Below are 72,089 nucleotides of genomic sequence, written 5' to 3' on the forward strand. Positions count from 1 at the left end.
GTAGGCAAAATGACTTACACTGAAAGTAATTTTCATAACTTTATGTAACAAAGCGCGTATGGGCGCGTGTGATAAAATCATCATCATCATCATCATCATCATCATCATCATCATCATCAGCAGCAGCAGCAGCAGCAGCAGCAGCAGCAACAGCAGCAGCAGCAGCAGCAGCGGAAGGAGAGCTAGCTAGCGAAAATATTAGCGGCAGCAGTCATTAAATCACGTATGCAAATTAGTAAGAGTGCGCGAGCTTCCGTCACAAGACAAGGAGAAAAAATACTACACGTGATCGAGAGAGAAACGAAGTCCATCGAGCAAGATGGACGTGTGAAAACGAAAGTGAGAAAGCAATGGCCAAGGTGGCGCGAGGTTACACAGATTTTTAAGAAGCACATATGTGTAGGAAGTGACGTTAGAAATATAATGAAATGGGTTGTTTTGGAAGGAGCACGAATAAAGCAATTTTCATTTGAACTAAGAAAAGGTGATTTTTATTTCTTTCCTGTGTTTCTTCTGGCGATGTTACATTCATAGATTTTAACCCCTCGAGACATAACATTAACAATGGACAAGAACCTTTAAGATCCGAACTCTATATTAGCATTTCTATTTGTAATATGAGGGGCTTTTTTTTCTCTGTGATAAAAGCGTTGTTTGCGCCGTTGAAAAGACCGCACAAATCCTGTTTTTCTTAGTGACATCATGCCAAGTGGAATAAAGAGAAGAAAAGACAACTTATATCCTGAAGAAGAAGCGACGATTTCGAAAAGTTTCATTTATAAACAAATAAATGTTTGTTTATTCAAAAAAATAAAAGCGTTAAGTTGGCTTATTAAACTTACATTTTCAATTTATTTGTATTTTTATTTCTATAATATTCATATGATAAATGAAATAAAATAAGGTAAAACGCCATATTTTTTTTGCGAATGTTAAGCGCGAATACGCATCCCACGATAATATTTTACCTAAAATCTATTCTGAAATCCAACCAGCCAAGTACTTTGGGTCATATAGTTTTTCAATATATACCAATATTGAACCTTATTACGGCGATAAACCTCCTCACGGACTCCTAACTTAATGAAAAAGTAGTAAGAATATATAAATTCTAATAACCATATATTTACTTAACTTTTCTCTTCCCTGCAACTTCTTTCCCACAGAAGAGACGTTGCGAGCCTGTCTCTGCTTTAGCGTTATTTTCATGACAAGTGTTGATCTGAGCTTCAATCTATGCCCCCTCTCCTCAGCAAGCTTTCACGAAAAACAATCGTCTAGCTAAAACCACTATCAATAATTTCCCATACTTTTTATCTGTGTCTAAACCTAAATGTAGACTCCACGAACAAAGCTTCTTTCTAAGAACTGCACGCCTGTGGAACTCTCTTCCGATTGCCTACTTTCCAGCTGACTACAACCTGATTGTCTTCAAGTCCAACGTAAACAAGTTCTTGATGACTCCCCTAAGTAATCCAATTTACAAAGTTCTCACTACTTATGCTTACTACGCTATAATCACATTGACTAATGTATAACCATTAAACCTTGTCCTCGAGTGGCCCTCGGACCTTGATAAGTGGTGATTCCTGTGTAAAAAAAAACTTCCAATTTAAGACAACGTCAAATAATTAGGACGTAATTGTCTTCATTTGTTTGTCGTTGTTGAACGTTCAAGAAGCAGTTTAATAATAATAATAATAATAATAATAATAATAATAATAATAATAATAATAATAATAATAAGGGGAAGAAGAAGATGATGAAGAAAAATAATAATAATAATAATATTAATAACAATAACAATAATAATAATAATAATAATAACAATAATAATAATAACAATAATAATAACAATAATAATAACAATAACACGAAGAATAATAACAATAACAACAATAATAAAAATAACAATAATAACAATAATAATAACAATAATAATAATAATAACAACAACAACAACAATAATAATAATAATAATAATAATAATAATAATAATAATAATAATAGGCTTATTACCACCCAAATCCCATTATAAATTATTGCTAACGAGAAATCAACCGTAAATGGCTGTGTTGATATCATTTACAATAATTATATAAAAAAGTGAAGAGTACTGAAAATTTGGGTATATTTGTTGTCACTCAGACTCCAGAGAACATCAGGTTATTATTTTAATGTGTGAGTCAAGGGTGAGGAAAGATCGATGGGGAAAGAGCACCAACCAAACCTTCACCAGAAAACCATGCCTTTATCATCAACATAAGAAAACTTTGTATTAATTCAATCACAAATTACGTCTTTATCTAATCATCGATTTCAAAATGGAGAATCGACTATAAGGGTTCGATATTCCAAGATATAAATTAAGTGGTGCCTCTTGCTAAGTGGTTAACGACACAGACTAAAAACCTGTTCGTTCCACAGAAACACTTCCAACAAACTAATACTTGCGGAGCTAAGTACAATACATAAACCCCACTTTTATACGAATACTAGCAGGTCGCCCGGCATTACCCGGTCGTACAATACGCTTAAATATATTTTGCTAAATGCAGTTATTATTATACTAGCAGTTCAGCCAGGCTTTGTTCGGACCCTGTGTACTGTTCATAACTTTATATATATATTAAAAACCTACATACTGATCATAACTTTATATATATATATATATATATATATATATATATATATATATATATATATATATATATATTAAAAATGTTGATTCATAGTTTATTAGAGACCGCAATGTCAAATCTTTTAAACTTGGCAGCACAATTTTAGGACAAAAACCAATTAAAAAGCTTGCTCGGTGTCTGAATACACTTCATGTAAAATTTCAAATGACAAGAGAAAAAATTGGCTGAGTAATTTGGTAGAGACCGCAAAGACAATTTTTTTAAAACTTTGATCCCAATTTTAACCCCTTAACATAAATTGTTTTGGGCACAAATCGAATAAAATAGTTTTATCCATGTCCAAGTAATATGCATCTAAAGTTTCCAGAGTTTAGATACAAAATTTGTGGAGGAGTTTGGTAGAGTTTTCAAAGGTCAAGTCGTTGAACATTGGCCCCTTGATAACCAAATTTCAGGCTAAAAGCCGATTACAACGATTTTCCCAAATCTCAATACCCTCTATGTCAAATCTCGAGTCTGGAGACTGAAATTTGACAGCGTAGTTTGGTAGGGAAATGTACACACACAGACACACACACACAGACACACACACACAGACAATTTCACTTATATAGACATATAGATTACATTGGATCCAATATATAGTAATGATTTAAACAGTTTACAAAAAATGAACCCGGGCGCCACCACCGAGAATCGAAACCGAAACGTTAAGCTTACGATTTCTTTTTCTTTTGACATTTATTCTTGAGCTATGAAGACATGTTTGGTGCAAGGCTAAAAATTAAAACATGAACTAATAATAATTACGTTACGCATGCATATTCGTAATGCCGTCGTTCGACCTTCACCTGGCAAATTCCATTTCTTTAATTTTCACATTTTGTACCAATTTTCCCCGGCTAAAATATAAATACAAAGTTTCGCATATGTTCGAATACTCTACATATTAAGTTTCATGTCTGTAGATCAAAAACTAACAAAAGAGTTTGGTAGGCAAAATATGTTAAACAAATATATATACGCATACATAAATGCATATAGAAATAGGTTTGTGCTTACTATAAGCTTTTTACGCAAATATAACGCAAGTATAAATCATGTAGAATATCTGCATGAATATACTTACACATAATAGTTAACTAAAGATGATCATCCCATAAGAAAACTGAAAAACACTAATAAGGATTTAATTAAAGTGAATGCTTAAAAGAATATGCAAATTAGCTAGATCTTTTGCAGGTGAATACAATTACACGACCCATATATAAGAACGTTGTATTTTCTTTATAAATAAATAGAAAAAAGAGGTTTTTAATATGAATATCAATACACAAATAAAACATAGAAGTATTGATTACTGATTCTGCGCACTTTAAAATCTAGTCTGATTGGGTGACAAATCAAACAAGTTCTATATATAAAAGTAAATAAATTAACTCTCTCTTTCTCGATCTGAATGCAAAAGAAGGCCAATAAACATATGTGCCAGTAAAATAGAGTTATTGCAGTATATTGATTGAGATTGTCGGACTGACTTCCTCATCTTGGTTGTTATTGTCACAACGTTTCGGCCGTTTTGCCCTCCGGCCTTCGTCAGGTGAACCGTTTGTTAGGAGTCTCGAACCCAACCCTTTATTATTATTACGGGGGTACCGTGTTCGGACTCCAGCTAGGCTTTGGGACATAGTCGCTGATTCTCTGTTTTCAATGTTACTTTTTCACTGCCTTCGTTCAGGATTGAACTCAGCACCTTTGGATAACTGTAAACTTTGATACAACGTCTATGACCACTCGGCCATATGTCACTAGTATAATCATACTAGTATTGCAGTATAATCCATGATATAAGAAATTTATTTAACCAACAAATATGTTTTCATAAAGGTGAAGTTTTTTCTGCATAGTGTTTTGACCAGAAGAAAAACTAATAGAACACACCAAATATTTATACAAAAATAGGTAAATTAATAAATGCTGAGAAATTAATATTATGCTATAGAGTTTAATACAAATAATAGAAACAATATTTAATTTACTCCTTCAATCCAGCACCTCCTGACATACAATGTTTTTTTTCCTATTTCTTTTTAATGTTTTCTTTTTTTTTTTACGTAATGCTTTGCTACTTTTCTTCGATGAAGAATCGTTGCACCGAAACTACTACGAGCTCTTTTCTCATTCCCTCACAACAATTATCATATATTATTATCATGGTGATATTTGAATACGAGGCTACATAAAAGAGAGGCCATTCTCATTCTGGTCCAGGATTGCCAGATTGGCTTTTCTAAAAGCAAAACTTCGCGAGTTAAAACAATTTTAAAGCATGAACTATGATAAGGAAGAAGCAGAATATTCTATATTATTATTATTATTATTATTATTATTATTATTATTATTATTATTATTATTATTATTATTATTCAAAAAAGTGGTTATAGGAGAGGAAGTTGCTGCAGAATACCAGATTTGTGGTCATAGTCAATTGCACACCTTGCGGCAGGGTGTAGTGGGTTGGCCCAGAGAGTGTGCTGCAAAAGACACAATCGCATGGGACTTCCGGATATATTGGGAGGCCTGGAAGAAGGTTAGGGTGCAGTGTGCTGGAAAGTGGTTTGAGGAGGTGCCTGATGAAGTGAGAACAAGTGAGGATGGAAATGTAGAGGTATGGTGGGACAAAAGTGTCATAACGACCAAGCAATTGGAACATAATCGTCCAGATTTGGTCATCATTGATAAGGTCTCAAAAAACTGGCAGATTGTAGACTTTTCAATACCCTGGGACAGGAATGTGAGAGAAAAGGAGAACGAGAAGTGGAGAAATTATGCTCCATTGGCCTTGGGGATAAGGCGTATACACGGGGTTAAAACACAAATAATCCTGATCGTAGTAGGTACGCTAGGAGTTGTATCAAGTCGTCTGGAAGGACAATTGAAAAAACTACGAATCCATGATGTTTTAGGCGGCCTTCAGACTTCTGCTATTGTAGGTACCACCAACATCCTTAGGAAAACCCTTTATTTTGAAGCTCCTGGTTTGGAGCCCGGATTGAGGGAAATCCTCTGGAAATGAATCCTATCCCTTTCCAGGGAGACGTTGATAAACGAAATCAGAATTATTATTATTATTATTATTATTATTATTATTATTATTATTATTATTATTATTATTATTATTATTATTATGTATATATTAATATGCTTGTCCGAACGGTGTCACGTCATCATCATCATCGCAAACATTAATTAATGAAACGCGTCATCATCATCGCAAACATTAATTAATGTGAATTATCTCCCTTTATTGTTCAATCTTTATTAGTTAAAAATCATTAAACCCTTTTATTTTCCAAAACTTCCCGAACAAAAAAAAATATATATATATAAACTGTCTATTTATGGTTCCGGATTATTTTAAAGACAATTATGCATAAAAGGTATCGTTCCACAGTTTAAATAGTATAGTATTTTACTTACATTTTTAACGATGTATTCTGTTTATTATTGTAGTGTAATACGGAACGCTTATTCTATTTTATTCAGTAATAAATATACTTTTTACATTTAACGTTACGAGTTCGTTTTTTTTTACTGTGCCACTTTATCCTTTTTATTATTTACTTTTGAGTGAACCTTACATAACAAAAAATATGTTTAGAAATATATGTTACAAAAGTCAAGAATGACTTTATTAAATTAATCACCAAAGTCACCATTCGCAAATACACTGAGTAACACAGAGTTAAAACATATTTTACGTCTTGTTCTGTTTTGTTTTTGTTTTACGGCATATCAATCCTTTTTCGTGTTATTTAATGCCGAATCCAGTAATTTTGTAACATTTATACAGCTTCACGTCGTTTACATAATTATTACTTATGTTTTGTTCGTTTTATTTTGCTTCTTTTACAGGCAGTCATCATCTTCTAATGCCCACCGACAGGGCACGCATATTTAAATACCATAAAAAATGGACACAACAATTTTTTTTATATATGAAATAAAACACTTTGTTTCATTACTTATGACTTAATTTATTTAAAGAAATATTTATTTCCTATTTAAAGATTTTCAGTATATTTTATTTAACTGAAGAAATATTTATTGTTCATTCATATATTTTTTCCATTATTTTTATTACATTGTTAGGTGAAGTTTCAGAATAGTTAACACCTCCTCCTCATATTAAGAATGGCTTTCAGCATGATTCTTACAATAGCGGTATCAAAGTTTTTCTTTCTTTCTTATTTTAAAACAAATTATAAAAAAAAAGATACAAGACCATTAAATTTTTTTCATTGAATCGCTATTTAGGTGAAGGTTCAAAATAGTTAACCCTTCGCCCCATAACCGTTTTTTTATGCAGTAAAATACTTTGTTTCAATAATTATGGTTTAAATAAATATTTATTCCTTATTTAAAGATTTTCAGTATATTATATTTAACTGAAGAAATATTTATTGTTCATACATATATTTTTCCCATATTTTTTTTACATTGTTAGGTGAAGTTTCAGTACAGTTAACCCCCCCCCATATTAAGAATGGCTTTCAGCATGATTCTTACACTAGTGCTATCAAAGTTTATTGATTTTTCTTATTTAACAAAAATTATAAAAAAGATACAAGAACATTTTAAACATGTTTTTCATTAAATGGTTATTTAGGTGAAGGTTTAGAATAGTCAAACCCTCTCCCCTTATTAAGAATGGCATTTTTTGTTATTTCAGCGTGATGCTAACATTTTTCTTAGTATAAAAAAAAAATACAAGACAATATTAAGCTTGTTTTTTTATTAAAATGTTAAATCAAAGTTCGGAATAACTTTTACTTTATAGCCAATTAGCCAGCTGTATTAAAATGTTTTAGCATTTAATACCTAATAATGTTTTCGCTTCAATTGCCACATTGTAATTGTCTGTATTTTTGAGATGAGGTGTTTCATTTATTGAGATTGTCGAACTGACTTCCTCGTCTTGATTGTCATAGTCACAACGTTTTGCCCTCCGGCCTTCATCAGGTGTTTTGTGTCCTAGTGACATATGGCCGAGTGGTCCTAGACGTTGTATCAAAGTTTACAGTTACCCAAAGGTGCTGAGTTCCATCCTGAACGAAGGCAGTGAAAAGTAACATTCAAAACAGAATAAGCAACTATGTCCCAGAGCCTAGCTGGAGTCCGAACACGGTACCCCCCGTAATAATAATAAAGGGTTGGGTTCGAGACTCCTAAAAAACGGCTCCTCAGTTCGATACAAAACACCTGATGAAGGCCGGAGAGCAAAACGGCCGAAATGCTGTGTCTATAACAACCAAGATGAAGAAGTCAGTCCGACAATCTCAATCAAGGAATTTCTTACTGATGTGTTTTAAAAGATTTTAACTACCGTGAAATTTCCACGGGCCCTGCTAGTTATTATTATTATTACTAGTAATAATGGCAGTATCTATAAGTTAAGTAATAGTCGTAGTAATCATGGATATGCAACCCGATATTTGTTTCGAGGTGTCTAGAGTAGGTATAGTTTCAGAATATGCTTTCAGCTCGAACATATTGTAGATTCAGATGATGGCAATCTTTCTAGGGCAATTGCTCTTGACATATCTAAAGCCTTTGATAGGGTATGGCATAAAGGTTTACTTCATAAGATCGCTAGTTATGGTATAGCTGGAAATGTCTTCTCAATTATTAAATCATTTCTTTCTGATAGGTTCATAAGAGTAGTAGTTGAGGGGCAAAAATCAGAAGCTCACAGTATTAATGCCGGTGTCCCTCAGGGGTCCATCCTGGGCCCAACTCTTTTCCTGATCTACATTAATGATCTTCCAAATCACATCCTTACATCATTTGTAGACATTTATGCTGATGACACTACCATTTATGGTTGCACATCTAAGATAGTAAACGACCAAGTTCTCTCCAATTCTCTCTCCTCTGATCTTGAGCACGTAGTACAATGGGGAAAGGAGTGGCTGGTTACTTTTAATGCATCTAAAACCAAGCTTCTCTCTTTACATCATCAACATTCTAATCCACATTTGGCATCAATTGAAATGAATGGCTCTCGTCTTCAGATGGTGGGATCTTTCTATCGATCCGGTAAATATCTCACTGCTGATGCTATTCTCTATCTATATAAGAGCCAGGTACGTGTAAAGATGGAATACTTTTGCCACATCTGGGCAGGAGCTGCTAGAAAGGACTTGGCCTGCCTTGATAGAGTTCAAAATAGACTTCGTAGCCTCGTAGGAGATGTCCTTTTCTCTTCGCTGCAACCTCTATCTCACAGAAGAGATGTTGCGAGTTTGTCTCTGATGTATCGTTATTTTCATGGAAAGTGTTCGACTGAGCTTCAATCTATGGTCCCCCCTCGCCAAACTTTCACAAGAAACACTCGTCTAGCTGTAAACACTATCAATAATTCCCCCCACTCTTTATCTGTGCCTAAACCTAAACGTAGATTCCATGAACAAAGCTTCTTTCTTAGAACTGCACGCCTGTGGAATTGTCTTCCGTTTTCCTGCTTTCCGGCTGACTACAATATGGTTGTGTTCAAGTCTAAAGTAAATAAGTTCTTGATGAGCCGTTCCATATAAGTTATCAAATTTACCAAATTGTCATTACTAATGATTACTATATTGTCCAATTTCTACTGTACACTCTTTAACCCTTATCCTTGAGTGGCCTCTGGGCCTTGATAATGTGGTGATGCCTATGTAAAAAAAAAAAGAAAACAGAAAGTAATAAACGAATTAATTTATTTTCAAGACGGAAATATAAACTATTAAATCAAATATACGAATAAAAAGTATATCATTGAGAGTAAAAAAAAAAACAACGGAAAAGAAAAACTGCTCATAAAAATACGAATTAAATAAAAGTGAAATAATGAAGGAACAATTACCTTCTTGCGTCGATAACAATGTATTTTTTATAATGTTGTTGCACCTAAGTTTTACACTCTTCTAAAAAGGGAGAAAGCTTTTAGAGTTGGTCTTCTTATATTAAAAAGAAAAATAACAAGCTTTGCAAACGTTTTCCCTTTCTTGTACGTTTTCTAGGCCTTCCTGAACACTTTGTAAGAGGCAATATGCAATTTACTCTTCAGCCCAGCACCTCTTAACATACTTGGCTCGGTCTAATAATATTACGCTAGAAAGGAAATAATATATTATATGTTGTAACATTAAGTAAATACAAAATATAGTCTGTTAAATCAAACGTTATTTTTTTAAACATTTATTTATTTATTTTCGAAATAATCAATAAAGAAAGAGCAAAAAATCTGTTTAAATGTATGTATGTTTTTATGTCTGCCTAAAACTTTAGACAGATGCAATAGATTTTCACAAGATCGGTATCGCTTTGAAGCTCAACCCTTCGAACGACAAATATCGAATAATTGGTTAAAAACATTATCTCCTTCACTCCCAACTGGGCACTTTTCTACAAGAACGGGTCGCTTCTTTCGCCGATACTTTTGAAAGTCATCCCTTCTTTTCGATTGACTAGCCTTAATTTTCCGGTTTGGCGATAGACGCAACGGCAAAGACGTCTTGTTATTTTTTTTCTCCTTCGCGGTACAGCTTCGAGTCGATCTGCCTACTCTCACGTGTTTTTCTCCTCTTAGCACACACCTTCAAACACCCGGGCAATGCCGAGCACCTAGGCTGTAATGATTAAAATTTACGGACTTTTTTAAACATTACAAACTATTGACTTATTTTTAAATTATTACCTACCGCCTTCTCAATAGGACGGGTATTAAGCAAGTATTAATAATCTGGTTTATGTGTAACAGTAGCTAAGTGGTTAACTATACTGGCTGGGCGTGCCATGTTCTAGTATAGTTCGTTCCACAGAAACACCTTATCAAATCCTACCCTGACATTGTCTCTAATCCGACGAAGAGCAGGTAAATAATGTAATCTCAATAATATTCTTTTCTGATTTTCGTATTTACTAATTCAAGCAACTTCCGGTTTTGAAATTCGTCGAAAGTAAACGGTGTTACTTAATTTGAAGACCCTGAAGAAATTGTAGGTAAATGAATATTCGGATTATTTTAATTGAAAAATTGCTTATTTATAGAATTTTAAAAAATATATATTTATCTACAATACAATTTATTTGTGATAAATATGTTTATTTACTGAAAAAGATTTACAAAAATAATTAATACTGGAGATAAGCTATTTTTAAAAAAATATAAATTTAAATAAATTAAATACATGAAAAAGGAATTCAATGACTTGTTACTTAACACAGTTTGAAAAATATGATGTTTTCATATATGATAAATTTAAATTCAATAAACGTAATGAAAAGAAATGTGCATTTGTCCAGAAATAATTAAACTACATAAAAGAAGAAGATTTTTTCCTGCTAATTGTTTTCCCCCTAAATATTGCTTTAGTCGTTTTAAGAGTAAGGCCAATAGACGTCTCTTATCGTTGCCATAGTCATTTTTCTTAACAGTTTGCCCCGTAATCATCTAACGCCTTGTCTGGAGTAATATTTCGGAAAAAAATGGAGGTATTTAGACATTTCCTATCATGATTTGTACTACAGTATTTTCTGCCAAACTTTCTATATAATCTCATTAAATTAAACTTTCTACAATGTACTAGTAGACTACTGTAGATTTATAAGGGTCCAGAAACTGCTAAGTAACAAGATGGCATTTTCCCCCTTCGAGGTACGGGTTCGAGGCTACCTGCGTACTACTACTTTTCTTTTTTCTTTTTTTTTTGCTCAATAGCAGCAACAACAACACACACACACACACACCTCCAAACACTCGGACAAAGCCGAGCACCCAGGCCAGTTATATCATAACAATCACTTTCATCAAGATCTATATATTCATTTTGCTTTGGAATTTGTATTGACAACCCATCTACGTGTGTTATATTCGTCGATGTAACGGGTTCCATTACATAGTTATTTTTATCTTCAGTACCTATTTCAGAAGTTTTCTAAAAGAGAAACTGGTTAAATGCAACCACCCTGTGCTTTGCTAAAAGTCCAGAGTGGATAAGATACCCGTAATACATCCAAGGTTACATATTAATGTAAAAAAAAAAAAAATAAATCGACCTGGATGACAAAACTTACAATTTACCTTACATTATATCATGTGCTTTTTAGCCTATTTGAGCTTGGAATAAAATTATAAAACTGATTCTAAAAGTCAATATTTCACCTTCTAAAACATTTTATAATAATAATACGCGACCTATTTTATCCACATTAAGATTACTAAATTTCAATATGATAGAAGCCGCCATCTTAAATTCTGATCATTTCTGCTAATCGTATATTCGCTTATTTTTCTGTTATTCCTTGGAGTACAATCTACAAGTATATGTAATAAACAATTTCTTGTCGTCATTTTGGAAGGACGGGGAGGTTATTCAGCAATTGGATACAACTTGTGAACAATGGCACTATATTACATACCCCTAATCTTACACCCGACCACTGATTTCAGTTTAAACTTAAACTGTATAAAAATTTAACCCCTCAAAATGAATTCTTCGTTCGGATTCAAATTACTTTTATGCTTGTTGTTGGCCTATTTTAGATATGCTGTTAACTGAACTAAATAGTTAAACAAAATACAATAAAGCAGTTTATTGCAAATTTTTGGGGAAAGTGTTTGCACAATTCATTTAATAGGTTCAGTCTACTGTTAGTTTTGAAAGTTTATGTGCAATAAATTATTTATACGTCTACAAACTATTTTAACAATTTTTCCCATAGACATGTTGTGCAACGGATAACATTGTTTAATTCTTTATGAGAGTCTTCTGGAGGCAGAATGTCCAATTTTGACTACTGACGATACTAAATAAGAAAATAAAAATTACTTAACTGTTCTGTTCAGCTATGGCAGCCGGGATTACATCTTCTTTATATAAAAGGCAAACGCGGCGCGCGCATTTTTGTATGTCCAGCAAAGGCTTTTTTTCGCCGGGGTTCTCTGGGGAGGGGGTTACTATTCCTTAGAACTATTTTCTAAAATCATAATATTTACGATTTGCGAAGGGTCGTCCTCTCTAGATTTATTTTGATCGACTTTTATAAAATTCGCATTATTCTATTGTGTGGCGTGTTTGTTCGGCTTTTTAGTATAAATAAAGTGAAACTAATGTTCCCGCCACATATGCCCAGAAAGCAATGAGATTTGATCAATGCGGCGACAAACCGCCATATAAGACAATTGCTATTCATTTGGATACTCTCCTTTTTGTGGGGAGCTGGTTTCCCCCCAACATCTTGGGGAAATCAAACAAAACAAAAAACTGGCTTGCAGCCAAAGTTAAGTGCGGGATTTCATTCTTCTATGGCCTCATTAAATTTACGCACCTGTGTGAACTCATTCACTTAACATTTTAATCGTTTAATTTCAACCTCTCTCTGCCTCCTTAGCGTCGTAGTAAGATTGCAGCCTTTTTTTTCGCCAAGGTTTCAGGTTCAAGCCTACCGACCTACCAAAACTTAAAAAAATTTTTTTACACCTCCAAACACTGGGGCAACGCCGGGCACCTCCGCTAGTTCAACATAAAGCAGATCTAATAAGAAAAATAATGCAAATTGTCAATCTAGATCGCGAAATATTGAAACATTGTAATTCAGATTTTAAAACGGGGGTTAATTTCCTTTCGTGCGATTCAAGCTACAGAGTGGAATAATGAAAGTCTCGCCCTAAAGAAACAACACTTCAGCTTTATTTTAAAACTGTTATTATAAAAATCAATCTAGATAACTTGATTATGTAGGAGAGCTGATATCTATTCAATGTAGCCGCCTTCAACCTCAATCACCGCCTCGATACCGGTCCAGAACTAGGAGCATGACTTTTTGACAAACGCCGACGAGAGCATGGCGAATACTCGGCGGATGGCGGAGATCTGAGAGGCTTTAATGTTGTGGGAGGTCCTGTTAGTGATATTCTCGACGTATGACTAAACAAAGTAGTCCAGTGGGTTCATGTTGAGGGTAGAGGAGAGCCAGTGAGAGAAGTGTACAAAGTCGTAAAACTCTTTCTGAAGCTAAGCCTGGGACCTTTGGACTTGTGGGCCAGCGGTGAGTCCTGCTGCTACAGCCAGGGTTTGCCAGCCGCCATCTGATTTCACCATACTCTTCATCACGTCCAGGGACATTTTGGTGTTTATTTTCAAGCCGACTTCGAAGATTTGAGTTGGCATAATGTGTCCCTCGCTTCAAACCACATCAAAGACACTATGGCCAGAAACTTTGTTTTCATCACTTTGGGCACGTCCCTGTTACTCGTGGCAATCCAGTGATATATTTTGAGGGTGTTGCCCATAGTCCTGCTGTCATAACTTGGATCAGTAGAGAGCATGAGTTGTACAGTGGCGCATCTCCGATCTCGCTCGTTGAATATTGTGTTACTTTCAGACATGATAGGCGACTTCTATTACTCTTAGGATTTGTACACAATTGGCCAACTAATAGATGGTCTGCAACAAAAAAGAAAACCGGTTTTCATCAAACGGAAATGGAATCATGTCTTTTCTAGGGCGACAATTTTATCATTCCTCGTTGTACATTATGTTTCTTTGTTACTATCTATTTATTATTAATCATAGATAAAAGCTGAACACATCGTATTCTCTGCAAATTTTTAATGCCAGTTTCGGATCAATTCTCGACAATTGATGGGAACTGGTCTATTTCAGTATAGGTCCTGGATAATACTAGGAGGTCCACCATCTCACAGACCTTACCGTTTTTTTTTACACAGTGATCACCACTTATCAAGGCCCGGAAGCCCCTCAGGGATAAGGGTTATTGCAAGTACATTACGTTAGTGTGGAGATTTGATGAAGTGTTTACTTAAGGGGGCGGTTCATTAGGAATTTGTTAACATTGGACTTGAAGACATCCAAGTTGTAGTCCGGTGGGAAACAGGCAGACGGAACAGAGTTCCACAGGCGTGCAGTTCTAAGAAAGAAGCTTTGTTCATGGAATCCGCGTTTTGATTTAGGCACAGATATAGAGTGGGGGAAATTTTTCACAGTGGATTCAGCTAGACGGGTGTTTTTCGTGAAAGATTGGCGAGGGGGGACCAGAGATTGGAGTTCAGACGAGCACCTGCCATGGAAATAACGATAAAACAAGGATAGGCTCGAAACGTCTTTTCTGTGGGAGAGAGGTTGCAGGGTAGAGAAAAGGGCATCCGCCACTAAGCCACGAAGTCTATTTCCTTCTTACCTCCCTCTTTGGGGTTGAATAAGTTTATTTATTAATGGTTACGGGGTTGCACATGCAAATTTTAAAAGAGATTCCTTTCTTTTAGTAGCTGGCTTGACTCTCCCTTCTTTTCTAACATCATGCTATATCTTACTGCTGTGAAAAGGGACGAAATATTCGTCATGTTATTCAGAAATGTGATGAGAGACTATTGCTCGAGCATGCAATGAAATTGTCCACAAAGTGAGGATCAAAGAGAAAGGTTGTAAACGTAAACATTTTTTACCTTAATTACATGCACACAATTAAAGTTGATTCATCTGCATGCCCCATAAAGCTTCACTACATGCTTGTGAACAAAATTGCAATCACTTATCATGGTGTTGATCAATGTTTAAACAGTAAGGAGCAGGATGCCAATCTCAATTTTTATCTGATCGGATTATTTCTTCAGTTGTTAACTTTATTTTAATCTTGATATGATTTCTTCACATTACTGGAGCCAGGTAGCCGAGAAAGATTTCCAAACTACGTTTATCTCTTTTGTCAAATTGCATCGTTGATGGATCTGTTAATGCTTAAGTTCTTCCTGTTAGCTACATTTCTCGCAAAGTTAATTTTAAGTATTGTTCTTAAACCTTTGTTTAGAAACATTGAACTTTCATGCTCTACCAGTTTGTTAATCTTTGTTTTATTTGCAAATGAAGCATTAAGAACTATCAGTGAATTATACATGAATGTGTCCACGCCTGAAAGGGGTTGTCACACTCCTGCATCAAGGGCCCAAATATGTAACCAAGCTGAGAGTGGGACAGGTTCACGGCACACATGCAGATCAGATGGCGGTGACACTAAATCCCAATGGCTGCACTTTTACTTAGTCTAGTGACTGACTCTTTCAGTATGTAACCAGACACTCACTAGAAAGTATCGCTCTTATGATCAGAGCGTTAAAATGCACACAGCACATGTGGCAGTACATTGAATTCGTCGGTTGACCGTTCATTTTCAGACGTCGCGGTTGAGTTCTTAATTTACAGGTGAACTGGTAATGGTCGATGTGTGCTTCACGCAGCTGCAGCTTGAATATAAGCTTTCAGAGTAGATCTGAAATTAGCCGGGCTATTTTCCAAAAGTTAACAGGCATCAGTAATTATTGAAGACACCGGAGCCCTTCCTAGTTCATATATTTTCTTTTAGGTCTTCAAATGAAGAAGTTGCTACTCAGATTCCTCTATTAATGTAAGATTAGGATTCGGAAACCACTTAGCTAAGAAACACAACATTTTCGTGTTTTTTTTCCCCAACTGATTTGTCTATTCGCATATTTTTTCCAGAAGACGAAAGGATTTTGAATTTTGTGTCGGTTGACTTTATTCCCCTATTCCTCGCAAAACGTTTTAAGCTAAAAGTTGGAACTTCAATTTATCAAAGATAGCGACAAGGAATATGGTGTCAGTAGCATAGTGAATTAGAGAAGTCACTGCTAAGCATTGGTGGCTGTTGCAGACTGTTCTTTGATCATAAATTCTAAGAAAATGGTTATGAAGCTAGAAAATAAGATTCGTCACTTTTTTTACACATACAGTTACTTCAAACCAATTTGTGATAAAGCACGAATAAGTACAATACATTCGGTGTCTTTGTCCACATTTTCAGAAATATTTACATTTAAACTAACAGCAGAAATATCTTTTATGTGGATAAAATATAACACATAGAAACGTTAGACACTGTTCATTGCTATATTATATATACATTTTTCAAAGTTCTATAAAAGAACCACTCGTTTGGTAGATATAGCGTAATGACAACAGCATATTCTTTTCCTTGTTTTGACTCTCGAGTGTGTATACGTTGATATCTTATATGTTTTTATGTAGAGTGACGTGGTTCTCGGTTAATTATGTCGAACTGTGTCGGATATATACTTGAGGGTAAAAACAATGAAAAGAATATGTTGTTGTCATAGCCTTAGTTAGATATGGCACTATAGAACTATGAGGGAGTATTGTGTTGTTTATAGGGCATCAAACCGCAGCACATGTCTATCAATCTCACCGACAATACTTGCATTTGTCTGATAATACGTATGGACACGAAATGCTTTTCATACAATTTGAATATTATGTTTCAAATACAGTAGAATCCCGGAATTAAAAATTAGTAACAAAATACAATACAGTATATAATACAAATGAATATAATCAAATAATTTTATAAATAACATCGTAAAGCGGGAGGAAATATCGTAACCAGGGACCGGAAAAACATCGTATTCCACATCGTAATGTGAAAAGAAAAACGTATCCTAGGGCGACCGTATCCAGGATTATACTGTACTTGAAGAGGTTCGGGCATCCGAGGATCTCCTGATGTCTAGATGTCTAGGTGCTTAAAACTCTTCCTATATGGTATTTGTTTATTTTGTGCGGTCCCGAGTTCTCTTTCGGTTCGCATTAGGTTCGCCTTGTTTAATTGCTTTTAAGTAAATTAAAAATGTTGATTGCACACTATTAAGCCAAGATTCACCTTGAATGCTAAATTTACTGTTTCCTCTTTTTTTTTCACGGTGTATTCAGCCTGGCTTACAAGTATGTCGTTCGCGCTTGTCATTCTGTTAGTTATTCGGTCGCTGTGATCAAAGATTTGGCGAGCCTTGTTTTAGTTTAAGAACGTGATATGATGCAGAAAAATACTGGAACCATTTTAAGCTTCAATTCATATATATTACTCACTAGCAAGGAGAACCGATGTTGCCTGGGATTTATTGATTATCAACGAATGTATCACACGCCCATATTTTTATTGTCATCGAAATCGGTAGAATCGCTCATTTTTCAATCAAATCGATTGATTGCTTGCTCTAGTTGGGGACCCATCGCGGTGCACCAGTAGGCAGTTTCACATGCCTTTCCACAGTGACTTAGGTCACACTCCATTGTAATCTATATTGCAATGTAGGTAACGTACTGTTGGTTTTATAAATTGATTTTTTTATAAAATGGCTTGAATTAAAGTTTAAAATGCAAACGTCAAGTATCCTGTCTCTATTGTATTTTAAACAGAAACATTGATTTCGAATGCGCTCCTGTTATATAAAAGAACCTACTGTTGATTTTATATGTCGTGTATTTCGGCTTGTGTGGTAAGAAAACTTCTCAAATACACTTGTGATGTTAGGCTGTGTAAGGTGTTAACTTTGGCCAAAATCGCCTGTCCCTTCCTTCATTTGATTATTTCGATTATCGATGATGGATACTTATCAAAGACATTCCGATAGAAACCCAATCCAATACACTGTCCGGAACATAAAGTATGTCCGTGTGAAGTTTCATAAAAATAGTTCCAGCCGTTTTCTAGTCCCTAGGGAACGAACTCACACACAGACACACTAACTTCTTTTTATATAATAGTAGAGTAATCGATCTAACTTAACAGTTTGTTGTCAAGTTATTAGAGATTCATGAACGACACGTGAGTTAAAACTCAAGTGCCTGATCTTGTGACAATATATCTTAAACAACACTCTAGTAGGGAAAAAAGAGAAAGTGGTAATTGAACTATACAAACGGATGATATTTAATAATATTTAACATTTAAAGTGTACGAACATATAAAATGAAAAATGTGTTCCTAAGTGTCACTATTGGATTCGGAAGTTAAAAGTAAGTGTCAGATCAAAGTAACGGAAAATATGTTTCACGAAATTATTGATTCAAAGACTCCACTGACTCCAGTCTGAGAAGATCAGTAAACTCTGTCGGATGTCGCTACCGTATAAAGCATATTCCTCTGACTATCCGGATTTGTTATGTTAAGGATAAGGGTTGAGAGAAAACAACATTTGTCTGGTATTTAAAAGAAAAAATCTGGGGCTTATGCAGTTTAGCAATGATATTTAAAAATTAAAAAAACAAAACAAAAAAAAACAACAGAAAAACGAAGAAAAATAAAATATTAGTCAGACCCTTCGCGACACAGACATGTTGGCAATTTTAGCTATGAAGAGAGGTGCGCCAGGGGAGATAATTCCTTCTAATTCTTGAAATTTTCCAAAACACATTGTTCTTTGATTTTAAATTTTGAAACAATATTTTGAAAAAAAAAACAAAAAACAAAAAACAACAACAAAAAAAACAGAAAGAAAAAGGAAATACCTAAAGTTATTTCAAACTAATCTCGTCAAATTTTGGCAAACTTAAAAAATTAAATGGAGTTATCTTCCCTGGTGCCCCCTCTCCATAGCTAAAATTGTCATAATGGTTTGCGCGCGAGGTGTCTGACTAAAATTTGATTTTCCTCTATACATAAACTACCCGATCAAATGAAGCGATTTTTTTCTGTAAACTTCATTCCATAACGGGCACGTATATTATAGAGATTTAAAAATCTTCCTTTTTAAACAAAGAACCCCATCCTCCAACGTAGACCTCTACTACCATGTCTCCTTCTCCGACATCAGAGGTCTACGTTCTAACCTTCCAGAGGTTGAAACCCAATTACAGGAGACGAAACCGGACATATTCTTCCTAAACGAAACTGGCATAGGGCCGACCACTTCCCTAGACGAGTTCATAATTAAAGAATACTCTAACTTAACATCTAAATCTGACCCCAAGATCGCCATGAGTATGGAATATGTGCCTACATTAAAGATGGCTTTCCGTGTGGTAGGGATATCTCCAGTAAAGACCCTAATTTACCTTATATGTGCTTCCGAGTTGCACTTGCTTAGATCACTGCATTTATATTTGCTCTCTATCGGCCCTACAACAGCGGAGTTGCTCTCTTTAAGAGAATATCTGAGAAAATTGATCACATCCTGTCTGCTCGTCCTTCGGCTAACATCCACATTTGTGGTGACTTCAATGTCACAATGTGGAATGGCTGACCTACTCGAACAAAACAGATGATGAGGGGAGGTTCTGTCATGATTTCGCCATTGCCTATGACCTCACCCAGATTCTTCACAAACCCACCCGTGTACCCGATACTTCCGGTCAGTACGCTAGCCTTCTAGACCTTTTTCTCACAACTTCCCCTGAGCTATGTTCATGTTCCGTTCTGTCTCTTCTGGGATCTTCCGAGCACTCGGTTGTATCTGTTAAGATAAAAACGAAATATAATAAGTCTTCAGACGTACCTCTCAACCGTACTGTATACGCCTGACTGAGATAGCTTCCGTACATTTATATCTGATCTACCCTTACATTCCATGTTTAAAAAGGATGTTTCCTCCATAGTACCAGGCCTGACCGAATGGTTAATTGTAGGCATAGACCGATTCATACCATCCAAAAAATTCCAACAAAAACCTAACAGCCAGCCATGGTTCTCCCAGAAAGTGCTGATACCATAGCACACAGAAATAACCTTTTCCATAGCTACCAACGTAATAGATGTACTGAGACTAAAGCTGCTTTCAGGACTGCCAGCAACCACTGTAAAACAGTAATAAAAAATTCAAGATAGCTATATGCTCAGTCCGTAAAATCCAAAGTAGCTAAGCAGCGGCTTGGTTCCCACCAGTTTTAGCAAATAGCAAACAGGACCCTGAACAGAAGCGTGTGTTCTATCCTAACCATCATCAATGGACCTGCGGTCATCTCGTCAGCATCAGAGAAAGCCAAAATATTTGCCAAGAACAGTTGGCTGATCAGACGTTCTATTTTAAAAGTTATTTGTGCAACACCTATCAATAATCAATGAAATTTTGTAATTGTATGATAATTCCCATTCACTAATTTTGTTCCTGGGGACCCTTACGGGAATGAAGTTTGGAGTAATTTTTACCATAACCAAGCTATGATCATACTGAATTCGTCTGTGTGTAATATATATATATATATATATATATATATATATATATATATATATATATATATATATATATATATATATATATATATATATATATACACGTCCAGAGTATATATAAAATCTGTCTATAATTGTATAAAACTGAGAATGTGTGTGAGGACACTTTTCAATCTATATCCTCAAACTTTTGATCTATAGACCCGAAATGTGGTACTTTAGATTCATACACGTGGAAAACTTTTGGATCGGTTTTCATCCGGAAAAAAGGACTGCTTATCGGTCAAAATTGAAAAATTAGTACATGAGAGTCATCGGATTTTTATCTATTTGCTGTTTCGTGAAAGCTCATGTATAAATTGTTCTCAAGGTATATTACTTATGTTAAGAATAAGTCGGTTTAAAAACACTTTTTAAAAATCAGAAGCTGGCCTAATGGTTACCGTACTTGACTCACTGTTCTTAGGGTTCGATTACGATCTCAGCTAGAGTATTTTTTTACTTACAAGAAATTAACTGTAACGAAAAACATAATACGCGCATTAACATGAGACATTTTCTTTTCGTTGTTTTTCTACTTCATTTTTTAAAGAAATTTAACGTTACGTTTAATACCTACGGTATTTCAGTTCATAATAAATAAGAATTCTGCATTAATTGAAATATAATATTTATGCGTGTTTTACGTTCGGACAACGCCGGGAAGCCTGCTAGTATATCTCCAAAAGTGAGAATGTGTGTGTGTGAAGATAATTCTCAACCTCTATACTTAACGAATTTTTTTTATCTATGAACTTAAAATTTAGTATATATGATATTCAGACATGTGGAAAACTTTTTAATCGGTTTTCATCTGGAAAAGGGCTGCTAAGGAGTAAAAATCAGGAAATTGGTACGTGGGGTCGTCGAATTTTTATTTGTTTGGCAACCGTTTCATGACTGCGCATGCGTATTGAGAAACATTACAGCTGTTTTATGCTTAAAATAAATTTTTTGAAAACAATTTATAAATTTCGTGTCAAGCTGGTGTGATGATTATCGTAATTGACTCAATGTCTTTAAGTTTTGGGTTCGATTTCAGCTAAGGCTCCTCTAAAAAAAGGATGACTATAAAGTGGGTGTGCATTTTACGTTAAATTAATATAGAAAAGTGATCCCCACGTTTTGAAACTATAATTTCTTCTTCTCTTCGAAACTACTCGTTTCCTGCAATTTAAAACGTTATTTTCATTTCAGCACCCTCGCAAACCTATAATAGTGGTAATTTTTAAGGAATTTTTGAGAGTGGAAAGATACTGCACCTTTACCAATACTTCAATCATAGTCATTTGTTTTCCTAGTTTTGCATTTGAATTACAAAATATCTGATATTTCTCCTAAAACGCCTGACCTTGGGGGGGGGGAGACTAAAACTTTTAAATGATCTGAAATAACAGCAAAGGGAGACTTGATTCCAAATATTTCTCATGTTATACCTCCCCTCTTTGGTTTTTATACATAAAGTAAATTTCACAGGATTATTTGATACATAATCGTAACCTAAAAGAGAAGAGATTTAACATATAACAAACATTTTGAATCAAGTCTCCCCTTGCTGTTATTTCAGATCATTTGAAACCATAGCAGCAAGTTTTAGCCTCCCCTCCATCAAGGTCAGGGATATATATTTGTTTGTTTCTGCGTGTTCTGCGTGGGTGTACTCTCCTATTTTCTCTCTCCATAATCGGCACTCTTAGCTTTTTAGACTCTTCCATTCATTTCCTTTTCTTCCAAGTCGATATGGACCGATTTGCTCATGCTATTATTATGATGAGTCACGCTCGTGCTGTAATAATATTTACAGACCAGGCGAAATCTAAGTAGCGATTTTCTTTTTTATACACACACACACACACACACACACACACACACACACACACACACACACACACACACACACACACACACACACACACATATAATTTTTTTATATATATAATTTTTTGTATATATAAAAGCAGCACAAACTGACTACGATAGGATGGAGAGGAAGAGAGTGTGTGTACGAGCGGACCGGGCATAGGAAGGGGTGTTCCTTTAGGTCCAAAGTAGAAAGGGTCGACAACGATGTCGGCCGGGCAGATATTCCTTACAAGCTTCCCTTCTTCAATTGCCTCTCGGCTGGGCGTGCAATATTCACTCCGACGCGTGTTAGATTACCGAAATGACAGTGATGCGCGCTACCACGTAACGAGTGGGAGTTCGTCAGCTCGTTACACGTAACAATCCGGTTGGGGAGGACTAGATCCTTTTTGATTTATCTTCATTTTGTTTTGTTCAACTACGTTCTCCCTATGCGCATTTATATTATCTGCTCGTGGGATCCCCGTGAAAATTCCACAGGTTTTTCTACAGGCATCCGTTTAATTTATCGTTGTTGTTGTTAATAATGATAAGCTTATTTAAATTTTTTTTTTTTTACATTTTCACCCCAAACAAGGCATATTGCCACTTTGATGTAGAGTGCTACTATCAGGGACCCAAGTTCCAGGGGTACTATGGAGGGAGTTTAGCAGCAAGATGCTTGTTCACATTACACTTGAACTTCTGCATGTCAGTACAGTTGGGAAAGCAGGAAACAAGAAGAGAATTCCAGAGTCCCACAGTTCTGGGAAAGAAGCTATTAGAGTAAAAGGCTTTCTTACATCTAGGGATATCAACTGTGTAGGGGTGGGACTTTGCGGTTTGTCGAGAGTATTTTCGTCGAGGAGCTACAAGTGCTTGTAGTTCGTCAGAGCATCCACCATTAAAATACTTGTAAAACAGGCAGAGGGATGCAACATTTTGTCGGTGGGACAGGGGCTGAACTTTAGATGACAGTTTGGGACCACATTAGGTTGGCGACTATCTTTTGGACCCTGTCCAGGAGCGAGAGACTAGTAGCAGATGCACCGGCCCAAATGTGATAGTAATGTTTCATACATGGGCGAATAGTGGCTTTGTAGAGGTACAGAATACTTTCAGGCGTAAGTAACTTTCTAGCACGATAGAGAGAGCCCAACTTCTTTGCAGCAGCCTTAGCAATGATCTTGATGTTTCTATTCCAACTCATGTTTCCTGTGAACGTTAAGCCAAGGAGCTAGAATGAAGTGCTCTCAGGTAAACTATTTCTAGCCATAGCTATTGGTGGTTGGTAATTATTAAAGGAAACTAGCTTTGTCTTGACAGTATTGAACGTTACCATCCATTTATGACCCCATTCCACTACAGACTGAAGATCTTCCTCTAGGGTTTCGGCCATTACCTTTGATATTGGTTTTCCCCACGTGCCTGCTATAGAGCGTGGTGTCGTCGGTAAATATACCCATCTCAGAGACAATTTTGTCAGGTAAGTCATTTATGAATATCAGAAATAATAAAGGTCCAAGGATTGATCCCTGAGATAAACCCGCATTTATATCAAATCTTTTGGACGTACGCCCATCGAAGACAACCTGGATTTTTCTCATTTAAGAAGGACCTATTTATGCTAAGCATTCGTCCTGTAATAACAAAGGGTTTTATTTTTATGAGAAGACCATCGTGCCATGCGTTGTCAAAAGCCTTAGATATATCTAGGGCTAGCGCCCTCCTGTCCCCTGCCTTATCCAGTGCTTGGTATAAATTATTACAACCCAAATCAGATCCTAAATTATTGTTAATATTTGTGAAATAAATATCTTTCAAGGTAAATACTATTATCAAAGAATTCTTTCTTTCATAACAAATAATCGTCATTGCCAGATAAATATTCTGTAAACCAATATGTAATCCTTTAAAATGTTTTATATGTAATCCTTTTAAAATATGTTTTCATTTATTTTTACGTAGCCTCGTGTTTTGCCTGTGTGTGGACAAAAAAAAGTGGTAGTAGGCAGGCATGCTCGGACCCATACAGCGAAGGAGGAAAGGAACGTGGGGGAAAAAGGTGACGTCTTTGCTATTGCGCCAATCACAAAACCGGAAGTGACGTAGGTTTAAATTAAGCCTAGACAATCGAAAAGAGGGGATGACTTTCGAAAATATCGGTCAAAAAAAGCGGCCCCTTCCTGTAGAAAAGTGCCCAGTTGAGGGCGAAAGAATTAATGTTTTTGGCCAATTTTTCGATATTTGTCGTCCGAAGGGTCTAACTTCAAAAGAATACCGATACTCCGAAAATCCGTTGCCTCTGTCGAAAGTTTTAGGCCGACATATATACATACAAACATATATACATTTAAACAGACAGGTGAGATTTATATTATAGACTTTTATGTATAGAGATTAAATGACTTGAATTCTTTTTAGAATAATACATATTCTCTCTTCTTAGCGTCAAATCAATTAAGCGTTCCATTTGAAATTTCGTAAATATTCCAAAATTCGACGAGGTACACCTGAAGAAGGCTGGACGTGACATCGGCTAAAACGCTGAGAGAATAACATTCAATATGAGAAGAGTAATCCGAATCTTCTGAATAATAAATGGTACTAATATTATTTCAGGACAAAGAAAATTATTTTTCAGTTGATTACACAAATAATAAAAGGAATAGTAACCATTAAGAACATTCGTAATCACATAACTGAAACCAAACGAAACTTCCATGAACAAAGGTTCTTTCCAAGATCTATCATCTGAAGAAAGCCTTAGCAGATAACTGTTTCCCTGCATACTATACTATGATCATCTTCAATTCTAATGTAAACAAATTTGTCGAGCCATTAATTGTTAGGTACAACCTGAAAATAATAGTTATATCAAGGAATTGAGAGTTATCGTCTTTTGGAAAAAGAAGATCCGTCATAACAGTTTTGGAAGGTTAAAAAAATGTCTCGCATCAAACTAATCACGCATCCAACGAGGTTTACTTTTTGCACTGTAGCTTGTTAAATTTGTTCAATATTATACTTTGTCTTCTGCTCATTTCTGAGTTCGCAATTTAGCGTGCATCATTCGACGTAACACGCGTATTCAAATTACCTCCATCGTTTTCAATCTTGTTATTATACTGTGTAATCATTTAACTCAATCTCATTTATCCTTACTTTCGAGTGACCTTAGGCATTGAAGAATGGTGATTCATAAGTCATTTTCCTCGTGTGTAATATTGGGATAAATTAATTAAATTATCTGCAGAAAAGTGTCCGAGCGTTCAATTATCTGTGTTAAAATTCGAGAATATCCGTACGTAATGAAATTCTTTGATATGCTGTCCCAATAACGTTAATAATTTTTTTTTCTTAAATGAAACCGGATCGTTAACATTTTTACAAGCCATCCATAGACAGTTATGTTGTCTGCAAACATGGCAGCAAATGGTCTCAGAACACGAGTTGGAACATCTTTTTTGTAACTCTTGTTCACCTCAGGCATATTGATACTTGGACGTAAGGGATGATTATTTCGGATCATGGTGAGCGAGGTGTCAGGTTATATTACATTTAAACTTTGCATCTCAGTACAGTCAGAGAAACCGGAAACATGGAATTCCAAAATTTAGCAGTCCGAGAGAAGCAGCTACTAGAGTAGAGTGCTTTCCGAAATCAAGGGAATCAACACTGAAGGGGTATGATTTTATTGCTAAACGCGTTAAGCGGAGGTATATATGTCGAGTGAGTACGTTTATCAAGGTGACATTCCATTAATAATCTTGTAAAAGAAGCACAGGGATTCAACATTGTGGTGATGGAACAAGGGTTGGAGTTTAGTTTACACTGCGGGATTTATTAGATTTGAGACTCGTTTTCGAACGCTGTATAAAGGGTGATACTAGTGATGCATCAGCCAAGATGTGGGGACACACCTCCATGCATATATCAGAAAGTGGCTTGTAGTCAGATTTATCTTTCTGCCGCGCCGGCAACGATACTGTGCGTTTTAGACTCGTGTCCATCAACAACTACTTTTATAGATCTAAGAACAAAGACAAACGATGCACACGAGATACATTCTTGATATGCTCCAACAACTTGTTCCAGTAATTAATTACTCGGTAAAGAAATCCTCAGTGTAAACAGAATACCGTTGGCCTCGTCCTGGCTCTGAGAGACGGCAATAGAAGAAAATGTAATCTGACTCAAGGACAGAAGATAAAACCGATTATCTCCTCCCAACCTGCGAACCTGATGTCACCCGAGAGGCTTTCAACTTTATCGAATAACATCGACAAGAAAAACTGATCAGTCATCGAGCGAATTGTGTGCGAACAAACAATGGTTCAAGTCCGCTAAATTCCACAACGCCTTTTCTGTATAAATACTGACTAAAAAATAAAGCAAAACATTTTCATATGTGAAATTTTATCGCTATTTTTATAAAACTACGTGTAAATGTTTATATATATTTCTACGTACACCTGAATAAATGCACCCCTGAATAAATGAACCGACAATTACCGATTTTGGAAAACATCTTCCAAGACATAAGATATTGTGATGTAGGCTATATTTAGTTAAATTAAGCTGGTAAAAGAAGGAAGAATGCACTTTATGAAAATTTAGATACTTTTAATTTTTGTGAAATTTTAATAGAATGGTATTAGACTTCAATTAAAAAAATATTTCTCATATTTCAATACCATTAAAGCATTCTAAAGAGTTATATCGGGCATAATATTAAAATACATCACATTTGCATTATATTTGATACGTAGTCAGCCGACATAAATTAAGCAAGATTCTTTGAATTTCAACTTCTTTTAAGACCTATTAAGCACAAGCCTTAAATTTTAGACATTTTTATGAGGGTAGTTTCAAATATAAAGCCTCTTATATTGAATTGAAGAGTTACGAAGAGGGAAGTAGTACCATTAAAACGAGCAACCCTTTTTTGCCCAGAATTTATTTGTAATTCTGAATCAATTCTGCCAAGAATTCAATGACGCATATCTGCTTCCTATGCATGACGGATTGCTTTCTTAGAGTCTCACACCGTCAATATCTGCAACACGGAGATTACATTTTCAGATCATAAATGCATAAGTCCGGTCATCATAATAATGTAATTTGCAATCCTCTCGGATTCATTCCTGCCGAATAAAAATAGGAATCAGTATTTTTACAGCGCTCATGTAAACGGACTTTGAAAAAAATTCGAATAAGGATTCTACACATATGACTCAGCATTATTACATTTTAATTTTAACATTTGTAAGGGGTATAAAAATTGACTCAAAACTGTCTGGAAAATTGATTTTATCTATACTGGGCCAGGTATTGTTCCTTTTCAACAGATTTGAGATTTCGATAAAACGTACATCCTATCCAGATGTGAAAAAACTAAAAAAAAGAAAAAGAAAAAAAATGAATCAGAAATATCTGATGTGTTACTAGCTTTTGAAGGAAGTTTATAAGAGATATTAAATTCGCAAGCGGTTCCCAGACTCATATATAACTCGGTCATAAGAAGATGACATACAGCGCCTAGTATTCCAAAATTTTCACTCCCTTGATAATAGCCAGGTTCAGCATCGCTTAACTTTTGTGATCTAACGAGAACCCATGTGTCAACGCGATTATGACATATATAAAAAGCATGCAACAAATCTTGGTAGATATGCAGAGTACGTTATTATTTAGAAAATCATTTTATACCTGAAGAGGGGCCTTTTTAGCTATGTAATATTTTCACGTAACAATTTAATGAACAAAATGGTACCATAAAAATAAACTTTAACTTGAAAATTCAACTTAAAAAAATATTACGGTCCGTTATGTGTACAAGTACCCAGATCTTTTTCTAAATTTTAGAAAGTACCGGATTTTTATAAGTTTGTGTAAGAAGTCGAGTACATTATGGGCGGTAGAATAATCCAACAATTTTACCAACCACCTTATCAACAGATTGACTTTACTTGTTTCATATGTCTGTTTTTATTTCGTTGAAGTAAATTATTAAAAGCTTTGTTCAAGAGTTTTTTTTTTCGAGATTAGTACAAATGAACAGGATACAAGAAAGAAAAAACAAATGAAGTAAAAAAGAATATCCAATCTGTTGACAATGTTGCTGGAAAAATGGTTGAATTATTCTACCACCACAGAAAGTATCTGATTTCTGACGAAAACTTAGGAATATAAAAAAGGCAGACACGTCTAAAGATGGAGTACCGCTACCATATCTTGGATGGTGACTTCATTTCCGTGACAAAATACAAAATCAACTTCGCAATCTAGTTGGAAGGTGGTGATCTCTTCCAGATCTACGACAGCACTGAAGAGATATTTCTCGTTTTCCTCTATTCTATCATTATTGTCCTGTAAAGATGCTCAACTGAGCTCAAGTCTTTTGTTCTTCTTGCAAAACTTTCTCCGACAAAACAAAAACTAAAAACAAACTCATCTACCAAAATTGAATAGGATTTTCCTTTCTTCCTATACTGAAGACGATCTCCTATCAACAGTTTCTTTCTAAGTACTTGCCACTCAAGGAACACATTACCACTGGACTGCTTTCCTGTAAACTACAATATGGTCGCTTTCAAATTCAATGTCAATAAATGCTTGTAATTTACTATACATTCTGTTCATTCCATTCGTTATTTTAAATGCTCTCATAATATTCGTCATCATTCAACTGGCACTACATCCATATTATTATCACTTATTCTCGAATGGTTTTTGGCCGTGATAAATGGTTAATCATTCATAAAAAAATCTAAGACTAGAAATGAAGAAAATTTATGCAGAATATAAAGAAAGAAAATAAGAGCGAACTTAGCAATAATTTTTAAAATCTCTCTTACTACTATAAGGGGCGTTCCAAAAGTAATGGCTCCTAGTTTTTGTATGCCGCCCGAAAGGATCAGGGGGAGTTGCAAAGTGCATTGTTATGATGACTGAACTTATGCATCCATGACCTGAAAGTTTAATTTCTCTGTTGCATATATTGACGATGTGAGGCGCTAAGACAGTAACCCTTGTCATAGACGTGTGTTAAAAGTAGAAATGCATTATTTCATTCCTGGGAAAATTGCATCGAGAATGGTAGTGAAAAAAAAAAATTCTGGAGCACAAGAGGTCGCTTGTTTTATGTTTGTAGCTTTTCAACTTTTTAAGTTAAAAAAAAAAGATGATTTACTTTGGGAATCATTAATCAAAAATATAAATCTCACTTGTCTGTTTAAATGTATGTATGTATCTCTCGCAAAAATTTTCGACAGAGGTGACGGATTTTCACGACATTGGTATCATTTTGAAGTTGACCCTTCGGACGACAAATATCGAAAAATTGGCCCAAAACATTAATTTTTTTACCTTCAACTGGGTACTTTTCTACAAGGAGGGGTCGTTTTATTCGTCGATACTTTGAAAGTCATCCCCTCTTTTCGATTGTCCAGCCCTAATTTAAACCTATGTTACTTCCGGTTGTGGCGATGGGCGCCGCAGCTAATGCGTCACTTTTTTTTCACTTTCTTTTCCTCCTTCGCGGTACGGGGTTGAGCCTTCCTGCCTACTATCACTTTTTTTGCTCAACACACACCTCTAAACACCCGGGCAACGCTGGGCACACAGGTTGGTTTCATATAAATCAGTAGGATTTTCATTTAAAAGCACATTGAAAAAAATCGTCCATCAATAAAATATCAAATATTTGCGTTTCAAGGGCGTGTTTGCTTGTTAGCATAATGGCAGGTTATCAATGAAATGGTCATATTTACAATTGAGAGAAAAAAATTATCAAATTTTTCAGAATGTTTTAGTTGAGGATTGTCAATTTGTATTATTTGAAATATTATGATTGCTGTGCACATCTTGGGTGTTATTCTCACGACGTTTTGGCAGATGTCATCTCCGACCTTCTTTGGGTGCGTCTTGTCAAACTACAAAACTTTTATGTCGAATTCTAGAATCTGTACGGAATTTCGATTGGAATCCACGGAGGTAGTTTTCTCATGTTGCGCTTACTATAACTCAGCAGAAGTCTGAAATAATTTGTAATTGCATTCTTAGTATTTGCTTGTATTGAAGATTAAACTATGAATCTCTAGACGACTGTCACTTAAGACTGGTTATTATTTAGAACAACGCAACGGAGAAAAATGCTATAATATAAACGGTTCCATATATTATTTAATTGGAATTCATTATTGAGATGAGTATTTATTAATTTATTTATTGCGGACTATTATCCTCATCATCTTTTTGGTTGTTATTTCGCGACGTTTCGGCCAACTATTCCCCTGGCCTTTGTCAGGTGGTAATCGCGACAGAATAGGAACTCCGAATTTCATAACTGCATCCTCAGCAATTACTGCCTTCCATAATTGTTGTCGTCTCACCATGTTTTTTGGCCAAGTAAGCTTCTGGTTGCCTTTGGGTAGGATTAAAACTGCTATCTTCAGACAATGCTCATCTGGAACCGTAGAGATTCAACGGGCCTCGATCAAGGTTGGGATTTTTGGAGATAAATTAATAAACGATTCCGTTCGAAATTCTAAATAGATTCTTAAATTCAATATAATGATTTCCGAGTTCAATAAATCTCATCTTAAGATGGCCAGAAGCGTTTTGTAAATAACATCCGAGTTGAGGACAGTAGTTCAAATAATCCAAATACTCCAAGATGTATTTTAATGTTATCTTGATGAATAAAAAAATTAATAAGAATAGAATTTTCTGAATTATATTGTTTATTTTATAATAACAAATATGTCTATTCGATTTTAAGTGTGAAATGTTTCCCTGAGAAAAATAATTAACACGGTGTTAATAGTCTGGGAGAATAGACAGACCGAGGAAAAGACAGCATTTTGCTTTAAAAGGCACGGAGATTACTGAATTATTGAGGAGATTTATTGTCTCAAATTCCGGAGAAGGCCATTGTTCCTTATAAATGGAACCTAAAGAGTTGGGTTTGTTTTGCTTGCTTTACGGCGTACTAACCATCTATGGAATATTTAATAAAATAGTTGTCAAATAAAAATCTATGGGTAGGATATTATCATTCAAACACTACCGTGTTTGAAAATATGGTTAAGTGGCAGTTTTAGTCATTTAGAACTGCTATAAAGCATCACCGCTCACTCATTTTTTGACCAAATTTCAAACAATTATAGCGGTTTATAAATCACCTAATCAGCTATATTGTGAAAAAATAATTCAATTTTCTTTCAGTAAAACAAAAGTTATGATGAATTTTCTGGTGTTCAAAATCGTAATAAAATATAAGAAAATGAGCGATGTTTTTTATAATTGGTTTCCATAGCAACCACGTCGCGTTAGCGACAACTATTGCTACTAATTCACTAATGAAAGCATGAAAGGGAAATAATTGGGGATTTTATTGAAAGCAGACGAGTGCTGTACATTGTTTTACATATGTGTATGCTATGTTTATGGGGGCAAAAAATAAGACTGAAATAAAAAAAAAAGTGAATTTATTGGAATCCTGGAAAAATCATGGATTACAATAGAAAAATACGAGAATGAAAAGTAATATGGTACATTTTAAACATGGAAAAGTGAAGGCCTAGTTGTTAAAATTAGAAAAGAAAAGGACAAGCTATTCTAGTAAAAAATATGATAAATTTATAACTTAAAATTTTGCAGCATTAAGAAGTTTTTAAAAATTCAGTTTGTAACATTATATAATCAATTCTTAATGCTGCAATATTTTAAGTTATAAATTTATTATATTTTTTACTAGAATATACTGTCCTTTTCTTTTCCAGTTTTAACAACTAGTCATTTACTTTTCCATGTTTAAGCTTAACCATATTACTTTTCATGTCCGCATTTTTCTATTGTAATTTATAGAATACATTGCTCTTACAATAACTTGTCCTCAGAATACATTGCTTTCAGAAAACATTACTTGTTGGCATTGGTAATCTTTGTTCTAGTCATAATTGCCCCCCCCAAGCACCGCCCTCTTATATTTACTTGGGGAAAAAGTAAAAATAGAAATAAGGTTTTGATTTATTTTTTTATGAAGAATCCGATTGAATAGTTCGGTTAGGGATGAATTTACAGATAGTCTGCCGTGACATAATCGGGCGATTGATCGGATCAGGCCTCTCTTACCTCCTCTCTAGCCAAACTAGGGGCCGAAGTCGTAGAATGGTTCAATCATTATGATTCTGTTTTAAGGCTCACGGGTTGCTACTCACATCTTACAGGTGGTCTCATTTTTTTACGGCATAGTGAACCACTCAGTATGCGGTTGCAGTCGGCAAGTTTGTGGCCCCGCCGACTGATCGTGAAAACTAAAGGGAAATCAGCTGTTACGATAACACAGAATGAAATTCAATGATGATCGAAAGAGGCGGAAGGTATTCGACACTTGGAGAAACTTCTTCACACTCGGACTCCAGGAAACACCAACTCTTTTTTCCAATGGTTCTGACTTGTGCGAGAACTCGTAATCAGTAGTACCACCACCACTAACAACAACAGCAACTACAGCAACAACAACAACAACAACAACAATAATAATAATAATAATAATAATAATAATAATAATAATAATAATAATAATAATAATCTGATGAAATCCAAACTACAAGAAATCTTACAAAAAATTCTGTCGCCAACCTCGGCAAATACCATACCAAATTGTAATTGATATGAAGATGGAAAGACCGAGGAGGTAGTTCACCAACTAGACTTCCAGTGGAGAGCACATCAACCTTGGGAAGCTTGCCACCCCAAATTCTATAGAAGATCAATGACCGTTGCCATAAAAAAATGATGGTCAGTCGCTTTCGTGAAAACGCAAAGTCATTTGCAATCGTTCTCAAACGAGATGAAAGAGAACTCGGAACCTGGGAAGACGTTTTGTCACTTAGACTTCGGGAACACAAACGCTTACTGTGTGAAAACTCATAGTGAGTAAATATTTTTAATAATACTACTACTATTACTACTACTAGTAGTAGTCATAATAATAATAAAGTTTGAGGCTCCAAAACGATTAAAAGAACTGCACTGTACATGACATGCCACATCTTTGATTGTCGTGTCTGGCATAAAAGGGTAAATCTACTCTTACTACTATTTCCAATACGTCGCTTAAGAGACCACCAGAATGAGGGCAGCTTTTAAGCTAGTATTTACAAACATAACTTTCTCGCATTACATTCTCTTCTGACTCTGAAGTCTCCCTTAATGGATTATTTTACAAACTAAATCGCATTCTGAATTATTTGTAGATGAATGCACGGCTGATCAAAGCGCTATTCATGCCGATACTGCGATTAACAACAGTCATTGCTCTCTTCATTAAACATGGAAACATTTTTTATGCGATCGGATATTTGATTTGTCGCATGTACAGATGTTTGACGGGCTTTGATTACATTAAATTTGTTGTGAATTTGTGTGGCTCTTTCAGCCTCTATTCCTTTTGTGTTTATCAATTACAGTCTGTTTAAACATAGATATGTTTAAACAGCTAACACATATGCATATAACAACTGCCCATCAATCCAACTCCGTTTATATAGTAAAACCACTATCTATCCTTCTCCCATGCCAGCTGGCCAACATTTATTTTTACTATGTCTCTTATCATCTCCACATTTCTTTATTCATCTGATCTCTGTTTATCTGTCCGTCTATCTCCCTCTTTTTCCCTCTATCTTCCTTCTTTTATGTCTCTCTATCTCTATCTCTAATTAAATATATGTATTTATTTATTTATGAAAGTTATCCACGCACACGTTTTTAGCCGTCAATACGGATCATCAGCCTGGATGAGTTCTAGGGAGATTGATCAGGTGTATAATGTCGAAATACGCGTTTCTGAGTAGTTATATTTTATAAATAAAAAAAAATATAGACGCCCTCATATAGGGTGCAAAGTGAATCCCTCTTGCATTTAGGTAAATGCTCATTAGAAACATCTTCATTGGTTCATCTGTATTTATCATCAATACTAACAAAAACATTCTTGGTTGCGCCCCCCCTTCTCAAAGTGCCATATTTTGTTTCTCATCTCAAACTTGTGTTTTACATTTTTTTTCCCATATTTTTCAGGTCATGTAGACAGCAGACTCGAGAGGTTCTTTTGACACCAACATGAATTCAACTGGACACTATATTACGCAGCAGCGGATAAAAATAACCGTGCCGTAGTTGACCACAAAATCAGTTCGTCTGACACAACGGCAATGCAGGAATTTTTTTGGCAAGAACAATATATTCTATTTAAGGACTATTCAACGTTTGGTGGCCAAATTTCGGGTGGCAGAAAATGTGGCATACGCCCACAAATACAACAAACGCCAATATCGTTCAGCCATAACGCCTGACAATATTCAGATTAATAGAAAACATTAAGGAGTTTCCCATAAATTCAACACGTCATCTCCCCCAAAAACTGGTATTTAGAGAACTTCAATTTTAAAGATCATCTAGAATAATCCCTATATATATACTTACAAAATTCAAATTTTGTAGAAACAAATTAATCTCAATAAACCAGAGAGAAAAAAAAACCCCAAAAACTTGCGAAAATATCAGTCTAAGAATTGAAAATAAACCTAGGTTGTTTGGTTTGATTTTCTTTAGTGAGGAGATACGCTGTCACTCAAGTGTGCACATCAACAAGAAGAATATGCACTTATGGGACCAGGCTTAACACTATAAACATACCCATTGACCTCTTAGCAGACACAAAGTGACTACATGATGTGTCATGGGACAAACTGGAATCATTGGACTGAACGTCTTTTAGAAGGAGAATGAAAATCAGATGACGGTGGACACAAACTGTTAAATTGAACACATGTGGATGAAGTTCATTAATTTACTGCGGATTAAAAATAAAGAGATTTAGTTATCTACTAATCAGATAGAGCACTATCCCAAAGTTCAGACAGAGCTTTGGAATTCTTACGTCGGTATTTTCCTAATAATAGATTCCTTTCGTGTCGCAAATTCCTTCCTTTGCTCACCGCACTCCTTTGAACTGAACCCGCGTGACTACTTGGGAGTACCTAAACGAAATCGTCTATGCGAAAGTTCCCATACCCTGATATATTTGAAGGACAAGATGAGCTATCGACAATTTCAACGTTACAAATTTTAGCAGTTATCCGCCAAAAAAGTAGCTGGAGAGAACATATTATTAATTAAGTGCACGAAATAGGCCTCCAATAGAGAATACTTCGACCTTGGAAAGTTTGCCACCCCAAAATCCATACAGAATCAATGGCCGTTGCCAGTAAAAAAATAATGATCAGTGGCGTTTGTGAAAACGCAAAGTCATTTGCAATTATTCTCAGACGACATATAACAAAATTTCACTTTAAATCGGATTCGAATGAGACAATTTCCCATCATTCAGCAACTATTTAGTGAAAAAAAAAATCTTTATAATATTGCTTCTGAAAAATATTTAAGATAAAATAGAAAATAGCGCGTCTTTGGATCACCCTATATATATATATATATATATATATATATATATATATATATATATATATATATATATATATATATATATATATAATTTTAAAAGGAAATAAATTAAAAATAATATAGAGGAAAAGAAAATAATTTAAAACTGTCAATTAACATTTACAATTAAATGTGTTATTCTACAGAATACTCCAAAAACAATTTCTGCTCGTGCGGTGACTATGATTTGAATTTAAATTAAAAAATAAAAAAAAACAAGTATCATAGTTCGGTTGTGCTTTAAGCAGAACAATTCATTACAAACATACACCTTTCATATCAAATAACCTATTCTTGATCTTATATGCCGTTTTTTCTGCTTGTGCGGTAATAAAACTTCTCAGATTCACTTGTGATGTTAAGCTGTATAAGGTGTTAAATCGCCAGTTTCAGCTTGCATCTGATTGTTTTGATTATCGATACTTATCGAAAACATTCCGATAAAAAACCTCTCTAAGAACACTGCCAGATAAATGAGGTACATTTGTGTTACATTTCATAAAAATCGGTCCAGCTGTTTCGAACTCCCTATAAGGAACTCTCTCTCTCTCTCTCTCTCTCTCTCTCTCTCTCACGCACAAAGTTTCTTTTATATAATAGTAGAAATTAGTACTTCAATCTAGATTGCTTCTGGAATCCAGCTCGTCGAGATTACTCACCATTGCGTACACACACACACACACACACACACACACACACACACACACACACACACACACACACACATATATATATATATATATATATATATACTTTCATCTATTAATTCCCTATTTCCTTCACATAGTACGTAAAAGACATTCTCATTCTATTAGCACTCCGGGATTAGGCCTACAGTCTTTGATACATTCAACAGCGAATTCATGATTGCCACATTCACAATTTAAAACATCCAATTTTTATATCTAATAGTAAGTTCCTTTAAATATAATTTGCTTTTTATTTCCATTTTCTCCAAAGAGAAAAGTATAAATTTCGAAACTATGAATTAAGGAAAAAAATCTTCACCGTATTCCCTGTTTAGAATATTTAATTTATATATATATATATATATATATATATATATATATATATATATATATATATATATATATATATATATATATATATAGATAGATAGATAGATAGATAGTAGGAGGCTACTCGGCGTTGGCCGCTCGTAATATACGTTTAAATATAATAATTTAATTTATGCAGATTTCGTATTAATTATTAAAGAGCAAATTCTCTATTAGTTATTTGATGTGTGTGTTATATACATTCGGTTAAAATGAATGAAAAAATTCAATAGTTATTCCTAAAATATTTTATAGTATAGGTAATTTACATTGGATCTTTTAACGTAATTTGCTCTAAATTCGCAGAAGATAAGATGATTATCCCAAATAGTTTTTTTATGAAAGAAGAAGGGATATACACAGTACTAAAGCAGTCAATAATCTATTATTAAGAATTTTATGAGTTTTTGTTTGTATTGTCATCTATAACTTCATTCAAGCATAACTTGAAAATAAATATTTCCGTAAACGTGCGTAGCCAACATAATTAAAATAATAAATTAATATGTTTGGGAAATTTGTGTGATAAAAATATTTTTAATGTGAAACAAAACATACACACACACACACTCACACACACACATATATATATACACACACGCACACACACATATATATAAATTAAGTGGAATTTAATTCTTTTGTGTATAATTTATTTTTATTTTTATTCTATGTTTACAAACTATATTTACTTCAATAAGCTGGTAAAATTTTGGTGTCTTATCTCCTCCCTCACTTCCATTTATGCTGATGAGGAAACAATATCCAGATACTTTATTTATTTCTCGATGGTTTGTAGATAACGAATGAATAAAAGGATATCGTTTCAGAAACGATCATACATATAAATATGATTTTGTTGTGTTTCCTCCTATGAAAACTTGATTGATTTCACAATTATTAATACCTCACCCTTTTCTATTTTTATAGCTCTAGGTAATTACACCTATTGAGCTTATTATAACTGCAATACTCAGAGCTCATCAACTTTACATATATTTTACTGATGCTTTGCCCATTTAGACATTGCCTATTACACTATATATATATATATATATATATATATATATATATATATATATATATATATATATACATATATATATACACACAAACACACACACACACACATATATATATAAATATATATAAATATATATATGGAGAGAGATGGAGAGAGAGAATAAATTCCAAAATTCGTGATGTTGACCATCTTATAATTTATTCCTTTAATTCAGTTGACTTATACAATTCTTATATATATATATATGTATATATATATATATATATATATATATATATATATATATATATATATATATAACCACGCACATGATTGGCAGTGAACCTGAAACACATATGACTTGGACACAATATTTATTCATAAAGAAAATTATGAAAGTCCTCTTCTAGTCGAGCACTTTCACAGAAATATGAAACGTGTCTAATAAAGCAATATGACGAAAATTATCTCCCTTTATCATAGATGGAACACTCTCCAGGCTTTTTAACATTCATGAATAAGGTTTATTTCTCTTACGTTTAATGCGGCGGTCATGGTGGTCGAATGGATAAAGATTCGATTGGAGATAATTGTGACCCGTATCCAATGTTCAAATGATTCAACCGCAAATACAATAATATATAACCACATTGATTAGTGGTAGTCTACATAAAACAAAGATTGCTGTTAATAATAAATATCTATTATTTATAAAGATAATTATACATATACAACTTTTTTATGATTAAATAAATAAATATATTTATTTAATTATAAAAAAGTTTATATATGTATAAACACACACACACACACACACACACACATATATATATATATATATATATATATATAGATATATATATATAAATAGATATTTATTACTAACAGCCAGCTATATTTCACGTAGACTACCAATCATCAGGGTGGTATTATATATATATATATATATATATGTGTGTGTGTGTGTGTGTGTGTGTGTGGTGTGTGTGTGTGTGTGTGTGTGTGTGTGTGTGTGTAAATATTAATGATGGAACGATTCAAAAGTTTTTGTCCGATTCCGATACAATTACCGATTCTCTGCTAAGTTAGATATGATTACTAATTCTGATTCCGGTTCCGATTCTTAAAAAAAAAAAAAAAAAAAAATGAAATATCTGATTAGATATTTGTTTCTTTTTACATTTTCAAATTACTGCAAAACTTAATGTAATGTTTGCGTATATTTTTGCAAACAATATTAAAGGAATATATTACACACAAACATGTTACTTGATATACTTTTCAAATGTTATACTGGTAATTGATTGAAAATTGTCAAACAACTGAAGATTTATTTTGACTTTAAAACAAAGCCAAAATGTATATTTACTATTGTAGTGTGCAAAAGTCTATTTGAATTGTTTCATAAGTAATTGAAAATAGCCGACGAGTGGTATTCAAAATAGGAATACAGCGTAGGAAGAGAATACTTAAAGCTTTCTCCCCCCCCTTTTTAAATAATACTGCTACTAATTATAAAATCCTTTCTTAATATGGAAAGGACGGGAGTGGGTAGTGACTTTGCAGACTATCAAAGAATGTTTATATTTTTTTGGTCGGTTATTAGATTGATTTCTTCTACTGTACAAAGTGAAAAAAACAACAAGAAAAAGAAACAACAGCAAAAACAAAAAAAAAACAACAACAAAAACAAAAACAAAAACAATAATAATAATAATAATAATAATAATAATAATAATAGCAACAACAACAACAATCCAAAGAACTTTGAACAGAGAAAGGGAAAGATCGGAATCAGCGGGATGACTGATAAGATACATCGGATAACAATAATGAAAACTGCTGAAAATTAAGGAAGACCCTTGAATGTGGAGATTAATACACATGAACTACAGACACAGTGGACATGCAGAAAATGCTACAGATGTAAAACACTAAGGCGCATCACATTGAATCACAAAAACTGGAATTTTTATTTACTTATTCATTTATCTTTGTGTGTGTCACCAAAAACTGACAACACACTAATGCGAGGAGGTTCAAGGAGGATGAAAAGACCGAGGAGAGAAAGCGTTAACCAGACCTCCTCTGGACGAGTGCAAAGAGTGATGGGGCCTTAGAGAGGCTTATTACAACGCAAATTATAGTGAAAACCAATGGTCGCCACCAACAAGAAATCAGTGGTAAGCGGCGGCCACGATAACGCAAATCCATTTGCAATTATTATCGACAGAGGTGGAGAGACGTGTTCTCACTCATACTCAAGAAAATGCCAAAGTTGTTTTCAAAGAGAAATCTTTGATGATAGCCTTTGTGACTACTCCTAGTGAGTAAAATAATAATAACGGCAATAATGATAATAATAATAATAATAATAATAATGATTATAATTATAATAATAATAATAATAATAATAATAATAATAATAATGATTATAATTATAATAATAATAATAATAATAATGATAATAATAATAATAATAATAATGATTATAATTATAATAATAATAATAATAATAATAATAATAATAATAATGATTATAATAATGATTATAATTATAATAATATTGACATTTTTCTATATTAACACCCTAAACTAAGCCATCAACCAACATGAGATTATACTTTTTTAAATGACTATGTTTAAGCACCTTGAAAATGTTGACCGAAAATTTAAAAACAACAATTATTTTAGAATTAGAGTGGGGGGAGCTGTTTCTTATATAAATTTAACGTAAAATGATCATCATTTCAAGACCGTTTTTATTCTTTTAGAAACGTTCACCAAATCTTTTACAACTATCCCTAAGTCAAGTTTTCTGTGTTGTAAAATGATGTTTTATTTATATGTAAAACTGATTCCGATCCTTAAATTCTAAATAAATCTTTTTATATTTATTTCATTTTTATATAATTATCAATAAATATTTATTTACTCATAGAAAACAAATGTTTTTATTTCGTTGCTAATCATATACTCGTATTTTCTAATTAAAACACCGTAGCTTGTTTTTTCCTCCAACAATTCACAATTTTAACTTTTTATTGTGACCCCCCCCCAAAAAAAAACAAAGCAAAAAAAAAAAGCAACCTTTTTAATAGCTGTAAATACTGTGTCAATTCACCCAAAAAAGAAAAAAAAAATGCGATTCTCCCTTTTGAAACGATTACATATAAACAGCCCGAAAAAAAAAAAAAAAACTTAGTGGTAAAAATAAAATAAAAAAACCAAAAAATCAGTTTTCTATATAAATTTCACGTAAAATAATCGCGTCTTTTGGACTAGACGGAGTTTTAATAACCTGCAATCAATTTTTATTTCTATTTTAAATCTTGGCCATATTTACGTACCTGACCAACCTTTAGTAGAAAATATGTCATTGTTAAATCATAAAAGATAGTCTTTTTACTAACCATAAGTCCGTGTTGTAATACGAAAAATAAGCGATCGATTATGATTATATGACAACTGAGTCAGTGGTAAAAAGTTTAGTTAACTACTCTAAAAGTTACAATGACACTAAATGTTGAATATTTTACATAAAATTCATATACACGGCTAACTTTTTCTCTCTCTAAATAAAACTCCTTTTTTCAGCGTGGTCACACATAATCACAAAAAAATGTAGAATATCATTTTTTAGGAGAGTTTTTTTTTTTAAATATAGATATACTTTCTAATTAAAAAAACAAACTTCTAAATGTATTATAGGAATTTAGGTAAAAATAGCACCGGTAAAAATGGTACCGGAAAAAATGGCATGGTGTAAAATGGCAAAAATGGCAAAAGTGAATAAGTAGGTAAGAATGGCGTGTTGACAATAGAAAAGTAGAACCGTTCGAGAAGAGCGAGTTAGACTTTTATTCCTCTAGTTTAAAATAAGACTAATCCCCCACCACAAAAAAATTAAATAAATATTTTTTAATAGATATTTACACACGTTGGGGTGACGCGAGGCTATTTTCATTATGGACTAATCACAGTCAACGTAAAAAGTTTGACCGATGTCTTAGCGAGCCAGTCTTTAGGGAGGTAGAGATAATGAATACACAACTGTATTGCTTTTATATCCACTCTGTTTCTCTATTTGTTTGACTATCCATCATACTTTATAACCCTAGAAAAGCCGTTATCACAGCACAAGCTATATATATATATATATATATATATATATATATATATATATGTATATATATATGTATATATATATATGTATATATATATGCATATATATATATGTATATATATATATACATATATATATATATATATATATATATATATATATATATATATATATATATATATAGCGTATGTGTGTGTTTGCAGATTTATGTGAGTGCGAATGTGAATATCCTCGTATACTTTCTTTCTCAGCATGATTCCGGGATTCAAGATTCTCTCCATGTGGAGAAACTTTAGGGAACAAAATCTGAGCTTGCAGAAAAAATGCAACCAGACAAAAAAAAGAAATGCAATAAATATTTTCCGTCCGGCATTGTTGCCAATCTGAATCGATGCCCCAGGGTAAAAAAAAAGAACAAAAAAAAGTAATAAATAAATTAAAAAAAAACCCTAAAACAAAAATAAACAAAAACAAAAGCTGACCGTGCAGACAGCGAGTGAATAACCATCCCCAGACCAACAATGCAATCATTGGTTTATGGCCATCGTCTGGTGCAACTGTCCATTGTCAGCGCGACTACTTTCTCCTTGCCATTTATTTTGCCTTTCCTTTTAGCGTTCTGTTTGCAGACGAAAGACGAAAGCTGCGGGCGTTATGCGATACGGCATGTGATATCTATGACTTGAGAGATTAAGGGGACTTATGTCTTGCAAATATGCCAATTTTTTTCAATGTTCAAACTTTAGCCACTGAATGACGTCACGGCATGATTTCCCAACGATAAAACTCGTTGTCCTCACCAAGAAGTTATATATTTCTCTATTCATATAAAGTTAGGTATATGTATATGTTTATATTTTTGTATATAAAGAATTCCCTCTAAAGTGGGTCAATTAATTATACATTTTGTTATTACACGTAATAGGGGGCTACATTTAAATTAATTTAGATTCATACATTGAAGATAAAAAGCGCTACTAAAAATAAAACGGGCTACTAATTGGGATCGTGTCCAGTATGGGATTGATGAGAGTTAGATAGCAAGCTATTTGTTCACATTACATTTAAACTTCTGCATGTTAGTACAGTCAGGAAAGCAAGAAACAGGGAAGGAATTTCAAAGACCTGCAGTCCGAGGGAATAGACTATTAGAGTAGAAAGCTTACCGGCATCTAGAGACCTCAACAGTATAGTGGTGGGATTTTGCTGCTTATTGGGATAGTCAGGAGAGTGTACGTCGAGGGGCACAAGTCCTGTGGGTTCATCCAAGCACATTCCATTAAAGTACATGTAAAACAGGCACATGGATGCAACGGTGGGACAGAGTATGGAGCTTCGCTGATAGTGCGGAACGTATTAGATTTGAGATTCGTTTTTGGACCTTGTCTAAAAGTTAAATGCAGTGGCAAATGCTCCCGCCCAGATCTGGCAACAATACTCCATGCACGGGCGAATTGTGGCATTCTAAATATATAGTGTACTTTCTGATGTGTGTACTTTTCCCACCGTAGACAAAGCGTACTTTCTTTGCAGCAGCCTTGGCAACGTTTTCAATGTATTTTTTCCAATTCATGTTGTCTTTGAATGTGAAGCCGAGGAGTTTAAAGGCAGCGCATTATTTGTTATGGTAATCGGTGGTTGAGAGTGTTTCTTGTTCTTGTAACAGGAAAAGAGCTTAATGTTAGAAGAATTAAATGTTATCATCAATTTACGGCCCCATTTCGTTACGTACTGGAGGTCATTTTCTAAGGTTTCTACCATTGCCTTAGATATGTGTACATTCGTTTTTCTCTCGTGTGTGTTATAGAGTCTTGTGTCACCAGCGTATATACTCATCTCGGACGCAAATTTATCAACCATCCAATTACGGGCACTGAAGATCGTTTTCTAAGGATTTTGCCATTGTCTTGGATATGTGTACATTGGTATTCACCCTCATGTCTATTATAGAGTGTAGTGCTATCAGCAAATATACTAAACTGAGAAACAATTTTAGCGATGAGGTCATTTATGTGTTCATATTTTCAAACTCTATCTCTTCCGAAACTAAAAGTCACAGAGGAGCGCTAGCAGCTTCAAATGATTAGATTTTTATGGACCATTGTTTTTTGGATCTTAAGCTAGTTAAAATAGTTTTCAAGGGGTCAAAAGGGGCCCACAATTTCAAAAATTCGTTATACAATTTGTACATTCATCTTAGTTTATTTTTAATCAATTCATATGCGTGTCACGTTGCTACAGTGGTAACGTCACTAGCTTTGAGTGCTGCAGTTTTGGTTTCGGTTTTGATTCTAGTTGATAGCACCCAAATACATTTTTTTTTACTTTTAAAATCACGATTCTATAATAATATATAGGAAATCTGGACAAGTCGGGGGCCCTTCACCGTTATTAATAATTAAAAAAGAATTAAATTAATTATAAGTTAAATTACAAAGAAATTAAACAAATCAACTTGAAATAATATTTCTAAGTAGAATAATTAAAACAATTTTATTACTAATTACCATAAATAATATATAAATATTTATTACTATAGATTTTTCTGTTATGTAATATGCAAATGAGATCAATTCTTGACTGTAGATTTCCTTTGAATAAATAGTATATATAGAAATTATACTGGAATAAAAGGGTTTAAAGGTCTGTTTTAAGCATGGACATTTGTTTATGAAACAGTGTAGATTTTGTATATATTAATCCGATTGTGAACAGACAGACAAACAAAGATGCGACTATTATAATATATATATATATATATATATATATATATATATATATATATATATATATATATATACCTTTCTCAAGACTACAAGGCAGCGTCGTAGCCTTTTGCAAACCAGGAAGGACCTGATCTGACATTATTCAAGATTGTTAACGGTTCGTTTTGACACCTGAATGTAAGAGTGTTTTGGACGACAACCGGTTGACTTTATCAGTGCTAAATCTGGACAGCACTTAAAGTTCGACATAGGACACAGATCGAAATCTTACAATCATTTTTTTGATTCGCAGTGACACGACTGACTCATTAACCCTAACCTTAACCTCCGCATATGTCAGGCATCTTGATGTGGTACTTCAATTCACGCTCACTTTTTCCATATATATATATATATATATATATATATATGATGTCTATTACCAATTGTATATTTGTGAATCAATAAAATTATTTAGGTATTCAGGTACAAATTGTATATATTACACAAACAGCTACACACACACACATATACATACATACATATATATATATATATATATATATATATATATATATATATATTTATGGTAATTAAGCTACACAAAAACATGTGTTACATCCATAATAAAATTCTTTAGGTTCAATGCTTTTTCTGAAAATTTCCTTTGGAAATGGCGCACTAAAGTTTCTCAAGAACTTATATGTCATAATTATGTGTCTTCATACTACTACTAAGTTCCACCTAAGTGTTCAAATAAATACTGAAAAGAACTAACATAAATATGAATTAAATAGTTCTAATACTTTAATGCGATTTACCAGCATGTATTAAAATCTTTGGTAAAAACTCTACGAAGTCGTTTCCCAATCCTATATATATATATATATATATATATATATATATATATATATATATATATATATATATATATATATATATATATATACTAGGTACGGGCAAAAATAGACGAATAAAAATAGGGGGACCTAGTTTTTAGAGGCGAGTTATCATATTTCTTTGTAGGTTTCCGACCACTTTTTGATTGTATTTAAAAGATTAAAGCTTAAAGTTAATTCCCAAAAGGAAAAAAAAAACAACTATTTGTACACGTGAAAAAAGTTATCAAAAATATTTTCACAGAGAGCTAACCAATTCAGCTAAATTTTTAAGTTAAATAAATTTATTATAAAAATCTTTTAAAAGATAAATTTTTGGGCTTATTTCAAAGATAATTAGTAAAGTCCTAAGACATTGAATTAAATTTAAAAAACAACAATTTGTTTGTACAAAAAACAACTTAATTAGGCCCAAAAGCGAGTGATTTTGCGAAGTGTGACTTCAGCAGTGTAACAGTACAAACAAAAGTTTTGTAAACACGGAGTATACGGAAGCCCAAAATTTCATCCAGTCGAAAGATAAAAATGACGTCAAGTAATTAAAAGAGAGGAAAGTGGAAAGTGGTGCTAGTTTCCTTTTTTGTTTCCAGACGTGCATCCGTACATTCCAATGCTGAACGTTCGTATCATTTTTACCATTTTTTAATTTAATTATGTTTCTATGTTCTTGTTTTTAAATTAAGATTTTTAAAATTATTATTCAAGATTATATTAAAATTATGTTACGCCGAAAGTTTCACATTTATGCAAGGAAGGAAAATATTAAAATCTTACATATAAAATTATGCGACACTTGTAATAAAAAAAATGTAGAAATATTTTTTGCTATTATAACTTTTTGGTATGAAAATATTAAATAAACAATGCTTACTTCAATGATAATATCGCTATTTCGAGAAATTAATTTTTCTTTGAGTTATATCGAATTCATTAATACGGACTTTAGGTGCTTTTTTTGAAATGTTTCTGGAAAAAACTTCTTTTTTTAATTGTTATAATTCATGATGGTTTATTTTCATAAAAAATAAATTCATTTTTTTACTACAGAAAACCATAACTTATTAAAGGTATTTTTTGTTTAAACAAAATAACACATTTCCACGAAAATTTAAATAAAAATAATAAGTTCAGTATATTCCGTGATCATTATTTGATAAATTTTGAATATTTCATGAAAGTTGGTTAATTTCTTGATTTTTTGTGAATTTTTAAGGGAAGGGTCAAAATGTTTATACATTTTGAGGATCGGCATTCATTTTGCACGTACCTTATATATACCGATGTTTCCCGAAAGGATGAAATACTAGTGTCTGATGGTATTTAATAATGATTATAGTAAGTAATTATGTCAGCCCATTTAAGAAACTCGTTTCTTATTGGTGAGCACTTTCAGTTGTAATAAAATCGGTCAATTTAGCTCTTATGCGCAGATCATCATATAATGATTAGATCATTCCGACAGACGTTAAAAACACATTTAAAAATAAATGTTTAAATTTCAACAGTATTTCTCGCGATTAACGGTGGCCGAATAGATTAGGTCCTTGCTAATGAAGGCAGAGATGGCTTCTGTTGCCGGATTTAAATCGACCGGTGTTAATCGTGACACTCTGCACTGATGAGTCCCGAAAGGATGAAACACTAGTGTCTGTAGGTATTTAATAATTATTATAGTAAATAATTATATATATATATGCTATTGCATTGACTTTTAGCAATAATCGTAAACATAAGCACAAGGGAAAATATGAGCAGTTGATGAAAAAAAAATTGTCCTTTTTATGTATCTATATGTTGCCAGATGTATTTACATTGCAAGTTTTTTTGAGAAATTTTTTGCTGAAGACTTTGTAAAATAATTATTCAATTTATTATTAGCTTATAGATTTCTGGAATTCATTGTTAATCCCCCAAACTGATACGCAGCAATCTATATAACCATAGGAATACGTTTGTACTGATGTTAATGTGTGTGTGTGTGTGTGTGTGTGTGTGTGAGAGTGTGTGTGTGTGTGTACAGAAACTGAAAGTAAGTTAATACAGAGAGAGGGTGAGAGAGAGTTCTGTGTGTGCGTATGTATATATATATATGTGTGTATGTATATATATATGTGTGCATATATATATATATATATGTTTATATATGTATAATCACTAGCGTATAATGCAATGATTTTTATGTAAACAAGTGGAACTTAAGGCGTTTCGATAATATTGCTTATTGTAATTTCAGCTATTACTTACCAACAGTAAAAATAGCGTAATAGTTAGAAGCGCTGCCTACCGTCGATCCTAGCTTCTGTCAGTTGCTAGTCTAGCCACACTGAAGCGCTGTTATTCAAGAGAACTATCTGGGTTGACTATATAAAAATATTTATGTGGATTACTAGTAGATAAAATAGTTAACCACTGATATGTGTTTTGCCGTAAATACGGCTTATCAAGGTATACCGAGGTTCTAACCCAATATCATAGAGTCTATGATCAGGTGTGTATTCCACTGGACTACCGAATCCCAGTCGGAATTACATAATATTTTTATTGCCTTAAAGTTATGTCTGTGTTTGTTATTTTATTAGTGTTTGTTATTTTATTAGCGATGATTAAATTCGGTTTTTATTTATCTATCCCATGGAGGTAAGAAGAGTAGTCTCCTTATAAAATGAAAAGTCGCCCTATATTTTGGCACGTCTCTTGGTGATATTATACGTTTCGGTATTTTAAACATGTAGTTTTTTTTCTACTACTCTACATTGTTATTTCTTTTTTTGGTCCCTGACAAAGGAGAGTGGACCTGTAAATTCACCCTTGTCCGTTCGTCCGTCCGCATTTTTCTCAATAACTACACCTTGGAATTTTTTGAAATTTTGCATAAGCATTAAACATTATATGAATAAAAAGTAACAGAACGAATTTTCCGGGTAAACTCCGGTTGTCACTCCTCCCTCTAGAGATGCCTTTCGGGTTAAAATGGCTAAATTTGACACTTTTGTGCTTATTAAAAAAAAATTGATGTCTTGGATTTTTATAAAACTCTCTGAAAAGTTGTAACTAACTGATTTCTATATAATTTTGTTTCGCGATAACTCTTGGGTGTGCCCCAGGGTCTCTTTTATGACTAATAAAAACACTCCATTTTTGGGACTATTTTATCATATTTGTCCAACATTTTCCGTGTAAGTCTATTTAGCAATTTTGCATAGTGCTGAACTCAAATTTAAATATGTTAAGGCGTTGTGGACTTTTGGGGCTAAATGGGGGAGGGGCAAATGATGGACTTAGTTATTTCTTTTTTTGAATGATGCAGCACTTAAATTTACATATGTAAAGGCCTCAATCTGCAGCGTTTGTTCATTTTCACCAGGAATTGACGAACTTAGTCATTTTTATGTCTCGTTCACTGTGCACTCACAGGGATGCATACTTCACTTGTTTTAACCGTATCGCCTCCCATTTTATTGTTTTTTTTTTAAACATATCGTCTCCCATTTCACTTGATTTTATTAATAAAATTTTAAAGGAAAAAAGTAAATCCCTCGAACCAACTTATGAAAAGTGTGGCGAAAACGACCAGCTTCCCCCCCCCATTAAATTGTTTTTTTTTTCTTATTTCCCACTTTTAATCATGAACACGAAACATGAAAACGGATCCCTCCCCTCATGATTGCAATAATAAAATTTTGTACCCCACATAAAATTATGGCATATATATATATATATATATATATATATATATATATTCTTTGTTTTAGTTTATTTACTTGGATTACTAGTATGTAAAATAGTTATCCACAGACACGTGTTTCGCCATATATACGACTCATCATCTGGGCTGACTATACCGAGGTTCGAACCAAAGACCGTAGAGTCTATGATAGAGTGCGTATACCACTAAACTACCCACCCTCACAGTAAGTACGGCATAATCACGTTGACAAACCGGTTCTCGTCAGATCACTGAAGTTAAGTAACATTGAGCCTGGCTCGTACCAGATGGGTGACCATTTTGGGAATTCTAGGCGCTGTATGTGCTTTCCGCTTATGTCAAAATTGTTTCCAGTCGTTCTGAACCTTCACTTGCCACTGGTATTCAACAATGTCGACTCAGGAGAGGTATGGTTCGAGATTGCGCAACTCTTGCCACAAAAATTTCACACGCAGGCACCCTTTCCATGGGTATCCATAGTCTCTCAAGGCCGAAGGAAGCCTGTGCCTATACCGAATCCCAGTTGATTTACATGTTATTTTTATTGCCTTAAAGTTATGCCCACGTTTTGTTTTAAGAGCGATAAAATATATATGAAGTTAGCTCGTCTTATTTGTTTTGATATAAGTATGCACAAGATTCACTCCAAAAACTGATCAATCTATTATTATGAATTTTAGAACACAGCTGCTAGGCGTTAGAGGACATAATGTGGACGTTCAGCGTGAATGGAGACCCCGCAATATTATTGTAGCACTTATGTTTAAACTGTAAAAGTATTTATCTAAGTAATCTGGTTAATGCAATGTCAGAATATATATGGTTATTACGGTTTATCTCCAATATCCTTATAAGAGTCTCTGATATATTTCCGTTGTATGGACGTCCGATATGATGTGAAACTTCACGATATCATTATACCAGGAAGAACAGATACTACCCTGGGATCTTAGCCAGAAGACCAAGAAGGTGTATTTTAGTATCACGTACAGCCTCAAAGCGACATCACTTTTATTTATTTATTTATCTATTTATTTTACATTGCATCTTAGATGATCGGGAGATCCTGTTTATTAAAAAGGAAGACAGAAAGTAATAACATACTAGGAATATTCAATTAGTATACAGAGGCGCTAATTTAATGTTCTTAGTATGTTATCACGTTATATCTTCCATTTTAATAAATAGGATCTCCCAATCAAATAATTTATAATCTGGAAACTGTGACACGCGCATGTACGTACATGTATGTAAATGTATTACAATATTAATATTTAGATTCTTGAAATGTCAGTTTCTTGGGCGTATTTTAAAGGGTTTTACTTGACATAATATGAGCAAAAGCATTTCTCTTAAAACTTCAAATGTATCAGATGCATAATTGTAAGACACGATTCCCTGAATTTGTATTTCTTATGAAGACGCCTTAATCTTAAGCCGATTATATTTTTTCGGAGTTTCTATTTCATCATTGGGCAAACGTCGACGCATATACTAGCTATTTTAGTTTCATTTATTTAGATACAACCATCGGAAAATAAAGATAATGAGCCAATATTAAACTGGAAGAGAAGAATTGAAATAAACGAATGATTACCCCCATTCTATAGCGATCTATACGCGTATGCGCACACAAAAGGGGTCAATCACCACTTGAGGAATATTGAAAAGCGCAAGAAGTCGAAATCCCGAACCTTTCCTCTCCCAGGCTAAGCCATTGCTTTCTGAATTGTCCCTGAAGTATATCTGGTTGTTAAGCCCATGCCAATAATTCATTTATTACCTACTACCCCATCTCCCCGTTGTAATCTCTTTAATTTCATCATGTAAGGCTGTTCGCAATCCACTTGTGGTTATTGTCTTCCTATTCATTCCGTTTTTATTATATTAACAATGTTAACAACGACCATAATGATTTTGTTGTTGTCATTGTTGCTCTTCTCCTTTGGTTGTGGTCTTCATTTTAAATGGGGGAGGAGACTACAGGTTATATGATCAGTGTTTAAAAGTGTATGCACAAAGATGAGGAACTTGTCAATCCCCCTCCCTTTAATTGAATCTTGACGCAGGTAGTACATCGGTTCTGGGATCTTTTAGTGCTGGATGGATCGTTAAGAAGTGGTTGCCTATCATTATCTGAACCTAACACAGCCTGGGCAGGTTACATTCATACCAATCGAGGATACGTCATCGACAATAAGTCTGACAGAGTTTTGGCCTTTTTTGAACATTGAATGACCCTGCATCTGTCGGGCTGAGGAGTGATTCTGAATAGTTCTAGGCGCCCATCCTCCCAAGTTGTTGCCTCCTGTATTTTGGATGAAGTAAGTTTATTGCTTCCTGCCTGCGAATGCCAACACGACTGTCCAGACAAATTTTAAAAGGCCGGAGTTGTCTTTCTTTGGAGGTGATAGCTTGAAATTCTCCACCTTCCGACGTTGTGTTACATCTCGCTAGATCACCGAAGTTAAGCAACGATGAGCTTGATCAGTACAAGACTGGTGACTATTTGGGAATGCTGGGCGCTGTATGTACTGCGCCGGGACGTAGAAAATTTTAGGTTAGTATCTGGAACGAGTTTAAAACCTACGGGAAAGATGCACTCTCAGTCTTCATCTAGTGCAAAGAACATTTGGATATAAAACCTATGTCTATTGTCTGCTCTGTCCGTGGTAAAAATTGCACCAACTGAGATTAGCAGTTGTCAAAACTGGTGGATGGATGTACACGAAACTTCACCATTATTAAAAAAATCATCTGTGTGAATTTCGGTCACCTTCATTTTTGTGCGAAACTCATACGTTTTAATCGACGGGAGAATTCATATATGTATATACGCACGCACACACAGATTATATATATATATATATATATATATATATAGGGTTACCCCTCAAAAACGGGCCCCAAGTCTAATTAGGCCCCGTTTCTTAGTGTTTTGTTCGAATGAGATGAAACTTTGATCATAACTAGTTCATTATATTCAAAACATCACATCAAAACACTAGGGTCTATGGCCTTTTTTTCTCCGTTCTACAGCATATGTTCTAGATGTCCTCCATTTAACATTTTCTTTTGTTGGGTCACCCTGTATGTATGTATGTATATATATATATATATATATATATATATATATATATATATATATATATATATATTATATATATATATATATACTAACAAAAAAGTACCCTTTACCTTGACAGCAATTAGTTTAGCTGTAGCTTTCATTTACAGACAAATATTACATATTGCAGAAAAACGAAGAAAAAAATGATAATTTGGTGAAAACGAAAAAAAAAAAAGATGAATTTCCTCATGTTATCTGATATATTTCAATGTGTAGGAAATTTACTAGTAAAACACTAGAAAACTTTTTTTTTATTTTTTAAATGTTTTATTTCCATACTTTGTGGACCAGGCGCGAATGCAGACCTCACAATTTTAATGAACCGCCGTTCTGCCAGATCAAACATACCCATTCCTGTGTCTCGATACATTTTCTATCATTATATGTAATCAGTTTTTTAAAAATAGTCAAACATATAGGAGCCTATTCGTGAGCACACACACACACACACACACACACACACACACACACACATTCAGCTTTATATTATAGACATGAAGAATTCTCGATAAAATCATTTATAAAAAAAATAGATTACTAAGTGCCATCAGCTAAACTCGAAACCGAACCCAAGACTTATAAAGAATTCTTGATAAAATCATTTTAAAAAATAGATTATTGGAGGACTATTAGTTATAATCGAAAACGAAACCAAAACTTATGAGGAATTTTATGTATGAAAAAATAGATGATTTAAGTGCCATCACAATAATGGAACCCGAAACCAAAACTATGAAGAATTCTTAGTAAAATTATGTATAAAAAGTTAAATGATTTGAGTGATATCAGCTATAATCGAAACCGAAACCAAAACTTATGAAGAATTCTTAGTAAAATTATTTATAAAAATTAAATGACTTGAGTGCCATCAGCTATAATCGAAACCGAAACCAAAACTTATGAAGAATTCTTAGTAAAATTATTTATAAAAATTAAATGACTTGAGTGCCATCAGCTATAATCGAAACCGAAACCAAAACTTATGAAGAATTCTTGGTAAAATCACTTATTAGAAGAAAACTGCAACTTCCCCAAATATCTGTTATTTCCGTTGTCAATCGGAATTTTTCAGCCATTTTTTTAAAACGATATTTAGTGTACTAATTTCAAATACTGTATTCTTAACACAGCTCTAGTTCGCATAATATTGACATTTATTAGCTAGCTTGCTCGTTCGCTAACATTTCGCGATTTAATTCTTATTCGATATGTGAAACAAAACTAATCGTTAAAAAGATAAAATTAATTACTACTAATGATACTAGAATAGAATGCTGCTACTACTACTACTACTACTACTACTACTACTACTACTACTAAAATCCCAATACTGTTAACCAAAACATAATCATTGTCGATTATAATAAAGAAATATTTTGTATTTTTATGAAAGTGAAGGAAATTATTTGCTTATTTTTCCATTATCATAATTTATTATTTGTCATTGTTTTAGCCTTTCTCATAAAGTGAGATTTGCATGTGTGACTATTCTTTTCTTTTTTATTATTAGCTATTATTATTAAGACTAAGCTACCATTACTTTGTCCATACAAATTAAACTTGCACAGTAATTTGAATCGGACACACGTACGTTAACTTTTGTTATATAAATATATTTTTTCATATAAAAATGCAAAATGTCGTTTAAGACGATTAAAGATTAACAGTTTTACGATTCAAGATTACCAGTTTTACGATTCAAGATTAACAGTTTTACATCTAGTTATTTTTCTAGATCTAGCAGATAAAAACAAGTATTTTTAATATTTATTTTCTTTCCAAAATTGCATTGCATAAAGAACGACTGTGTATTATAGTTCATACCTCCATAAGTAGTGAAATTGTTATAAGTTGGATTACTTAAGGGGACGGTTGATCAAGAACGTGTTTACGTTGGACTTGAAGACAATAAGATTGTAGTCATCTGGAAAGCAGGCCAACGAAAGAGAGTTTCATAGGCGTGCAGTTCTAAGGAAGAAACTTTGTTCATGGAATGTACATTTAGGTTTAGACAAAGATAAAGAGTGTGAGAAATTATTGATAGTGGTTTTGGCTAGACGAGTGTTTTTCGTGAAAGTTTGGCGGGGGGGCATAGATTGAAGCTCAGACGAGCAGCTGCCATGGAAATAACGATAACCCAGGGATAGGCCCGCAACGTTTCTTCTGTGGGAAAGGGGTTGCCACGTTTACTAATGTATACCCATTAACCCTTATCCTCGAGTGGCCTCCAGGCATTGGTAAGTGGTGATTCCTGTGTAAAAAAGAGACATTCTAAGCGAGGAGTGTAATAAGATGTTTGTTTACATTATATTTAATTTTTTGCACGTTCATACAGTCAAACAGAGAGGGAATTCTAAAAGCTAGCACTACGATAAAAGAAGTTATTAGAGCAGATTGCCGTTCGCTGATTTGATGACACCCCACAATGAAGGAAATTTATTGCCGAGTTGGTCTGGATTATTTACGTGAAGTGAGCAATATCGCAGAAAGTTTGTCGGCGCATGGATGCAACATTACAGTGATGGAGGTGCTTGTCAAACAATGTGGTACCTGTTAGAGTTTCTGTTTTGAACATTGTCTAAGAGGTATATACTTGTGGACGAGGCGCCAGTCCAGATGTGACAGCAATAGTCCGTTGTGATCTTTCATAGACTGGGTATGATGTTTTCTTATTATTTGTTCTTTTTTGCACGTTTTACAATACTTTCCGGGTGACAATGATATTATTCGTATTTCCGGTTAGTTTCTTTGGTTTGGTTTTCCTGCTTTACGACACATCACCTCTTTCTGTGTTATTCAATGCTCGAAAATAATATCCGCGAGAAATGCACCCGAGGAGCAAGGAACGGAAACAAGATCTAAGAAAGTTATATCGATAGTGCAATGAACATAATATGAAATTAAATCGCGATACATTTGAATCCATTTCATTTACAACAAAAAATAATACTGAAAATTTTTGTCTTGTTTTACGTCATTCTTGACATTTTTAGGTCAAGTTTTAGGATAAAAATAAACGCACACACTTAGATAACTACTACTACTACTATTACCACCACCACCACCACCACCACCACCACCACCATATTATGCGTAGACATATATCATAGACGTACTTAGCTTGACGTCAAAGTGTGCAGTTAACCAAAACGGGCGAAAGACGCTTACTTTCTGTGGAAGAGATTACCGAGAAACTGCTTCTCTGCTGATTATAACCTGGTCCTTATAAAAGCCAATCTTGTCATAAACAGCCTCATTAGTAATCAAACGGGGTTCATACGACTGATCAATGTTAGCACTCCCCTTCTCATCATTATATATCATCGCTAGAGTCTCATTTTCGAAGAACACCAGGCTATGACTATAGTGTCACACGGCTCTATGTTTCGAATCATTTTGGCAATCGGCGGAGCTGATATTCCTCGATTTCAAGTTTATTTTCACCACATCTTTTGAACCATAGTCTTTATTTCCCCTTTCTTCACACAATTGAGAAAGCATCTGTCTACTTCGTTGTCGTCCAGATTACATTTTCTCTTGATGTACTATCTGTATGGAACCTATTATCGACGCCTCTGCACGTATTTAATGTTCATAGAATGGTCAATTAGAGTTGTTGAAGCTTTGTGCAAACAGAATTTTAATTAATGAATGATAAAAGTCTATATTCCAAAGTTTATGATGTTGGCCATCTTACAGTTTATTCCTTTAATTCAGTTGATTCATACAATTCTTGGCAGTATTTGTTTCGTAGAAGAAAACCAATTACTTAATTCTTATGTCAATCAGTGAATCTATTTTGCCCTTAACTCATCAGAAGAAATAGCAACAGTCAATCCGTCAAAAGAAAGTAAAGTGCGTTTTGACATGACTAAAAGTCCGAAATTGGAAGAGAAGCTGTACATACCTTATAATATGTTTACATTACGCCATTTTTAATTTAGAAAAAAAGTTCATATATATATATATATATATATATATATATATATATATATGAATAGAATTCACAATGCAAATATGTACACTATTAGAAAAGAATATGGGAAGACTTAAAACAACTAAATACGCATAACTACCTAATCGAAAGGTGATGGGGGTATTAGTGAACACGAAATTCTAAATTTTTATGGATTCTGAAAATAAATACCATTAAATCATCTATATATTAATATGCTTGTCCGTACGGTGTCATGTCATCATCATCATCGCAAACATTAATTAATGAAACGCGTCGTAATCATCGCAAACATTAATTAATGTTAATTATCTCCCTTTATTGTTCAATCTTTATTAGTTAAAAACCATTAAACCCTTCTATTTCCCAAAACTTCCCGAAAAAATATATATATATATATATGAACTGTCTATTTATAATTCAGATTATTTTAAAAACAATTATGCATATAAGGTATCGTTCCACAGTTTAAATAGTATAGTGTTTTACTTAGATTTTTAACGATGTCTTCTGTTTATTACGTGTAATACGGAACGCTTATTCTATTTTATTCAGTAATACGGAACGCTTATTCTATTTTATTCAGTAATAAATATATTTTTTACATTTAACGTTACGAGTTCGTTTTTTTTTACTGTGCCACTTTATCTTTTTTATTATTTTTATTTACTTTTGAGTGAGCCTTACATAACAAAAAATATGTTTAGAAATAAATGTTACAAAAGTCAAGAATAACTTCATTAAATAAATCACCAAAGTCACCATTCGCAAATACACTGAGTAACACAGAGTCCAAACATATTTTACGTCTTGTTTTTGTTGTTTTGCTTTTGTTTTACGGCATATCAATCCTATTTCGTGTTATTTAATGCTGAATCGAGTAATTTTGTAACATTTATACAACTTCACGTTGTTTACATAGTTATTACTTATGTTTTGTCTGTTTTATTTTGCTTCTTTTACAGGCAGTCATAATATCCTAATGCCCACCGACAGGGCATACATATTTAAATACTAAAAAAATGTACACAACATTTTTTTTAATATGAAATAAAACACTTTGTTTCATTACTTATGACTTAATTTATTTAAAGAAATATTTATTTCCTATTTAAAGATTTTCGGTATATTTTATTTAACTGAAGAAATATTTATTGTTCATACATATATTTTTTCCATTATTTTTATTACATTGTTAGGTGAAGTTTCAGAATAGTTAACACCCCCTCCCCATATTAAGAATGGCTTTCAGCGTGATTCTTACAATAGCGGTATCAAAGTTTTTTTCTTTCTTATTTTAAAACAAATTATAAAAAAAAAGATACAAGACCATTAAATTTTTTTTCATTAAATCGCTATTTAGGTGAAGGTTCAAAATAGTAAACCCTTCTCCCCATAACCGTTTTTTTTATGCAGTAAAATACTTTGTTTCAATAATTATGGTTAAAATAAATATTTATTCCTTATTTGAAGATTTACAGTATAATTTATTTAACTGAAGAAATATTTATTGTTCATACATATATTTTTCCCTTATTTTTTTACATTGTTAGGTGAAGTTTCAGAATAGTTAACACCCCTTCCCCATATTAAGAATGGCTTTCAGCGTGATTCTTACAATAGCGGTATCAAAGTTTTTTTCATTCTTATTTTAAAACAAATTATAAAAAAAAAGATACAAGACCATTAAATTTTTTTTCATTAAATCGCTATTTAGGTGAAGGTTCAAAATAGTAAACCCTTCTCCCCATAACCGTTTTTTTTATGCAGTAAAATACTTTGTTTCAATAATTATGGTTAAAATAAATATTTATTCCTTATTTGAAGATTTACAGTATAATTTATTTAACTGAAGAAATATTTATTGTTCATACATATATTTTTCCCTTATTTTTTTTACATTGTTAGGTGAAGTTTCAGAATAGTTAACCCCCCCTTCCCATATTAAGAATGGCTTTCAGCATGATTCTTACACTAGTGCTATCAAAGTTTATTGATTTTTCTTATTTAACAAAAATTATAAAAAAAAGATACAAGAACATTTTAAACATGTTTTTCATTAAATCGTTATTTAAGTGAAGGTTTAGAATAGTCAAACCCTCTCCCCTTATTAAGAATGGCATTTTTTGTTATTTCAGCATGATGCTTACATTTTTCTTAGTATAAAAAAAAAGATACACGACAATGTTAAGCCTTTTATTTTATAAAAATGTTAAATCAAAGTTCGGAATAACTTTTACTTTATAGCCAATTAGCCAGCTGTATTAAAATGTTTTAGCATTTAATACCTAATAATGTTTTCGCTTCAATTGCCACATTGTAATTGTCTGTATTTTTGAGATGAGGTGTTTCATTTATTGAGATTGTCGGACTGACTTCCTCATCTTGATTGTTATAGTCACAACGTTTCGGTCGTTTTGCCTCCGGCCTTCATCAGGTGTTTTGTGTCCTAGTGACATATAGCCGAGTGGTCCTAGACGTTGTATCAAAGTTTACAGTTACCCAAAGGTGCTGAGTTCAATCCTGAATGAAGGCAGTGAAAAGTAATAATCAACAACTATGTCCCAGAGCCTAGCTGGAGTCCGAACACGGTACCCCTGTAATAATAATAAAGGGTTGGGTTCGAGATTCCTAACAAACGGTTCCTCAGTTCGATACAAGATGAAGGCCGGAGGGTAAAATGGCCGAAACGTAGTGTCTATAACAACCAAGATGAGGAAGTCAGTCCGACAATCTCAATCAAGGAATTTCTTACTGATGTGTTTTAAAAGATTTTAACTACCGTGGAATTTCCACGGGTCCTGCTAGTTGTATATGAATATAATAACAAAGCCATGACAACAATAAAAGAATTATATGGTAAAAACATAGTAAAAGGAATAAGCAAAAGAACTGAGATAATCTGGAATCTTCCTAATTGTAGAACTCCGGAATCTGGATGAAAGAACCAAGAAAACAAATGGTGATCCACAACGAGAAAGATAATGTTAAACCACTCTATGGAAAAAGGAAAGAAAAAAGAATAAATGCTAGTAAGTATTTTAAATTGCATAGACGATGCGATAAAGGTTAATAATAAGAGAAAATACCGAAAGGCTTATTATTGCCGCCCAAAATAAATAGTGAATTAGGAAACAGAAAAGCGTGTAAAGCAACATGGAAATAGAAGCAACTACATGAAACATTTATAAACCGACCATAGAAATTGTATGCTAAGATGGAACATGAGGAAAATATCGTTAACCTCATACTTGCAGAAATTAGAAATCAAAGTGAATGATGAAAACAGTTGAGCTATTAACAAAACAGCTATCTTTCCATCATCAACGCTTTGACCTCCGCCTGGCATACGTTGGAGAGAATGGCCCTCGTCTTGGGAAGGCTCCATGTTTTAACAAGCTTCTGGATCTGACTTTTACTCCTGATCTGAAATGAAAAACGTACATCAAATCCGCCCCAATATCACTGCCGATACATTCTCTACCTGTATGAGAGCCAAGTATATCCAAAAATGCAGTACCGTTGCCATATCTGGGCAGGAATTGTAGAAGCATTTTATCATGCCTTGATAGTGTTAAAAATACTCCGTAACCTAGTAACGGGATATCCTTTTCTTTTCCCTGTAACCTCTTACCCAAAGAAGAGACGTGGTTAACCTGTCTCTGCTATAGCGTTATTTTCATGGCAAATGCTCGTCTGAGCTCCAATCTATAGTCCCCTTTGCCAAACTCTCACGAAAAACACTCGTCTATCTGAAAACACTATCAATAATTTCCTCCACTCTTTATCTGTATCTAAATTCAAACATGGATTTCATGAACAAAGATTCTATATTAGAACTGCACGCCAGTGGAACTCTGTTCCGTTTGTCTGCTTTCCAATATGGTCGTCTTCAAGCCCAACGTAAACAAGTTCTTGATGAGCCGCATTCTTAAGTAATCCAATTTACCAGATTCCCACTACTAATCATTACTATAATATTGTACCGTGTACTCATTAACCCTTATCCCCGAGTGACCCCCTGGCCTTGATAAATAGTAACTCTTTTGTAAAAAAAAAAAAATAAAAAAAAAAAAAATACAAAAAAAACTTTCATAGTGCAAAAAAACTAACCAGGTGACGCTGATCAAGTTGAAATACCACGTGTCCGGGAGCAATTTGATAATTGTTTAAGATTTCAGAACAATATGAAATATTTAATATCAGTAAAGTAAAAACTATTTCAAGTACTATTTGTCTGTTTGAAAACTTAAGACTATGAAAAATGCGTTGAATTAAGCTCTTCACATGGCTATATGACGTTATTGCCCACTATTGTCAAACGCCGAATGGAGGGTGGCCATAAGAAGGGTACATGCGTGGAATCAAAACACAACTTTGTGTCACACATCTAGGAATAATCCAGAAATTGCTGATATCTTTACAATTCAGAACTCCCAAAATCTACATTGATTTGCCTGATTGCAACCCAATAGACTATTATGTGTGGGGCACAGTTCAAAACAACAGCAACTTAATCACCTGCAACATTAAAAACGAGCTGATTGCTAAGATCAAACTAGTCTTTCGAAAGATGCCATGAACATCGCATGCTCCAGGTTTAGGTTCCGCCTGGAGGTCACGATGCAGGATCAAGGTCGCATCTCATCCTGAGCTGTATTCGGACAAAGATCATAATAAAGCCTACACGTCACAGTTGTAGAATACATTAAATATTAACCAAGCTATGACGTTTTGCTTTTCTTTTCCAAAAAGTGTCAACTTTCTCTTGAAAATGCTGTAAAATTGCACTTGTAAACGCAATTTATTGTATATATATATATATATATATATATATATATATATATATATATATATATATATATATATATATATATATAAAGCCAGGATAAATCTGTATGCACGATATAAGAATCCGGTAAATCTATACTTATATATATATATATATATATATATATATATATATATATATATATATATATATATATATATATAATCGTACTCAATGTCAACTTAGTTTTGTATTATAATATTTTATTTATACAAAAATATATAAGATACACATCAACTTTAATAACAGCTATCATTTCAAACCAATAAAACATATTCGTTATCTAGGGGTTCATACTGAAGATAATAATATAAATATGTATATGTGTACGTGTGTGCATATGCGTGTGTGTGTGTGTGTGTGTGTGTTTGTGTGTGTGTGCGTGTGTAGGTTTTTGAATTAATGAGATGAAGATTTATAATTGTATCGTTTGGATTAGTTGACTACTGGTTTCATCTTGAGTGCTATTCTTCACAATGTTCGGCCGATGACACCTCCGACCTTCAGTCGCACTCAGGAAGCTTTTGTCGAAATCCCCTGCAGAATCCCGAGTTTGGCATTAAGACTCCCGAGTGCGACAGATCTCTCTCTCTCTCTCTATCTCTCTCTCTCTGTATCATCTATTAACTTCTTATATATGCACCCACAAATGACTACACATTAGCCCATATTGGAAAGTGGAGGATGACGATCGAACGCTCTATGTCTAAACTAATTTGGATTATCTTTAAAACGTACTCTCAATCGTCTCTAGCGACGTTATCGCGGGACTGTACCTGCAAGTAACACTGGAGCAATGAAAATTGGTCAATGGTCATAATGTCAATATATCATTCTAATACTAATTGATATCCTAATGGCTATATAGAAAATAGGGATAATCAGGGTGGAAGGTTGACTTTTATTATAGTCTTTTATTATTATACTCTTTATATATATATATATATATATATATATATATATATATATATATATATATATATAAATTCATCTGTGTGTGTGGTGTGTTGGGAGTAGGGTATTCTGACCACCGCTGACCTTAAACGCCTTAACAATAATTTTTTGAACTCCCCACTCCCGCTTAAACTCATACGGCACACCGCATTTTCCCCTGTCGCCCCGAAACTACGGCCTAAAAAGTCGCAAACAGGCCCCGTGGGTGCAGTCAACTGAAATGTTTCGGTGTATTACTACGGTGGAAGAAATTCTGTTTTTGTGTGTATCCTTTTCATTCTCATCCTTTCTGTATTCTTCACTAATCGGTCATGGGTCTCTCCATGTGATACGATTAGCGTTTCTGTAGAAAGGACAGCAGAGTATATAAACACAACCTCCTCCACACACATACCCGCATCCACGCGGTAATTCCCCGCCATATATATATATATATATATATATATATATATATATATATATATATATATATATATATATATATGTATATGTGTGTGTGTGTGTGTGTGTGTGTGTGTGTAAAGCAAGAGGCCGCTAAGTACTTGCGTATCCTTCAATTATTTCCTCCCTCCCCCTCATCTTAATACAATTATTGTAAGACATTCTTGCCCTTTGGGAAGAAAACCAGAAACAGCCTTCTCGTCACATTATCGCTTCTTCATCTCACTCCTCGTTTTTCTATTATCATTTATTTAAAACCAGGATTAAGAATAATCGAGCCCTCAAGTCTCTTACTCTATTTTTTTTATATTCCATTCGACGAGTCATTGTGTTATTATTATTTTTATTTAAATATCTATCACGACGGACATGAGGAGAAAGGCTAATGTCAATCTCTGACGATTATCTATTGTTTCTGTAACATGCAGTGGGCATTGAAACTAATCGGCTAATACTGGCGATTCTTTAAAGAAAAAAAATAATAATAAAAAAAGGAAATCTATAGCATTAAATCTCTGAAACGATATATCTCAGAATTATTGAGAAAACGGTATAGTTTAGTATAAAACACTACCATAATAAGATATCTCTAGATTTACGTATGGGAGAAATAGTTTCAGAGTTTATATTTGCTTGCTTTCTTTTTTAAACATATCCCCCCCCCAAAGGCACATTGCCATTTGAACATAAAGAGTTACTATTTGACATCGTATTTAACGGGGGACTGTGGGAACTTGAGTAGTAAGAAGTTTGTTCACATTACGATTGTCCTTCTACATGTCAGTACAGTCAGGGAAGCAGGAAACAGAATGGGGATTCCAAAATCTAGCAGTTCGAGAAAAGAAGCTATTAGAGTAGAAAGGTTTCGGCATCTAGAGACTTCAACTGTGAAAGAATGGGATTTCGCTTCTTGTCAGGTTAGCCAGGAGTATGTACACCGAGTTGGGAGGGACATGTGCTATGATTTCATCAGAGCCCATGCCATTAAAGTACTTGTAAAACAAGAACAAGAATGCAGTATTGTGGCGATGGAACAGAGGTTAAAACGTGCTTGATAGTGTGCGGCCTGTTATATTTGAGACTCTACCATACAATAGCAAAATTAGGCACAACGTCGGTTGCTTATGTGCGGAAAATCCAGTTTCATTGAAAAGTGATATTCTTGATTGACACAAGAATAACATTTCTCTTAATCTTAAATTGTTTCTCCTTCACTGATCGAGTGAAAATGCGATCAAGTTTTATATCAGTTTGTTAGAGTCGGAATTATTTTCAAGTATCCGCCATCTTAAAACAATACACGCAACCTTTTATGCATCCATAAAGAATTACGTCCTTTTCACTGAAACAAAAAATATAATGGGGAAAAATAATTTGACACAGTCTACAAATACAATAATAATAAAAAAAAAAACTTTCAAGTAAGCACACTGTCGAGCAACGCCAGATAAGTACAGCTATTAAAAAAGTATTAGATGATTCTTAATTTAATTGTGATTTTTTCAGTATGTCTCTCTGTTACCATGCGACGAATATACTTGAGAACTAGCATGCCTTTCTAATTCGTCGGTCACTGCAAGACTTTAAAACTAACCAACAGAATTGTACCACATATGCCGTGAATCGTAACTGAGACGATAACCGATGCATTTGGCCTACTACTACTACTACTACTACTACTACTACTACTACTACTAATACTACTACTAATAATAATAGTGATGTCTAGGTTCAAAACTAGTATACAAATTCCAGCCAAAGAAAGCATTAACAAAGGAAAGACCGAAAGGCATACCTTTACTGGCTTCTGGACTAGCTTTATTTAAAAAGAAGTTAGAAAAGTGAAAACGGTAAACTAAAAAATTCAAGGTGTTGTTTCCATTTAAGAATGATTTATCGATCACAAACGTACAGGTAAACAAAAGTTCATTCGAATATATTTTTATTTATTTATTTCCTTATCTTTATAATTGTTGTTTCATGACGTTTCGGCCAACTATTCATCTGTCCTTCGTCAGGTTATTGATAGTTCGCAAATAAATAAAAATATACACATTACACATCTCAAAAGAATTCCGGTAATTAAATAATACATTCGAGTAGTTTAACCGATTTAACAACCACAAACGTATTATAGACAAAAACCATCCGACCACTTTAACAAACATAACGACCATAAACATACTGTTAAACAAAATCACACACACAATATTACCAATTCGACGAGCACTAACTTACTATTAAACAAAATCACGCGACCACTTCAAGAAATTTTACGATCACAAACTTACTATTAGTGAAAAACACCCACAAATTACTATTTGACGAAGCTTCCAAGTGAGCGACCACAATCTTACTATTAAGGAAACAAATACTGGGGGGGGGGTGCTTTAACAGACTTAACACAGGAACTTACTATTAGATATAAAAACACATCGATTAAACGACGACAAACTTACTCCTTGAAAAAAAAACCCCCAAAACTACCAGTCTACTTTAAATAATTTAACGACCCAGACTTACTATGTGATAAAATTAACTATTAATTAGACAAAAAGTCAAAAGATTACTTTAACTAATTTAGCTAACAAACTAATTTAACTACCAAAAACTTACTATTAGATAAATATATCACTTAACTTTAACCAAAAGATACGCCCTAGAAGGATGGTATAATGAGGACAGAAAAATTACTACACTCTGAATTGAGCTTTAAACATAGTATAATACCTCGTAATTCTAGTTTCCTTATTTTACCCTTTAGTCCTCATATTCTATGAGCGATTTTTCCGACAAAGGAAGACGAATTGCTGTTTTCTGGGTTGGAATCTATCTATATAACAGTTATTGCTAATCAGATTTTGACGATACACTTGTTGTTTTTTCAGTCTTTACATCAAGGTGTTTCATGCCTTGTTTGGGGAAATTTCCATTAAAAATTAATAGTAATTTGTTAATGAAATTATCCAAAATACACAATGTTTTTTAAAATTCTATTTATACTTATAAAAATCTATATTAATCGGTCTGTATTATTTTAATAATTCCAAATATGTTTTAATCATGTATATTATTCTCAGAACATTTAGGCCGATGTAACCTCCGATCTTCAAGTACGTTTTGTCGGAATTCGGAAAACAATATGTTGAACTCGATAATATGCACACATTTTCGAACAGAACCTATTGAAAATATCAGGTTACATCGGTTGAAACATTGTAAGGATAATATCCAAGATGAGAACAAATATCAACCCTAAAAAATAATACCGATTGATCTGCCAATGTTCAATCAATCTATTAATTATTTTACTTAAACGAGAGAATTCAGTGGACACATAGTTCAATAGATTCAACTAAAATCCTTGATTGCGGAAAACACATGCACCTAACGAGCGAAGGTCAACCAACTGTAGGTAAATTCAAAATAGAAATCAAACACAACTATGGAAAACATTATACGAACTCAAAGAAACTGAAACTGGAAGAAAGTTCAGAATTTAAGACCCCCATCCTTCAAGAACATAGCACTTATGTGAAGTAACAGGAGTCTTGACTGATACTGTGGAGAATGTTCATAAAATGTTAAGGAGGATGGAAAGACCGAGAAAAGAGAACACTAACCAGATATTTAAGAAGGAGAACATGAAGAACTATGTGCTTAATTTTGAAGTCACACTTTAAATGAGAAATAGTATTTATATATGTGTCTATGTGTCAATTAACACGTGTGTTGGCTTTCACTATTTTTTTTCAATTTTCATCCCAAACACGGCACAATGACACTTTGAAGTAGGGGGTTACTATCAGGGACATAAGTTGCAGGGATATTATGAAGGGAGATGAGTAGCAATATGTCTGTTAATATTACACTTGAACTTCTGCATATCAGTACAGCTGGGAAAGCATATCCCGGAAGGGAGTTCCAAAGTCTAGCAATTCTGGGGAAGAAACTGTTGGAGTAGAAGGCTTTCTTACACCTAGGGATCTCTACTGTGAAGGGGAGGGGGTTAACTGCTTGTCGGGTTTGTCTGGGGTATTCACGTCCAGGAGGTAGTACAGGTGATTGTATTTCGTCAGGGTATTCACCATTAAAGTACTTATATAACAGCCAGATGGATGCAACATTTCGTCGATGGGACAGAGGCTGAAGCCTAGATTACAGTTCAGACCTATCAGATTGGCGACTCTCTTTTGAACCCTGTCCAAGAATGCTAGACAAGTAGCAGATGCACCAGCCCAAATGTGATAACAGTACTCCATACATGGGCGAATGGTGGCCTTATAGAGGTACAGGATACTTTCAAGCGTAAGTAGTTTTCTAGCCCGGTAGAGAGAGAGCCCACCTTATTCGCAGCAGCCTTGGCAATGCTCTCAATGTATCTCTTCCAGTTAATGTTCCCTGTAAACGTTAGGCTGAGGGGTTTAAAGGAAGTACTTTTGGGTAATGTGTTCTTGGCCGTTGCTATAAATGGTAGAGAATGTTTCTTGCAATTATTGAAGGAAACAAGCTTAGTTTTGGCAGCATTGAACGTGACCATTTATTTTGGTCCCCATTCCACTACAGATTGGAGGTCCTGTGTGCCTCCAAAGCGATTTGCTAACCAAATGCTACAATAAACATCCGATGGAAAAAGAAGAAACAGAAAAATGAACCGGAAGCAAACAATTTAGTGATTTGATCGCAATCGGAAAGAGCTGGAGGGACGCTGTAGATCCGGTTTCAAACTGAAAACAATAGTATATTTTGACTGCCTCAGGCGTTGAAGAACACAAAAGTTACTAAGTCTACGTAATTAATTACGTAGAAGAAATGGTCCCAACTTCTCCTTCATTGATTAATGACAGAAAATATGAATTGCTGTATCAGAACAGATACTATATTTTGCTCCTGACCCGATGTACCTATACAAGTCTGATATCTTCCAACATTGAGTTTTGCTGCAACTCAGAAGACGCTTTTATGCCTTGACAAAGTATAAAATCGATATCGCAATCGTAAACAGGACCCAAAAAAAGGCTGTAATCTAATTAATCGCATATTGTCTACCAAGCTTCAGCTTCAGGGCTTTTTTTTTACATGACAGGCACCACTTATCAAGGCCTAAAGCCATTCGGGGATAAGGATTATTGCGTGTAAAGTAATCAATGGGATAGTGTTGTAGTCTTCCTTAGTATTGGAGATTTGATAACGTGTCATTACTTAAGGGGGCGGTTCATCAGGAATTTGTTTATGTTGGACTTGAAGACATCCAAGTTGAAGTCAGGTGGGAAACAGGCAAACGGAAGAGAGTTCCACTGGCGTGCAGTTCTAGGAAAGAAACATTGTTCATGGAATCTACGTTTTTATTTAGGCAAAGATAAAGAGTGGGGAAAATTATTGACAGTGGTTTCAGCTAGACGTGTGTTTATCGTGAAAGATTGGCGATAACAGACAGACGATAATTGACAGACGAGCACTTGCCATGTAAGTAACGATAAAACAGGAAAGAGGTTGCAGGGAAGAGAAAAGGGCATCCACCACTAAGCTAAGAAGTCTGTTTTGTACTCTGTCAAGGCAGGATAGGCTGTTTTTAGCAGCTCCTGTCCAGATATGGCAGCAGTATTCCATCCTTGGATGTACTTGGCTTCTATATAGATAGAGAATTGCATCAGTAGTGAGATATCTTCTAGAGCGGTAGAAGGATCCCACCATTTCCCAGCGACCTTGGAAACATACTTGGTGTACCTGTTCCATTTCAGATCAGGAGTAAAGGTCAAACCCAGAAGCTTATCGAAACATGGGGCCTCCCCTAAACGAGAGCCAGAGATCAGAGCGTTGATGATGTAAAGATAGGAGTTTGGTTTTAGATGCATTAAAGGTAGCCAACCACCTCTTCTTCCACTGTACCATGCGCTCAATATCAGAGGAGAGAGACTCAGAGAGAATTTTGTCATTTACGGCCTTTGATGTGTTGCCATAGATGGTCATGTCATCAGCATAGATGTCAACGAATGATTTAAGCATGTGTTTTGGGAGATCATTGATGTAGATCAAGAAGAGATTGGGCCCAGGATGGACCCCTGAGGGGCTCCAGCATTAATACTGCGGGCCTCTAATTTCTGCCCATCAACCACTACTCTTATGAGCCTATCAGAGAGAAATGATTTAATGATTGAGAAAACATTTCCTGTTATACTGTAGCTGGAAATCTTGTGAAGTAGGCCCTTATGCCATACCTTATCGAAGGCCTTTGATATGTCAAGAGCAATTGCCCTAGAAATGAAGCCTTTGTCGAAAAATTCGCTAATCCTATGAGATATAACCGTTAGCACATCAGCTGTAGATCTAGCAGAACGGAAACCATATTGCGTGTCACTAAGTAGGTTATTTCTGCTGAAGTGGTTGACTACTTCCCTATTTTATATGGATTCCAGCAATTTACTGATGACACACATGGGACTTATTGGTCTGTACTGAGAGGGAGATTACTCATCACCTGAATTCTTAAATACAGGGCATACTGATGAGGTTTTCCAGGGTGCTGGAAAGCACTTCTCCTTAAGGCAACGCTTAAACAGTTTGGTAAGTATGGGGGCAACTTCTGGTTGTAGCTTTTTTAACACTATAATTGGAGTGCCGTCAGGGCCAATTGTTTACTGGAATCAAGGTTCTTGATTAGCTTAGCGACATCACGCACATATTTGTATGTTACCTAGCGTTTTATGTGATCCATCGCTGCAATGTTGCTTCTCTAGCTTGTTTTATAAGTATTTCAATATAATGTGCACCGATGAGTTTGTTGCACTTGTGTCTTCCTCAACCTCAAAGCAAATAATCCGTCAGACCTAGTAATTAGCAACTCCATTGAAACTACATGTTTATGCAAATGCTGTTACAAATTTAAACGTGAGAAACCGAAAAACAAATTGGCCGGCAGACAAAGCTTCATACATGGACACATAGACTCAAGTCTATAAAGATAGTCGCATAAATTACATTTATCACGTTTAATTTTGTAGTAGCATTTGCATAAACAGATGGATTTAATGGAAGCACTTTAAGAATATTCGTTCTTATATTGCCCTTAAAAAGAGTTTTTTGATGAGATCTTTTCGTAATTAGGTTAACTTCAACAATAGCCTATCAGAAAATTGTAATATCGGCCCTAACACTATTTTTCATTATTTATTTTCTAAGTTGGTGAAGGAGAAATCATTTCTGAAGATGAGTTGTTGCTGTGCATGTTTTGCAGAAGAACCAAAAATTGAAGCTTAGTCAATCATCTACCATGAAAATAATGATGGAGGATAGAAAGATTAGCAATGTCTTTTCTGTGGGAAAGGGGATGAAAGTAGAGAATAGACCATTCCCACTAATTTAAAAAAGGCATATATATATATATATAAATTTACAAAAAAAGTCACACATTATCAAGGCTCAGAGGCCACTCGAAGATAAGGGTTAAAGAGTAGTCAATGGAACAATATCATAACAATCGTTAGTAGTGTAAAATTGATAAATTGGATTACTTAAGGGGAACGGCCAATCAAGAACTTGTTTACGTTGGACTTGAAGACGACCATATTGTAGTCAGCTGGAAAGCAAGAAAAGGGAAGAGAATTCCACAGGTGTGCAGTTCTAAGAAAGAAGCTTTGTTAATGGAATCTACGTTTAGGTTTAGGCACAGATAAAGAGTTGGGAAAATTATTGATAGTGTTTTCAGCTAGACGAGTGTTTCTCGTGACAGTTTAGCGAGAGGGGACCATAGATTGGAGCTCAGACGAGCACTTGCCATGAAAATAATGATAAAGCAGCGGAAGGCTCACAACGTCCCTTATGTAAGAAAGACGTTGCAGGAAAGAGAAAAGGGTATTCCCTACTGGGCTCGGAAATCTATTTTGAACTCCTTTAAGGCAAAATAACGTCTTTTTAGCAGCTTCTACCCAGATGTGGCAACAATACTCCATCCATAATCAAAAACAAAATACATAACCACTACTAAGACAAGAGGTACTACCGTGGATACGGACAAGATTAGTAAGGGCACTTAACTTGGACTGTTATGCTGCGAGACGCGTGTTTACATTAAATTTATATTTTTGCAAGTTTGTACACTTGCAGAAACAGGAAGAAGAGTGGGAATTTCAAAGATAATCAGTTAAAGAAAAGAAAATATTAAGAAAACTATTTTTGGCATCTGGATATCTCAATTGCTGGGTTTGACGGGGTATTTGCGTTGATGTTGAGGATGGCACAAGTGCAACAAACTCGTCAGAGCACATTTCGTTGAAGTACTTATAAAACAAACACGTGGACGCAACATTGCAGCGATGAAACTGAGGCCGGAGCTTGGTAGACAATATACGACCAATTAGATTAGAGCCTCTTTTTGGAACTTGTTTAAGATTGCAAAATCGATTTTATACTTTGTCAAAGTATAAAAAGAGTCCTCTAAGTGGCAGCAAAACTCAATGTCGGAAGATATCAGACTTGTATAGGTACTTTGGGCTAGGAGCAAAATGTAGTATCTGTTCTGATGCAGCAATTCATATTTTTTGTCGTTGATTAATGCAAGATAACGCCATTTTTGTTTTGCCCCAATCCAAAGAAACTGAAGATAGATGTTACGCACATTAAAATGCGACACTGTATCGAAATATGCCCTTGCAAGGGAGCCAAGTGAATAAGGGCAGATTCCGGAAATTCCTGTTTCCTATTCATTATTGTTGGAAGATTTAGAAAAATAGATTTTACGCAGCGTTTCCCGCATTTTCATGCCTCATCCCATCCACATTTTTACTTGTTTGGTTTGTTTTTTAATCGAGTCTTTCGCAAAGCAAAATCATGAAAGTAGCGAGCCGTCAAGCCTCAGCGCCGACAGACACTGAAAGCGTCTACCCAGACCGATCGATTGCCGGGCGGTCATACACCGCCGCGTTGCATTGATCTACCTCCCCATACAACCGCCAATACCGCAATGGTTTTGACCAGCGATATGATAAGCGATATTTGTGAGTGGGATTCCATAACAATGCAGGCACTAGAGAGTTGAAGAGATTCCTTACACCCCTAAAATGAATTGGACAAAACGAAATGCATTATAAATAAATAGATATCCCTAGAACCATATATCTCTATTTCTTTCTCTATCTCTGTCTGTCTGCCCCCTCTCTTTCTCCATGTATATATATATATATATATATATATATATATATA

The sequence above is a fragment of the Euprymna scolopes genome, chromosome 9 (genome assembly GCF_053919585.1).
Source record: "Euprymna scolopes isolate OS-2025 chromosome 9, ASM5391958v1, whole genome shotgun sequence".
Classification (NCBI taxonomy): Eukaryota; Metazoa; Mollusca; class Cephalopoda; order Sepiida; family Sepiolidae; genus Euprymna; species Euprymna scolopes.